This window comes from Heteronotia binoei, chromosome 10, assembly GCF_032191835.1.
Source record: "Heteronotia binoei isolate CCM8104 ecotype False Entrance Well chromosome 10, APGP_CSIRO_Hbin_v1, whole genome shotgun sequence".
In the NCBI taxonomy this organism is placed as follows: Eukaryota; Metazoa; Chordata; class Lepidosauria; order Squamata; family Gekkonidae; genus Heteronotia; species Heteronotia binoei.
Genome location: NC_083232.1, coordinates 91,032,689 through 91,104,777, shown reverse-complemented (window position 1 = coordinate 91,104,777; position 72,089 = coordinate 91,032,689).

The following is a 72,089-nucleotide window of genomic DNA, read 5'->3' as shown; positions in this document are numbered from 1 at the left end:
TCTGCTGAGCTGTTGTGCTAATAGAGCCCTGCTGAAGCTTCAAGGGGGAAGACAGCAGTGGTACCAGATTAGGCACACGTCATCCAGTTTTTAGGATCATTGGGCACGCTTTGATTGTTCAGACACCAGCAAACAGCTTGCCGAATGCTGAACTGTGCTGGTTGCAAATGGTGAACAGAGGACTGGAAGCCAGACTGGAGGGTGGTTATGCATCATTGGCAGGGCTTTTTTTGGAACAGGAACTCCATATTAGGCCACACACCCCTGATGTAGCCAATCCTCCAAGAGTTTACAGGGCTGTAAGTACAGGGCCTACTGCAAGCTCCAGGAGGATTGGCTACATCAGGGGTGTGTAGCCTAATATGCAAAGGAATTCCTGCTACAACAAACCCCCTGATCATTGGTGTTTTGCTGGCCAATTCAGAGTTGGTAGTCAGGGCTTTTTTTGAGCAGGAACTCACAGGAACGCAGTTCCAGCTGGCTTGGTGTCAGGGGGTGTGGCCTAATATGCAAATGAGCTCATGTGGGGCTTTTTCTACCCAAAAACCCTGCGTGAAACAATGGTGACATCAGGGGGTGTGGCCTAATATGCAAATAAGTTCCAGCCGGGCCTTTTCTGCATAAAAAGCCCTGGGTAGAGTTGACCTGAATGGCATTCTTTTGATGCATCTTCAGGAATTCTTGAGAGGCTGAGGACCTGACCTCTCTGATTTACCTCTCTGTATTATTCCGGGCCAGCAGCAGATCTCTTATCATAGCAGAACATATCATATAAGCTGGGTATAATTAATCAAAAGAGCCCCGTGGCACAGAGTGGTAAAGCTGCAGTACTGCAGTCTGAGCTCTCTGGTCATGACCTGAGTTCAATCCTGGCAGAAGCTGGGTTCAGGTAGCCAATTCAAGATTGACTCAGCCTTCCATCCTTCCAAGGTTGGTCAAATGAGTACCCAGCTTGCTGAGGGAGAAGTGTAGATGACTGGGGAAGGCAATGGCAAAGCACCCCATAAAATGTCTGCCTTGAAAATGTTGTGAAAGCAGCGTCACCCCAGAGGTGGAAATGACTGGTGCTTGCTCAGGGCACTACTTTTACCTTTTTATAATTAATCAAGGAAATGTTGTGTCACAAGTCTGTCATGTGATTGCTTCTGCTTTACTTACCTTTTGGTATCTGTGTCCTATTATGCACGGGTGTAACATCTGACCTTATGTGCCCATCACTATCTCCGCTGGAGGACTGAGGTGAAATTCTATCACAGAATAAATAATGTAGAAGTCTTCTATTGGGACTTTGGTCAGGGAATCTGGCAATGCCTCCTTGAACACACTGTACAAGCTTGTTCCGACAGGCAATTGGATGCCAGATCTGAAGAGTGAAGAAGTAACATGTTTGTTTGTTTGTTTCAGTTTGTATTCTGCCCTCCCCACGAGCAGGCTAAGGGCAGATCCCATCAGATAAGAAAAATACATTGTCATTCAGGAGATTAAAACGTATTACGCAGCCATCGGTTAGGATATGGTGAGCCCAGCCAGAGACACTGGGGCAATTAAGTAGGGTTGGCAATCCCCAGGTGGGCAAAAAACAATGATGGGATCACAGTTCAGATACATCCCAAAAATACAAAAATAGAACTGTGATATAAAGGCTACCATACGTTTGACAGAGTAGTAGTAGAAGCGCCCACTGGGTAACTCTGGTCAGACCAGTCTCAGTTGCAGTTCTAAGGAAGACACTCACACAGACAGCCGGTTCAACAAACTGTATTGGGTTCAGGCAGATATCAGAGTCAAGAAGCACTCCAATAGTCATATACTTACATCCTATAAAGCCAGGCAGAAGTACAGATAGAAAGCCCAAACGAATAGTCAATATACAGTCCACAGTCATCAATTCCAATATCCATCCAACAGTATGCCACGCTATATCCGTCCTTTCCTATCCCACACTGAACAGGGAGCTGTCTACTGCATTTCCGGTCGCCTTAGCCAATCCCATTCCAAATTGGTTAATGTGTCACACCTGATGACACTATAGCACCTTTACTCAAGGAGGACACAATCTTTTGGCAGTTCCCATTCACCTTAAAGTAATAGGACACTGACCACGTTTACTTATCATTTTCAATAATGGACAATAAAAACAATTTCCCGCAGAGCTCATTGTTAATTAAACATACAGCATGGAAATAATAATAATACCACAGCAGTTATTTATAAAGAACTAAGCAATTTAAACATGCCCTTAGATAGTTCCATCATGAAGGCCTGGAACAAAGATTGTGGAATCACTATTACCCCAGAATGTTGGTCTAAACTATGGTCTTCTTATTTATTCCATATTCCCATTTTGAACTTGAGGATACAAAACTTTAAAATTTTTTCTAGATGGTACCTGACACCGTTACAAATATATTATGCTAAAAGATCAAAAGACTTGATATCTTTTAAATTACCGGACAAGTACTTGACTTTTGCTTTATATTAGAACTACGCTCTGCTTGGCATGTTCTGTAATGTGATGGCTCATGGATAGATTCTATGTTTGTTAGTGTTATAGTTGATGTTTGTTAAATGGTTTATTTGTTATTATTCTAATAAAAATTTAAAATTGGGAAAAAAAATAATAATAGATGCATTTCGTGTTTTCACTTCTTCAGTATTATTGATTAATTTCTTCTTCTTGTTAAACTGTATGAAGTGAAGGAGTAAGCCAGTATCTCTTTTTTAAAACTTGAGTAAAGCCTACAAACTAGGGGATCCCCCGCCCCCAGCTGGGGATTTCCCACAGAGCTCATTGTTAAACATACAGCATGAAAATAATAATAATAATAATAATGATAATAGATGCGTTTGGTGTTTCCACTTCTTCAGTATTATTGATTCATTTCTTCTTGTTGTTAAGCTGTGTGAAGTGGAGGAGTACGCCGGTATCTCTTTTTAAAAACTTGAGTAAAGCCTTCCGTTTTACTGCCGGCCAAACCACTCTCCATGAAGGAACCACCCATTGTTGCAAGTTGCTTTTTACTTCTCTATATGGAGCTGCCAGTCATTTTTCTTTTATCTGGAATAAAGCCATCTCTTCTAAAGTTGGCATAATGCTCTCAGGATGTAAGCAGTGCAGCAAACGAGACCTCACGAAGAAGAAGAATTCCAAATTTCTTATAAGCCATTCATCATTTTGAGCAGGAGCAAAACCTCTTCCTCTTGTTGAGGCCTCATTGTTTAGTGTTTTGTTTTATATTTTAGTGGTTGAAATATTATTCATGGAGCACCCTGTGCTGGAAGAGAAACCGAGGCAGGGGTAATCAAGTCGACTTCCTGTACGTCGGGACTCCAATGACGGAATTGTGGAACTTTGGGAATTGAATTTTCAGTCTTCATGTGATTTGATATTGTATATGTTATAATATATTAGTAATTTGGTCACTATAACTTTTGTTGTGTATTTGTACTAGGAAACTAGGCCATTGCCTGGGGCGCCAGCCTTCCGGGGGCATCAGATTTGCTGCCCCCATGTGACTTGGTGATGTTATGAGTGCGGTGGCGGGGCTGACGTTAACCTTGGCTAGGGTGCCAGACAGTCTAGGGCTGACCCTGTCTGTAGCCTAAGTTCATTTGGTTGGATCCAATGAGCTTTCTTTGCAGGTGAAAAAGGCAAATACAATTTTGGACTGTATCAACAGAAGTCTTAGTGTCCAGATCACGTGAAGTGATGGTATCGCTTTACTCTGCTCTGGTAAGACCTCATCTGGAGTATTGTGTTCAGTTTTGGGCACCACATTTTAAGAAGGATATAGACAAGCTGGAACGGGTTCAGAAGAGGGTGACGAAGATGGTGAGGGGTCTGGTGACCAAGTCCTATGAGGAAAGGTTGAAGGAGCTGGGGATGTTTAGCCTGGAGAGGAGGTGGCTGAGAGTTGATATCATCACCATCTTCAAGTACTTGAAGGGCTGTCATAGAGAGGATGGTGTGGAATTGTTTTCTGTGGCCCTGGAAGGTAGGACCAGAACCAATGGGTTGAAATTAAATCAAAAGAATTTCCGGCTCAACATTAGGAAGAACTTCCTGACCGTTAGAGCGATTCCTCAGTGGAACAGGCTTCCTTGGGAGGTGGTGGGCTCTCCTTCCTTGGAGGTTTTTAAACAGAGGCCAGATGGACATCTGACAGCAATGAAGATCCTGTGAATTTAGGGGGAGGTGTTTGTGAGTTTCCTGCATTGTGGAAAGGGTTAGACTAGATGACCTTGGAATTCCCTTCCAACTCTATGATTCTATGATTCCTTGGGAGGTGGTGGGCTCTCCTTCCTTGGAGGTTTTTAAATAGAGGCTAGATGGCCATCTGACAGCAATGAAGATCCTGTGCATTTAGGGGGAGGTATTTGTGAGTTTCCTGCATTGTGCAAGGGGTTGGACTAGATGACCGCAGAGGTTCCTTCCAACTCTATGATTCTATGAAATCATAGGACCAGCATGTACAAAAGTCACGTGCAATATGGGCCACGATATGGAGGGAAATGGGGTCAGATGGAACATACACCACCAGTTGCTTCTAGCTTCCATTTTGAAACCTCCAGAGCATTATATCCTGTCTGAGTCTACCTGGGTCTCTCTGTTATTCATTTATTGTCTATTGTCAACTATTTCCCAGAGACACCGACAATTCTAGTCTTTTAAAGAACTGAGGCCGTTTGCTCAGAACAATTCCTCTTTCTTTGGCTTACCCCGGGTTCGTCTCATTCTGTGACTTTGTCAGGGTGTCGCTGGGGGAAGTATCAGTGAAATCTGTCAGTAACACTTACTCATTTAACACTGTTTTAGGCATTGTTAATAATGGCAGTTGATTAGATCATCTACGTTACCAGTTTCTTTCCCAGCTGTCTCCATAATGGCATATTCATAAAGGTCGCAGCCCGCCGCTGTATCCTCGGTGATGTAATCTCAATTAAATAATAAACTGGGGTTTTCGTTCGGTCTGCGTTGTAAATCTGCACCCATCTAGTTATGACTTTCTTTTAACACTCCTAAAATAACCGCTAATCCTTCTCAGTCCGGTACGAACTCATGCTCCTTAGCGTGTGACAATGAACTGATGGTTTTCTCTGATTCCTTCCTCCGTTGCTTGGGCTAACATTATTCACTGGATTATAGGAGTGATACATAAGAGGTTCAAGCACACCAGGAACATTTTCTATTTTTTGTCCTGGTGTTTTTGTAAAGTTGGGGTGGCCAACGGTAGCTCTCCAGATGTTTTTTTGCCTACAACTCCCCTCAGCCCCAGCCAGCATTGCTGATGGCTGGGGCTGATGGGAGTTGTAGGCAAAAAACATCTGGAGAGCTATCGTCGGCCACCCCTGTTGTAAAGGGCTTGGGGAACCATATATGGTTTTGAACGCAAAGGGCTAAACTAGGAATGCCAACCTTGGGTTGGGAAATACTTCGAGTTTTAGTGGGTGGAGCTTGAGGAAGCTGGGGTTTGGTGAAGAATCTCAGAGGGGAAAGGGTCATTTTGTAGAAAAACAGGTGGTGGAGCTCATTAGCCTAACTCATTAGCATATGCCACCCCCCCCAGCCAAAAGCAACCCAATGCAAGAAAGGAGAGCCCTGGGTGAGTGAGGCCTGCTTGGGCTGGCTAGAGATCCAGCCAACCCAAGCAGGCCTTGCTTGCCTGGGGCTCTCCTGGGCTGCCCCCCCCCCCGCCCAGTCAAGCCACCTGCCATCCAAAATCACATAAGAAGTAGAGAAAGGTTGGTGCGGGCTTCTCCAGGGGTTAATGAGGGCTGCTGGGGGTGTGGCAAAGCCCCTGGTGGCTGGCTGGCTGCCCGCTCTCCTAATCTAGGGATTGTTATGCAGCTGCACTGACTATTCAATGGACAAGGAAGGTGGGGAGGAAGAGGGAGAACTCTCGGAAAGGTTCAGGAGCTGCGCTCCTGAGAGCTGCTGCTGAATCTGCGACTTGCGGAGAGGTATAATGTTGTAAAGTCCACCTTCCTAAGCACCCATTTTTTTCCCGCAGCAGAACCGATCGCTGTCACCTGGAGATCAATTGTAATCCCAGGAGATCTCCAGCCATCACCTGGAAGTTGTGCAGCCAAACAGAGAGTCGCGACAGAGAGTGACTGTAAAACCCCCTACAGTTCCATGATGACCAGCCTCCAACGAAACAAAAATAAATAATCAACAAAGACCTGTAATATACAAGCGCTCTCGTACAAACAGCAGCGGCACGAGGTGGAACAGCACCCTAGGCGGGGCGCCCCATGCCCTCCGAAAGCAGCAGGGAGCAGCCGCGCGCCTTCGCCGTGGAGCACGCTGTGAGGCTGCCTTGCTCCACCCCTGCGTCTGACGCAGCTGGCAGAGTGGGCTGGCTCTGCAGCACAGGCGTGCGGTTCCCCTGCAGCCACTTGCGCAGCAATTTCTCTCACCACAGAAGCAAGGGTGGGTGGGAGGCAGGGTGGCCAAGTCCAATTCAAGAGACATCTGGGGACTTTGGGGGTGGAGCCAGGAGACTTTGGGGGCGGAGCCAGGGACAAGGGTGTAACAAGCATAATTGAACAAGGGAGTTCTGGCCATCACATTGAAAGGGACAGCACGCCTTTTTAAATGTCTTCCTTCCATAGGAAATAATGAAGGATAGGGGCATCTTCTTTTGGGGCTCATAGAACTGGACCTCCTGGTCCAATCTTTTTGAAACTTGGGGGGTATTTGGGGAGAGGCACTAGATGCTATATGGAAAATTTGGTGCCTCTACCCCCAAAAAACAGCCCCCCAGAGCCCCAGATACCCACAGATCAATTCTCCATGATTTTCTATGGGAATAAATCTCCATAGGGAATAACAGAGTTCCCAGCAGACATTTCCCTCCCCTCCCCCGCTTTCTGATGACCCTGAAGTGGGGGGAGGTTCTCCAAACCTGGGGATCCCCTGCCCCCACCTGGGGATTGGCAACCCTAGTGGGAGGGCCATTCCAGCACCCTCCCAGGGGTCACACCGGCGCCCTTACCAGGCAGCTGCCTGGTTTGCCTTGTCCAAGGGTCGGCCCTGCATACAAACATACTATGCAAACACCCTGATATATATATATATATATATATATATATATATATATATATATATATATATATATATATATATATATATATATATATATATATATATATATATATATGTTCCTTTCCTTTCTGTCCCATTTTTTTCCCCTTCCAGAAGCCCAATTTGCAGTTAACCCCCCCTCCCGATTTGGCAGCATAGCTGAAGAAGACACTTCCAGTAGTTTATCAGATGTTCAGAGAAAGGGGTGAACTGCTGAAGCATGTATTCTTCTTGCCCAGGTACTCCTTACCGGGACTTTTTTTTGGGGTAGAAAAAGTCCAGCAGGAACTCATTTGCATATTAGGCCACACCCCTGACATCACCATTGTTTCGCGGAGGGCTTTTTTAAAAGAAAGAGCCCAGCCAGTATCATTTGCATATTAGGCTACACCCCCTGACATCACCATTGTTTCGCTGAGGGCTTTTTTTTAAAAAAGAGCCCAGCCGGTATCATTTGCATATTAGGCCACACCCCCTGACATCACCATTGTTTCGTGGAGGGCTTTTTTTAAAAGAAAGAGCCCAGCTGGTATTATTTGCATATTAGGTCACACCCCCTGACATCACCATTGTTTCGCGGAGGGCTTTTTTTAAAAGAAAGAGCCCAGCCGGTATCATTTGCATATTAGGCCACACCCCCTGACATCACCATTGTTTCACGGAGGGCTTTTTTTTAAAGAAAGAGCCCAGCCGGTATCATTTGCATATCAGGCCACACCCCCTGACATCACCATTGTTTCACGGAGGGCTTTTTTTTAAAGAAAGAGCCCAGCCGGTATCATTTGCATATTAGGTCACACCCCCTGACATCACCATTGTTTCGCGCAGCTGGAATCATTTGCATATTAGGCCACACCCCCAGACCAGCCAGAACTGCATTCCTGTGCGCTCCTGGTCAAAAAAGCCGTGCTTCTTGCCCTCTGTCCCTCCCACCCTGCCATACAAATTCCCGTTGCAACTTTGGGCTTCCCCCAATCAAAAGGAAGTCTGCCAAAAATAAAAGCATCTCATTTGCATTCCACATTGGGAGAGAAGGTTCATAGGAAGGCGTGGAAGTCGAACACATTGCAAAGAAGACCATGCATGCTGGTTTCTTTGCTTGCCTTTATGAAAACTTTCATAATGCATGAATAACAATGATAAATTTTGGACTCCAGCATAATCTAAGGTGCATCAAGATTACCGAAGCGTGGGAGGGAAATTTGTTATGCCTCTTGCAAATTTTTGCTTTGGCTGCCAAATGCATGGAGAGTAGTTAAGGAAAGAAATGCGTTTACAGAATTTGCATCCCACCTTTCTGCCTCTCCAAGGGCCACCGAGGCAGCTAATAATTGAAGACATACATGATAAAATCACATTCTAATAATCTATGAAAATAACCCTTCCTCTCAAACCCACATCATTAAAGCAATTTAAAAAGTGCTTAAAAAAAGGTAAAATACATCCAGAACAGAGTTAAAATATACTCAAGACAGGATCAAAACATAAAAAATATTGTTTAGGAAGGAGGAAAAATATTGGTTAGGAAGTTGGAGTCCTTTTCCCAGGTTAATTTATTCATTTAATTTATAACCTGCCTGGGGTTGCCAGGTCCAATTGAAGAAATACCTGGGGACTTTGGGGGTGGAGCCAGGAGACTTTGGGGATGGGGCCAGGAGATATTGGAGTGGAGCCAGGAGAAAGGTTGTGAAAAGCATAATTGAACTCCAAAGGGAGTTCTGGCCATCACATTTAAAGGGGCCGCACATCTTTTCAATGCCTTCCTTCCATTTGGGATAATGAAGGATAGGAGCACCTTCTTTGGGGGCTCATGAATTGGGCCCCCTGTTCAAATCCTTTTGAAACTTGGAGAGTGTTTTGGGGAGAGGCACCAGATGCTATGCTGCAAATTTGGTACCTCTACTCCAAAAAACAGTCCCCCTCAGAGCCCCAGATACCCACAGATCAATTCTCTATTATACCATATGGAAATTGGTCTCCATAGGGAATAATGGAATGCCCAACAGACATTTCCCTCCCCTCCCCCCCGCTTTCTGATGACCCTGAAGCAGGGGGAGGGCCTCCAAACCAGGGGATCCCCTGCCCCCACCTGGAGATTGGCAACCAAATAAAACAAACCACTCTGTGAAAAATGCTATTACAAAATATAATTCATACAAGGAAAAGAGTGCATTTCAGCAACATCATAATTTTACATACCGCACGTGCATATACTACTGTGTATAGTTTGTGGTGGGTTGGAGCCTGCTATATAATGTTCCTTCATTTTACACATCACATTCATGCCTATGCTTAGCTTTAATTTTGTTTTTATTCTTAGATTTCTGGTTAATTCTACAACCCAGGTCCTACTGCAGTGTTCATGAAACTTCCCATCCTGCTCACTGTACCTGATTCCTCATCTGATGAAGTGTGCTTAGAGCACACAAAAGCTGACATTCTGAATAAAACATTGTTGGTCTTAAAGGTGCAACTTGAGAGCCAATGTGGTGCAGTGGTTAAGTGTGCAGACTCTTATCTGGGAGAACCGGGTTTGATTCCCCACTCCTCCACTTGCAGCTGCTGAAATGGCCTTAGGTCAGCCATAGCTCTTGTAAGAAAGGGCCCTTGAAAGGGCAGCTGCTGTGAGAGCCCTCTCAGCCCCACCCACCTCACAGGGTGTCTGTTGTGTGGGGAGAAGATATAAGAGATTGTAAACTGCTCTGAGACTCTGATTCAGACAGAAGGCCGTAGTATAAATCTGCAGTCTTCTTCTTATTATTATTATGTTATTTTATTTTGTACATTCTTCTTTGTTCCATCCTGGGTAATCTGCTTGGAGTCCCAATGAGAAAAGCAGACTACGGGTGTGTTCACGCTGCACTAAATTATGCAATTTGCAACTGGATCTTTACTGTGTAAAGAATAGCAAAAATCCAGTTGCAAAACATTATTTAATGTCATGTGAACACACCCTATAAATAACATCAAAGAATAAATAAATGTGTACCCTGCTTTGCGATATTTTTAAAAGGCATCCAAAACAGCAAATACACACAAAAAGCATCTTCAACTCAGCAACATTCACAAAATCCACAGTAAAGCCAAACAATCGCTAAACCCAAATGATCCAGCAGACGGAGCATTAGGGATGAAAACTGTTGGGAAAGCCATTGCTGCGCATTGATGTCATTGTAGGGCTTGAAAGTCATTTTTTTCTTTTTCTTCTTTCTTTTTAAATTTAACAGGAGCAAGGCAAGAATATCTATCAAGCAATTCATCCAGTAATTACAAAAAGCCTTGTTACATAAGTCAAACAATTTAGGTGTTGAACATCAACAATAAATGAAATCTAAATATTTTCCAGGCAAACAACAATCCATACTTTTTTTGAGAAGCAACATTTTTCAGTAAAGGAAGGGTCAGCTTTTCCCTTACTCTCCAACTTCCCTCCCCTCCCAGTTGTAAATTACTACAGAATTAGACGGATGTACGGTGACAGTCAGACGATCAACATTATAGTGAACCCATTTAATGCAGAGTGTAATTTCATAAACAGATGGATATCATTGCATGTCAAAAGCAGCCAGATTATAAAGCTTGCGATGGATGGTCTCTCTCTCTCTCTCTCTCTCTGCTCTATTGAAATGAACGAACCAGTCTCCCATATCACATTAACATGAAGAGGGGGGCACCGCTGAATGGCAGGCATTAATGGGAAACATTAATGGCCCATAGCATTTTAATATGAATGCTATAACATAAGACCATTGATTGCTTGTCTGATAACAGCAGCATTCAAGCCCGGAGAGACCGTTCTGCACCTGTTGCCCTTGAGACAATGGAAGCCCTTGAGCCATTCAGATTTGATGACATAACAGAAGCCTTAAAAGTTGGGCGTGTGCAAACTGGCCTGAATTGGTGTCTGTGTGTCTGTTCGGCGGCAGGATGAGTCCTTGACTTTGGAGGCGAAGGCTTGCTCAGAGGTGATGGAACAATGAGAATATTAAACAGTTTGCTTCGGGCAGGTTCTTCACAGGTGGAGGGTTCTTCAGCCAGAATTGGGGAGAAAGTCAAGACGGGAAAGCCATCGCACGAGGAATCTGAGCTGGCACGATTCAAACAAAATGCCTTCACAACCCTTGTTTAGCTCTACTGTGACCCAGTGTATCTGTCTAGCTAATCTTTAAACGTATGTGATTTTCACTGTGTGTGTGTGTTGAGAGCAAGGGTGGGATTCTAGCAGGAGCTCCTTTGCATATTAGGCCACGCTCCCCTGATGTAGCCAATTCTCCGAGAGCTTACAAAAAAGAACCTTGTAAGCTCTTGGGAGGATTGGCTCCATCAGGGGGTGTGTGGCCTAATATGCAAAGGAGCTCCTGCTAGAATTCCACCCCTGGTTAAGAGCCATCAAGTTGCTTCTGAATTATAGTGACCCTTTGAATGATTGACCTCCCAAGCACCCTATTGCTAACAGCCCTGCTCAGATATTGCAAACCAAGGGCCATGGCTACCTTGCTTGAGTCAATCCATCTCATATTGGGGCTCCCTCTTTTCCTGTTGCCTTCAGCTTTCCTTTGCATCATTGTCTTTTCTATTGACTCTGGTCTTCTCATCATGTGATCAACGACAAGCCAAGTGGAAGGACTATTGTTACAATCAAACAATCAATCTGTCTGTCTATCTATCTAGCTTAAATATTATAATCAGGAATGGAAACGGTTAAGAACACCAAGTTGAGGGCCTATCACGTGGATGGCCAGACTTCTCCTCTCTTGCTTCCTTCTGCATCACCGCTTGCTTTGCAAGGTTTGCTCAATCACACAGGAGCTACAGAGCAAAGCCTCTGTCTTCTCCATTGGCTGGGGCTCCTCCATTGGGGAGGAAGGGGGAAGGCAGAGCTTGCTTTGCAAGGCTTGCTCAATCACACAAGTGCTACAGAGCAACGCCTCTGTTTTCTCCATTGGCTGAGGCTCCTCCCTTGAGGAGGAAGGGCCACATAGAATAAAGTTCAACTATCTGAGAGCCACAAGAAATGAACAAATATTACAAACCTATCCTTTTAAAACATTAGTGTATTAATAAACAGGATTCTATATTCAGATATCATAAAATAACTGAGCAACGATCTTATTGCAGGTAATTAACCACTAACATAATATTTCAGATAAAACATTACAATATTTTAAAAGGTTCATGACTACAATTTTACTTTAAACCAGGGTGTCAAACTCATTTGTTATGAGGGTCGGATCTGACATAAATGAGACCATTTCAGGCTGGGCCATGTTGGGCTGGGCCATGGATGTACCGATTTAAGAATAGGTAGTGGAGATATATATGTTATAAAAGACACAGACAACACAATTAAAGACTTTTAAAAAATAAAACATGCTTAAAACATTAGCACTCAGTCTTAAAGGTGTTTTCTTTGTATTTCTCCAATGGGATCCAGGGAACTGGTCAATGGAAGCTCTGGCTCTTTCTCTCCCTCCCCAGGGAATGAGAGGGGGGAGGAGCCTCAGCCAATAGAAGAGAGACTTGGCTCAGTGACTCTGCTGTGCAATTGAGAGAGCCTGGCAAAGCAAGCTATTCCTCCCCCCTTCCTCCCCAAGGGAGGAGCCTCAGCCAAAGGAGAAACAGAGGTTTTGCTCTGTAGCTCCTGTGTGATTGAGCAAACCTTGCAAAGCAAGCTGTTATGCAGAAGGAAGCAAGCGAGAAGGAGAAGGAAGGAGACATGTCAGTTGCTCAGGGGCCTGATAGCCCTCTGGCCCCTAGGCTGCATGTTTTCACCCCTGCTTTAAACCATAATCTACTTTAAGATAATTTAGAAATAAATCAGATCGGAGTAATATGGATTGATTGGAAGCATATCTTGTTCAGTAAGGTAAGTAACAGCTGCACAAACGTATCACAACATTTCCCAGGGTCAGTTGAGAAATATTGCTTTACTATCTTATCTAATATAAAGTGGCTCCATAAGCTATTAAACCACATCTTAACTGTAGGTGGCTCCTTGCATTTCAATCTAGAAGCAATTCAATGTTTAGCAACTGTTAGAAGTCTGGTTGATAATGTCCTCTTTTGTCTATTGTAGGATACATCCGGCCAGCGGTGAAGGAGGATTGATGCAACATTGTAAGGTAGGTTTTCCCTGTCATTTGTTTGATACGATCTACTATGTCGTTCCAAAACTGTTCACTATCTTTCTTTGTTTCTATCTTTGTGCAGGCCCACCAACATTCTTTGTAGTCTGCCATCCCTTCCAGCATTTTTAAAATCATATTTCAGGTTTATTCTATGAAGTCTTGCCAGCTGAGCTTTTTTTTGTAGCAGGAACTCCTTTGCATATTAGGCTAGGATTGCCAAGTCCAATCCAAGAAATATCTGGAGACTTTGGGGGTGGAGCCAGGAGACTTTGGGGCAGATCCAGGAACAAGGCTGTGACAAGCATAATTGAACTCCAAGGGAGTTCTGGCCATCACATTTAAAGGGACAGCACACCTTTTTAAATGTCTTCCTTCAATAGGAATTAATGAAGGATAGGGGCACCTTCTTTTGGGGCTCATAGAATTGGACCCCCTGGTCCAATCGCTTTGAAACTTGGGGGGGGTACTTTGGGGAGAGGCACTAGATACTATACTGAAAATTTGGTGCCTCCACCTCAAAAAACAGCTCCCCCAGAGCCCCCAAAACCTCCAGATCAATTCCCCATTATACCCTATGAGAATCGATCTCCACATAGGGAATAATGAAGTGCTCAGCAGACGTTTCCCTCCCCCCCCCCCCCGTTTCTGGCAGCCTGAAACAGGGGATTGGCCTCTCTACTCACGAGTAGCTGCCAACTTCTTCAAAGTAACACAAATACACCATCCCAAGAGGAAGCCTTTCCAAGTGGAGTCTGAAGCCTCCGGAGGGGGAAAGTCACGTGATCCTCTGGGGGCAGGGCTTCCCCTCGCCGGCCAGCTGACTGGGGGTGGGAAGGAGCCTGGAAAAGCGGAAGAACTCCCGCTGGGACCTGGGGATTGGCAAGCCTAATGTTCCCCAAGGAAGTTAATCTCAAACACTGTGTTGAGCAGAATTGTACCCGTGCAGTACCTATTTGGTTGTGGAAACTTGCAGCTGGTTTTGCATCATCCAAGAACTAAATCATCTCATTTGCCTGAGAAGAGCCAGTATTTCCCCTCAGGTCATTCGAGGGGAGGGTAATTAAATTGACTCACTTGTGTAAAGTGTGGAATCATTTGTGGTTCATCTCTCTGCACCCACACAGCAGATAACTCCATCAAATTATCAAGATTAGCTAGAGTACATTGCCTGTATTTTCACGTGCACAGTCAAGTGCATGTATCTGAGAAATTATCACAAGAACTGATCACGACACCTCCCAGTAGGCAGCTGTGTTGGTCTGAAGCAATAGAACAAAGCAATAGACAAGTCCACCTTTAAGACCAACTAAGTTTATAGCATTATAAACATCCCCATGATTCTACGCTGCCCACTTATATTAAGAATTGCTGCTTCCATTCCCATTTCGTCTGATGACGTCTGCTTAAGAGCATACGAAAGCTTACATCCTGAATAAAACTTAGTTGGTCTTAAAGGTGCACTTGTCTATCACAAGACATCTGTCCTAGATAGCCCAGGCAAGCCTGATCTCATCAGATCTCAGAAGCTAAGCAGGGCGGACTCTGGCAAGTACTTGGATGGGAGACCTCACTTGGAATACCAGCAGTCGGGAGGCCGGGGCAGGCTTTATTCAGCCACCTCTCTGAATGTCCTCCAGGTCCCCAGTAGGGGTCAGTCATCAGGTGTACACACACACACACACACACAAAACAATATACAACAGGGGTGGCCAACGGTAGCTCTCCAGATGTTTTTTGCCTACAACTCCCATCAGTCCCAGCCATTGGCCATAATTTAATGCAGGGCTTTTTTTGTAGCAGGAACTCCCTTGCATATTAGGCCACACTACCCTGATGTAGCCAATCCTCCAGGAGCTTACAGGGCTCTTTGTACAGGGTCTACTGGAAGCTCCAGGAGGATTGGCTACATCAGGGGTGTGTGGCCTAATATGCAAAGGAGGTCCTGCTAGAATTCCTTTCAGGGCTCTTCGTACAGGGCCTCCTGTAAGCTCTTGGAGGATTGGCTACATCAGGAGGGCGTGGCCTAATATGCAAAGGAGTTCCTGCTACAAAAAAGCTCTGATTTTAATGACTGTAATTTGAATAAATGTACAGTCGTGGCTGCAGTTGCAGTACCTTCTCCCCTACCCACCTTCCACGTCACACAATTTATGTGCATCACATAAATGCTTTATGGTATGGGAAATAATAAAAGCTATTGGACAACTCATGCTTTAACGTACTATTTCTTCGAAAGACATTTCTTTTACTGACCTAGTCCTCCTGAAGATGGATTCAGGTGGGTCGCCGCGTTGGTCTGCAACGACAGCACAATGTTGAAGTCCAGCAGCACCTTTAAGACTGGCCTCAAACCTTCAGCTAGTCCCACATGGAGGCAGGACAATTCAGGTAGAAGGGGCTTGCACTATTAACAAAATCTTGGTAACTGTGGCTAAGTCTTTTCATTCTGCAGGACAAGAGATTCTACATTATGGACCAAGGGTGGCCAAACTGTAGCTCAGGAGCCACATGTGGCTCTTTCACGCGTGTTGTGTGGCTCTTGAAGCCCCTGCCACCCTTTGAAGTTTGCTTTGGAGAAGGCATTCGAAGGTAAAGCTGCTTTCTTTCCACCTCTCCCTCCCTCCCCCATCTATCTTCCTTCCTTCCTTCCTTCCTTCCTTCCTTCCTTCCTTCCTTCCTTCCTTCCTTCCTTCCTTCCTTCCTTCCTTCCTTCCTTCCTTCCTTCCTTCCTTCCCTCCCTCCCTCCCTCCCTCCCTCATTTTGCGGCTCTCAAACACCTGACATTCATGTCGTGCGGCTCTCAAACGTCTGACATTTGTTCTATATAGCTCTTACGTCAAGCAAATTTGGCCACCCCGGTATGGACTATCTAGTCCCTGTTGCAGGGCTTTTGGGGGGGGGGTAGAAAAAGCCCAGCAGGAACTTATTTGCATATTAAGTCACACACCCCTGATAGCACCATTGTTTCGTGCAGGGATTTTTGTAAGAAAAGCCCAGCAGGAACTCATTTGCATATTAAGCCACACCCCTTGACATCACTTGTTTCGCACAGAATGTTTTGTAGGAAAAGCCCAGCAGGAACTCATTTACATATTAGGCCACACCCCTGACATCACCATTGTTTCGTGCAGGGATTTTTGTAGGGAAAGCCCATCAGGAACTCATTTGAATATTAGGCCACCCCCCTGACATCCCTATCGTTTCACACAGGGTGTTTTTGAAGAAAAAGCCCAGCAGGAACTCATTTGCATATTAAGCCACACCCCCTGACATCATCATTGTCTCGCACGGGGCTTTTTGTAGGAAAAGCCCAGCAGGAACTCATTTTCATATTAGGTCACACCCTCTGACATCACTGTTGTTTCACACAGGATGTTTTTGTAGAAAAAGCCCAGCAGGAACTCATTTGCATATTAGGCCACATAGCCTGACAACAAACTAGCCAGAACTGTGTTCCTGCTCAAAAAAAGCCCTGCCTTGTTGTATCCTTTGCCTCCACTCTGACCTTAGGATAGCCTCAGGCCTGCCGCTGCCTTTCAGCAATAACCCCTGTGGCATACTAGCCACCCTTACAGGGTTGTTGTCAGGGCTGCTGAGATAAGGTCTATTTAGCACCATAAATACGCTGTCAAGCTATATACTAAGCGTTGATTAATTTATAACAACCACGGCTCTTTTTTTTTTTAGCAGGAACGCACTGGGATGCAGTTCTGATTGGCTTGCAGTCAGGAGGTGTGGCCTAATATGCAGATGAGTTCCTGCTGGTCTTTTTCTACATACAAGCCCTGTGTGAAACCATGGTGATGTCAGGGGGCGTGGCCTAATATGCAAATGTGTCCCTGCTGGGCTTTCTCTACAAAAAAAGCCCTAACAACAACAACAACATCGGCTATATCATCCCAACTAGGAGCTGGGCATGAGTGTTCTGGATCTTGGTGGCGTTCCAGTTGACTTCAATAAGACGTTCACACTTTGCAGCGGGAGGTGCCCTTGGATATCAGTAGCTGCAGTTCTTCTTTTTCACGTCCTCTCGAGGAACCAGCGTGCGCCTTTCAGGGTCTCCCATTCATTGCGCATTGTGTCCTCGCCACATCACCCCTTTTTCAGGCCATTCTCAACGTTGTGCTTTTATTTGGTTCGCTTTTTTTTCTTTTCTTTTTGCACGCCGTTTGTTGTATTTCCTCTTCTTGTCCCCTCTGGCCACGTGTCACCTTGCCACTTGCCGTCTTCTTTCATTCGCTTTTGTTCCTCCCTGTGCCCTTCCAGCGTAGTTTCATTCGCCTCTTTCATTCGGTGTGTTCGCTCAGCGTTCATTGACATTTTCGCTCCATTCATCTTCAGGCCCCGCACAACAGCTAAGCATTCATAAACGTCGCGCTTGCTCTTTTCTCCTTCCCAGAGGAAATGAGCTAGTCTACATTCCCTCCCAAATCGCCACCTACTGGAGTCCCACGGCATTCCCTTTTCATTTCATGCAGTATTATTTGCTAACCAGCTTTGGAAAGAGTTGTGCATTTTGAAGGCAGTCTAAATATAAAAAGGCATTGAACATTATGCATATATTGATCATTTAAATTAGGTATGATGGCAGCTCCCAGGCCTAGAATTCAGCAGGAGCTCACAGGAGCACAGCTCCTGAACCTTTCTGAGGGTTCCCCTTCCTCCTCCTCCCCACCTACCTTGTCGATTGAATAGTTGGTGCAGCTGCATAACAATCCCTGGATTAGGAGAGCGGGCAGCCAGCCAGCCACCAGGGGCTTTGCCACGCCCCCAGCAGCCCTCATTAACCTCTGGAGAAGCCCACGCCACCCTTTCTCCACTTTAAATGTGATTTTGGGCGGCACGTGGCTTGCTGGCCTTTTGACTGGGGGGAGGGGCGGCCCAGGAGAGCCCCAGGCGAGTGAGGTCTGCTTGGGCTGGCTGGATCTCCAGCCAGCCCAAGCAGGCCTCGCTCACCCGGGGCTCTCCTTTCTTGCGTCAGGTTGCTTTTGGCTGGTGGGGGGCGGCATATACTAATGAGTTATGCTAATGAGCGTCACCACCTATTTTTCTACAAAATGACCCCTGACAGTTCCACATTTGTATGGCACAATGGGATGGTTTACGTGTCATGGTGGTGAAACCTCTCTCTGTTTGTGGGTGTGTGTGAAGGGCCATGAAGCCACTTCCAACATATGACTACCCACTGAATTTAAAATGTTCTGCTATTAACAACCTTGCTCAGGTCTTGCAAACTGAAGACGATGACGTCCTTTTATAGAAGAAGAAGAAGGAGGAGGAGGAGGAGGAGGAGGAGGAGAAGGAGAAAGAGAAAGAGAAAGAGAAAGAGAAAGAGAAGGAGAAGGAGAAGGAGAAGGAGAAGGAGAAGGAGAAGGAGAAGGAGAAGGAGAAGGAGAAGGAGAAGGAGAAAGAGAAAGAGAAAGAGAAAGAGAAAGAGAAAGAGAAGGAGAAGGAGAAGGAGAAGGAGAAGGAGAAGGAGAAGGATATGATGATATTGGATTTGTATCCTTCCCTTAAGGAGCGCCATGGCGCAGAGTGGTAAAGCTGCAGTACTGCAGTCCGAACTCTCTGCTCACGAGTTGAGTTTGATCCCGGCGGAAGCTGGATTTAGGTAGCCGGTTCAAGGTTGACTCAGCCTTCCATCCTTCCAAGGTTGGTAAAAGCTTGCTGGGGAGAAAGTGTAGATGACTGGCAAAGACAATGGCAAACCACCCCATTAAAGAGTCTGCCGTGAAAACATTGTGAAAGCAACGTCACCCCAGAGTCGGAAATGACAGGTGCTTGTACAGGGGACTGACTACCTTTACCTTTATCCTGCCCTTAACTCTGAATCTCAGAGCAGCTCACCATCTCTTTTACCTTCCTCCCCCACGACAAACTCTTTGTGACGCAGGTGGGGCTGAGAGAGCTCTCACGGAAGCTGCCCTTTCAAGGACAACTCTGCAAGAACTATGTCTAGCCCAAGGCCATCCCAGCAGCTGCAAGTGGAGGAGTGGGGAATCAAACCCGGTTCTCCCAGATAAGAGTCCACACTCTTAACCACTACACCAAACTGGCTCTCAGTCAATCCATCTCACGTTGGGTCAGGCTCTTTTCCTGCTGCCTTCAACTTTTCCTAGCACTGTTGCCTTTCGTGTCTTCTCATAACGTGACCCAAGTATGATAGCCTCTACTTAATTCAGCTTCTAGGGAGAGTTCGGGCTTGATTTGATGTAGAACCCACTTATTTCTCTTTTGGGCAGTCCATAGTATCCATAAAACTCTCATCCAACACCGCATTTCAAATGAATCCACTTCCTTCCTGTCAGCATTCTTTATTGTCCAGCTTTCACACCCACACGCTCCTGATGCAGCCAATCCTCCTGGAGCTAACAGTAGGCCCTGTACTAAGAGACCTGTAAACTCCAGGAGGATTGGCTACATCAGGGGTGTGTGGCCTAATATGCAAAGAAGTTCCTGCTACAAAAAAAAAGCCTTGGTTACCAATAACACATCCTTACACCGAAGGATGTTATCAGGGCCTTTTTTGTAGGAAACGCCCAGCAGGAACTCATTTGCATATTAGGCCACCCCCCCTGACATCACCATTGTTTAGCATAGGGCTTTTTGTAGAAAAAGGACAGCGGAGCTCATTGCATATTAGGCCACACCCCTTGATGCCAAGCCAGCTGGAACTGCGTTCCTGTGCGTTCCTGCTCAAAAAAGAAAGAAAGAAAGAAAGAAAGAAAGAAAGAAAGAAAGAAAGAAAGAAAGAAAGAAAGAAAGAAAGAAAGAAAGAAAGAAAGAAAGAAAGCCCTGGATCTTATCTAGCTTTTTCCATGGCTGCTTTTCCCATTCTCAGTCTCCTTCTTGCTTTCCCTTCTGGTTGATGATTAAACCAGGCAGTGACCATCGTTTGTAAAGCAGCTTCAAAACAGATCAATTGATCTTGGGTTTGGGCCACTGTATGACACAGAATGTTGGACTGGATGGGCCATTGGCCTGATTCAACATGGCTTCTCTTCTGTTCTTATGTGACACAGAATGTTGGACTGGATGGGCCACTGGCCTGATTCAACATGGCTTCTCTTCTGTTCTTATGTGACACAGAATGTTGGACTGGATGGGCCACTGGCCTGATTCAACATGGCTTCTCTTCTGTTCTTATGTGACACAGAAAGTTGGACTGGATGGGCCACTGGCCTGATTCAACATGGCTTCTCTTCTGTTCTTATCGTGCTGAATGGGTTGGATCAAGCTGACATCCCCACTCAGTTTCACCCAGTTACCCTTTCTACAATAGATCTTGCCTCACGCGGCTTTTCTACATACAGGTCTAGGGGAAGTGATCTCTGAAATCCAAAAATGAGCTGTAATTTGGGGGAATCCCCAGGTCCCACCTTCATAGGGTTGCCAAGTCCAATTCAAGAAATATCTGGGGACTTTGGGGGTGGAGTCAGGAGTCAAGAGGGTGGAGCCAGGAGCAAGGGTGTGACAAGTATTATTGAACTCCAAAGGAAGTTCTGGCCATTTTGATTTAATTTTAATTTTAGATTTATATCCCACCTAATCCCACAGGTGGGCTCAGGATGGCTCACAACAATAAAATAACAGAGTTAAAACAATATCCTAAAAACAGAGATTATGAAACAGGAGCAGCACAGGAAACAATCTTACAAACGTAAGCGGTAAACAGCATGTGGCTGATGGCTAATCAGATTTATAGGGACCACACACCTTTTAAATGCCTTTCCTCCATTGGAAATAATGGATAGGGGCACCTTCTTTTGGAGCTCATAGAATTGGACCCCTTGTCCAATCCTTTTGAAATTTGGAGGGTATTTCTACCTCAATTTCAAACCAGAAATGTGGAGGGTGTTTCTACATCAAAAAACTGCCCCCCCCCCTAGAGCCTCAGATAACCGTGGATCAATTCTCCATTATCCCCTATGGGAATTGGTCTCCCTAGGGAATAATGGAATGCTCAGCAGACATCCCCCTTTCTAATGACCCTGAAGCAGGGGGGAGGGCTTCCAAAATGGGGGATCCTCTGCCCCCACCTGGGGATTGGCAACCCTACACCTGGAGGCTGGCATCCCTAAAATTCTAAACCTTTGACTTGTCCTAATCTTCCTTTCTTAAATGAGTCCATATGAATGGGGGATGGGGCGGGGCAGAATTTAATAGATTTTCCTTCTAAAACTATCGGAACTTAAAATCTAGTTTCTCTTTTCTTTCCGCAACACTGGCATTTGAAGACTGTTGTTCCATTTGGTGCAATAACATTTTGTGTGTGTATGGGGTGGGGGGAGAGCCAGTGACGACACTTCTCTGTTGACGCAAACGTCTTTGCTATGTTTTCTATTTCTTATGCGATTATGGCTGATCTAATCAGCCCCTCGAGAATGGAGTCTGTGTTTCCATGTTACCAGGAATGTAATAGCCTCGTTGTGTTATCGCTTTGTATGCATCCTCTCTAAAGGAGGCTTGCCATGTTACAACCTCGGAGTCAAGGAAGGGGAAGAGCACTAGCCCTTTTAATGTGTCAATTTAATTTGTTTGTTTGTTTAATGTTAATTTCTAGTCCACTTTATTCCTCAAGCAGGCTCAACAGACTTACACCGTAACAGTAAGCAGTAAACAGATGACAACAGACTTACACCGTAACAGTAAGCAATGAAATAAAAAGCAAATAAACAATTAAAACAATAAAATTACCCCATTTCAGGTGGAAGACAACTAATAAGGCCATACTGCAAACAGAACTGGAACCAATGATGTTCCAATAGGCCCGATAGCCAATGGAATGCTGTGACAGGGAGGCTACACTCGATGTACTGTGGGCATATGAGAGAGAGAGTGACTGGTTCAAGATCTCCCAGCAAGATTGAGGGCAAAACCAACCTAGGTCTCCTGATCTTAGTCCAGCCATCACACTACACTCGCTGTTCAAACAATTATGGCACTTGAGCAGTAGAACAAAGCAGGAGTCAAGTGGCACCTTTAAGACCAACAAAAGTTTTATTCAGAATGTCAGCTTTTGTGTGCTCTAAGCAGACTTCATCAGATAAGGAATCAGGTACTGTGAGTTAGGTACGGTGAGCAGAGCGACCTATAGCTGGTAGGCAGTGGTTCGGAAAGCAAAATGGTAGAAATTTAAGTGAAATTAACAAATTGAGCAAACCTTTGATCTGAATAACATGAGCGTGCGAAGCCAGTAAAAAAAGTAACATGTCAAAATGTGAGAATGTCTGTTAATCACTTTATTGTTATAAGTAGGGTTGCCAAGTCCAATTCAAGAAATATCTGGGGACTTTGGGGGTGGAGCCAGGAGACTTTGGGGGTGGAGCCAGGAGACATTAGGGGTAGAGCCAAGATCAAGACTGTGACAAGCATAATTGAACTCCAAAGGGAGTTCTGGCCATCACATTTAAAGGGACGGCACACCTTTTCAATTTCTTCCTTCCATAGGAAATAATAAAGGATAGGGGCACCTTCTTTTGGGGCTCATAGAATTGGACCCCCTGGTCCAATCCTTTTGAAACTTGAGGGGTAATTTGAGGAGAGGCACTAGATGCTATACTGAAAATTTGGTGCCTCTACCCCAAAAACCAGCCCCTCCAGAGCCCCAGATACCCGCAGATCAATTCTCCATGATTTTCTATGGGAATAAATCTCCATAGGGAATAATAGAGTTCCCAGCAGACATTTCCCTCCCCCCCCCCGCTTTCTGACAACCCTGAAGCAGGGGGAGGGTCTCCAAGCCAGGGGATCCCCTGACCCCACCTGGGGATTGGCAACCCTAGTTATAAGCAAGCCCGGGACATATTGAGGGCATTTCTTTCGCAGAAGTTTTTCCCATCCAATTAATTTACCTTGTAACACGTAACATACATTAAGACCGTTTTCGCACACTGCTTACCTTGCAGTCACAATCCTGTTCCCTCCGCAGCGTCTGGTCGGATTTCCCACCATCTGCGCCGAAGTTACAGGAAGTGCTGCAGCTTTTGCGTAGCAAACGTAAACCGCTAAAACCCAGTTTATGTTTGCTATGCAAAAGCCGCGGCACTTCCTGTAACTCCGGCACAGATGGTGGGAAATCCGACAGACGCTGCGGAAGGAACAGGATTGTGACTGCGAGGTGAGCTGTGTGCGAAAACGGTCATAGTTTGCCATTACAAGAAAAATACATTAAAATATAGTGATAATGGGTTTAGTATATGTAATGAAATAAACAGCCAATATCCCTACTTGAGTATGTCAATACAGCCAAAAGAGAAATACATTGGATAGTGATGTTCTTGTCAGAGTAAGACTGGAAATGGAGTCCAAGAAATTCCAAAAAAGAGCTGTTTCTGTGGGTATGATTTAGGGTTGCCAAGTCCAATTCCAGAAATATCTGGGGACTTTGGGGGTGGAGCCAGGAGACTTTGGGGGTGGAGCCAGGAGATACTGGGGTGGAGCTAGGAGCAAGGGTGTGACAAGCACAATTGAACTCCTTCCCTCCACCCTCCCCTTCTCCAATTCCACCCCAGAGGCGGAGCAGAGCAAGCGACGACGCCGCGCTGCTGCCGCCTCTTCCCCGCCCCACCGCAGCTGCTCCTCCGAGATGGGCCCAGCCTGAGTCCATCTCGGAGGAGCAGCCACGGAGCAGCCGAGGCGAAACCAGAGAAGGGGAGGAGAGGGTGGAGGTGGGCCAAGAGCGTGGCGTCCTAGAAGGACCCAGACTCGCGGCCCGCCACGCTCCTGGCCCGCCCCCACACCCCCCTGACTCCACCTCAGAGGCGGAGTGGGCGATGCTGCCGCGCCGCTGCCGCCCCCTCCCCGCCCCCTCCCAGCTGCTTCTTCGAGATGGGCCCAGCCTGAGCCCATTTCGGAGGAGCAGCCACAGTGAAGTGGAGAAGAGGCGGCAGCTGCGCAGCGGCGTCGCCCGCTCCGAGATGGAGCGGCTCGCCACGCTCCTTGGTGCCGTTTCCCCCCTACCCCCGCTTCCATTTTTTTTGGGAGCGGGGGAAGAGGCTGGAAATCCTGGGGTCCCCCGCCAGGGTGGGAGGGTTGGGAAGCCTAGTATGATTGCCAAACTCCATGAGTGGCCGAGAACCCTTCTGGAATTTTACCTGTTCCTCAGATGACAGAGTAAGTTCTTCTGGAGAAAAAGGGGTAATGACAAGCAATTATAATGCAGTGGTTGTCACCATTAGGCTAGCTTGTGAGTTTTCTTCTGGGATTTGATTGGCCAGATTTGGAAACAGGATGCTGGACTAGGTGGGCCATTGGTCTGATCCAGCATGGCCGGGGTAGAATTCTAGCAGGAGCTCCTTGGCGTATCAGGCCATACACCCCTGATGTCGCCAATCCTCCAAGAGCTTACAAAAAAGAGCCTTGTAAGCTCTTGGAGGATTGGCTACATCAGGGGTGTGTGGCCTGATATGCAAAGGAGCTCCTGCTAAAATTCCACCCCTGAGCATGGCTATTACATTTTTATGAACAGAGATATTAGAAACTTGGGGACATGGTTCAGATAAGCTAAAGACAATTTTGGAAGAAAGTATTGGTGATCTGTGAGCTTGTAGCGAGATCAGATAGCATTGGGAACTCATGATTTTGAAAATAGATGTGTATGTTTATATATGCGCGGCCTATTTTCAAAATACGGCTTTCAGTTTTGTATACACTCCAGAGACATATGTTCATGTTTCAGAGCAACTCACCCATGAAACAAAGGTGAACAGGTCACCTCTCACAACCTAAGAGAGAGCAATGGCGAATAATTGATAACTGATTATTCATGCAATCTGAAGAAGAGGAGTTGGTTCTTTACCTCAGTTTTCATGGTCCAATCTTTTTGAAACTTGGAGCGTTTTCGCACTGACCTTAATCGGGAGCGACGTCCCCGATTTCGCACTAATTGCTCCGCAGAACCCGGAAGAGTCGCAAAGTCCCGCGGCTTTTGCGTCGCAAATGTAAACCGCCAAAAACCAGTTCACATTTGCGACGCAAAAGCCGCGGGACTTTGCGGCTCTTCCGGGTTCTGCGGAGCAATTAGTGCGAAATCCGCGCAGACGCTGCCCGGTGAAGAGGGACGTCGCTCCCGATTAAGGTCAGTGCGAAAACGCTCTTAGTGTTGTTGGGGTTGTTTTTTTTTTTTGAGAAGAGGAACGAGATGCTATACTGCAGATCTGGTGCCTCTACCTCAAAAATAGCCCCTCCAGAGTCCCAGATACCCACTGATCAATTTTCCATTATACCCTATGGGAATTGGTCGCCATAGGGTATAATAGAGTGCCCAGCAGACATTTCCCTCACCCCTCCACTTTCTGATGACCCTGAAGTGGGGAGAAGGCCTCCAAATTGGGGGATCCCCTGCCCCCCACCTGGGAATTGTAGGGACAACCGGGGAATCACAGCGAGGATATATGAAAACAACAAAAAGAATCTCTGTGATAGGAATAAACGACCAAACTTTTTAATACTTTTTAAATAGGTTTTGATACTTTTTAAATACTGAATGTGTTTAACACAAAAGTTGACACTTGACAACCATAAAAAAACAACAACTAAATCCTTATAAATGGAGCCCGTAGGGATGAACTGATGCAGCGTGCAAATAACTGGTTAATAATATAATCGACGCGTCTCGTGTTTCCCACTTCATCAGCGTTATGACACTGGCCAGCAATGGAGTTGAAGGCTTTGCTGTGCTTCTATTGAAAGGAACTGTCTGACTCCCTTGTAATATACAGCACAAGTGGAAGATATCATAATACTGATGGAGTGGGAAACACGAACCCGCCTGGGGATTGGCAACCCTACCTCAGTTAGAAGCCTCGCTGAGCCAAAGTTGCACGTTGGGAAGGACGGTGGCTCAGTGGTAGAGCATCTGCTTGGTAAGCAGAAGGTCCCAGGTTCAATCCCTGGCATCTCCAACTAAAAAGGGTCCAGGCAAAGAGGTATGAAAAACCTCAGCTTGAGACCCTGAAGAGCCATGAATGGGGCTGTGGCTCAGTGGCAGAGCATCTGCTTGGTAAGCAGAAGGTCCCAGGTTCAATCCCCGGCATCTCCAACTAAAAAGGGTCCAGGCAAAGAGGCATGAAAAACCTCAGCTTGAGACCCTGAAGAGCCATGAATGGGCAGTGGCTCAGTGGTAGAGCATCTACTTGGTAAGCAGAAGGACCAAGGTTCAATCCTCAACATCTCCAACGAAAAAGGGTCCAGGCAAATAGGCCTGAAAAACCATGAGACTCTTGGAGAGCTGCTGCCAGTCTGAGTAGACAATACTGACTTTGATGGACTGAGGGTCTGATTTAGGATAAGGCAGCTTCATATGTTCATATATGTTCATGGCCCCGCGTACTTTCTAAATCCACTTGGCAGGCACCAGAAAAGGTCTCAATAGGGTTGCGAATCTCCAGGTGGGGGCAGAGGATCCCCCAGTTTGGAGGCCCTCCCCCTGCTTCAGGGTCATCAGAAAGCGGTGGGGGGGGATGTCTGCTATGCGCTCCATTATTCCCTATGGAGACTGATTCCCATAGGGTATAACGGAGAATTGATCTGTGGGCCTCTGGGGGGCTGTTTTTTGAGGCAGAGGCACCAAATATTCAGCATAGCATCCAGTGCCTCTTGTCAAAAGACCCTCCAAGTTTCAAAAAGATTGGACCAGGGGTCCGATTCCATAAGCCCCGAAAAAAGTGCCCCTATCGTTCATCATTTCCAATGGAGGGGTGGCATTTAAAAGGTGTGTGGTCCCTTTAAATGTGATGGCCAGAACTCCCTTTGTCAGTCAGTCAGTCAGTCAGTTTAATACGGCTCTAGGCCAATCAACAACAACAACACAACACATCGATAACAATACAACAACAACACAACACCAAGCTAAAATATCACAAAACAATATAATAACTATGTACAACCATCAAAGTAGTAATAAAATTATCTGATATAGGCAATACTTAACTAAGGGCAACTTTCTTTCAAATACAAGCAGTGTTACATTTCTTCCTGTCAAGGTCGGAAACATATAGGAACTTAGCAAGATCCAGGGAAAGTTGATCACACCCGTCCCCTAGGAGGAAGTGCAAGACTTGGGCCTGATTTAAAGATTCAGCTAACATTAAGTGGTTCCGCAGAAGTTTGTACCTTACCTCTGTATGGAAAAGACAGTTCAGAATAAGATGGGGAACAGTATCAACCTCCTCCAGGCCGCACGGACAGATCCTGTCTTCTAGCGGAATCTTATGGAAACGGCCCCTCAGAACTGCTGTGTCCAGAATGTTCAAGCGTGCCAAGGACAGCATCCGCCTGATCTTAATTGGCTGTATCTTTCCTAGATACCTGGCACTTTTAAGATCACTTGTAAAGAGGGTTGGGATATACGTCCCCCCAACTTTGGCCAGAACTCCCTTTGGCATTCACAACCTTGCTCCTGGCTTCATCCCCAAGGTCTCCTGGCTCCACCCCCAAAGTCCGCAGATATTTCTTGAATTGGACCTGGCAACCTTAGGTGTCAATGGGTTAAGTGTCCCCCATGGGCACCCTGTGGGAGATCCCTGAGCTTGCCCATAAAGTTTTGCTGCATGTGTAGATCAGTGGTCACCAGTGTTCCCTCTAAGCTGAGTTAGCGTGAGCTAGCGCACAGATTTTTAGCCTCTGTCTCACACATTTTTGTCTTAGCTCAGGAAGGATGGCCCCAGAACACACTACTTTATGCAGTAGCTCACAACTTTAATGCCACTAGCTCACAAAGTAGAATTTTTGCTCACAAGACTCTGGAGCTTGGAGGGGACATTGGTGGTCACTGCTTTGTTCTCCTTTGCAGGCAACTTTGTCATCTTCTCCAGAAGTTTCTAGACCTGGCCGCTTCCAGTAACACAGCCCTTCTACGCGAGTGGGAAATGAACCTGGCAATCCTGTGTTCCATTCAATACTGAAATGAGACGTTTGTCTCCTGATAGGAATCGTTTCCTTGACTGTGATAGCTCAGGATGAACCTATTCCAGAGGTTTTGATTGCCGTTCCAGCAGCCCTTCAGCGCTGGAAAAGTTCATATCCAGACAATGTGGCTCAGTCCCATGTCTACTTGGAACTGTTCAAGCTCATTTGTTGACATTTCCTTTTGAATGCGGGGGCATGTGTCATGAGGTACATCTTCCTCTCACCCTCCCCAGAGCTTCCCCAAAAGGAAAATGCAGGAAGGCACAAAAGACATCTTTCAGAACTCTTAACGTATAGCAGAATCCGTTTGGTTAGCAACGGTGAGTCTGAGGTATTTGCGAAGGTAAGACATTGTGTATGGAGATGAATGATAGTTTCCATATTCCATATTCCTAACCCTCACCCCCAACCCATCCCCTCTGTTTTGAAAGAAGCGTTATGGAAGGGGAAGCTTATTTGTTGTTGTTTCTCAAGCAGCTGTTTCAAATAACAGCTAATTCAAGGGGCTGTGCTCGACTTTGTGACATCATATCCTGTCCATGGTCGCAGATAATAGTTCTATGACATCTACAAAGAGAAGAAACTCACATAGGGGATATTGAATGAAATGGATTTCTCTTAGAGAGCCAGTTTGGTGTAGTGGTTAGGAGCATGGTCTCAATCTGGAAGAACTGGGTTTGATTCCCCACTCTTTTGCATGCAGCCAGCTGGGTGACCCTGGGACGTCAAAGTTCTCTCCGAGCTGTTCTCTCAAGAGCAGTTCTCAAAAGAGCTCTCTCAACCCTGTCTACCTCACAGGGTGTCTGTTTGGGGAAAGGAAGGGAAAGGAGATGGAAACCTGCTCTGAGACTTGGAGTGAAGGGCGGGGTATAAATCCTCCTCCTCCTCCTCTTCTCCTCTTCTCTTCTTCCATAATGGAGAGCCGGTTTGGTGTAGTGGTTAAGTGTGCGGACTCTTATCTGGGAGAACCAGGTTTGATTCCCCACTCCTCCACTTGCACCTGCTGGAATGGCCTTGGGTCAGCCATAGCTCTGGCAGAGGTTGTCCTTGAAAGGGCAGCTGCTGTGAGAGCTCTCTCAGCCCCACCCACCTCACAGGGTGTCTGTTGTGGGGGAGGAAGGTAAAGGAGATTGTGAGCCGCTCTGAGACTCTTCGGAGTAGAGGGCGGGATATAAATCCAATATCATCATCATCATCATCATCATCATCATCATCATCATCATCATCATCATCATCATCATCATCATCTTCTTCTTCTTCTTCTTCTTCTTCTTCTTCTTCATCTTCTTCATCTTCTTCATCTTCTTCTTCTTCTTCTTCTTCTTCTTCTTCTTCTTCTTCTTCTTCTTCTTCTTCTTCTTCTTCTTCTTCTTCTTCTTCTTCTTCCTTCAAAATGAACCAAAATATTCAGAAATAAAAAACTTACCCTGTTTCTAGTCTTGGATTTTTACTGATTAGATTTATAAAAGTTTTTTTATAAAATATCTATATATGAACCTTCAACTTCAAAAAGTTTCTGCATGCAGTTCCACCATCTGTTACTGAGGAAAAGAAGTCGAAAACAAGTCCCCCCCGCCCCAATTCTTTTCTGTAAGGGCTGCCAAGTCTAATTTCGAAAATATCTGGGGACTTTGGGGGTGGAGCCAGGAGACTTTGGGAGTGGAGCCAGGAAAACTTTGGGCAGAGTCAGACTTTCTCATTCCCAAAATAAATACATAAAAATACAGCAGTGCAGTTCACCTGAAGAGTCGTCATTTCCTCATCCCCCAATAGTTGCAATTCAAGTAAATGAAAGTGAAAACACACAAAAAGCAGCCAAAATGCACAGAGTTTGCAAGCTCACATTTTTGTGATCTCTCTGGGACTTTACTCACAGGAACTGCTGTTCTTCAGGCTAACACTGGCAAATAAAAAGAGAGGGAGGTGGAGTTTTCCTCCATCCCGTAAACAGGTTCCTACACAGAGATTCTGAAAACAATGCGAAAACAAGCACAGAGAAACACACACTCTTACTGGCTCTACAAAAACTTCTGAAAAGTACAGGGCTGTGCATGCTCTCTCTCTTACACACATACACACACACTTACTGGCTGTGGTTCCTCCACAAGGACATCTGAAAAGTACAGGGGCTACGCTGCTCTCTTTCACACACACATTTACTTGCTCTGAAACGAAAACAAAACAAACAGGGGCTGGGCTCTCAGGACTCTTTGCTGCTGATCGTTCCCCATGAAGTACTTCTTACTTCCTGGTCAAATTTAAAGGCACACACACACATTTTAAAATGGGACCTGTTTGCAGGTTTCTAAACCTGCTGGAAATCTAAAAGTACATGGTGGCTGTGGGGGCGGGGTGGAGTCTGTAAAACCGGGGGATCCCCCGCTGGGACCTGGGGATTGGGAAGCCTACTATAAGTTCTTTTCCTTTCAAGTGGTGCTTGATAGTCTGCTGGCAGATCCACATAGAAAGGAAGACCTCAATTCAGAATTCCCATAGCAATTCCATGCCCTGCCCAAATCTGTCTATATTTCTCAGACAGTCACACATTACAAAGCCTTGGTGTTCCCCAACATATCCACTTGCGGTCCTGTTGCTTAGACATCCTCTGATATCCATGCTTGGTAAACTGTCAGGTACACACATGCCCAATTCAGATGATGACGAGGGCACATGGGGAGAATGAGCTTAAGCCTCCAGGGGTCCAGTCACACACACTAAGGCTGAAACAAGCCGGCCGGAAACAGAGCACCCCGGAGCTTCCGGATGGCTCTCGAAGAAAGGGGCAGGCCATGGATGGGTGGGGAGCATCTGGAACGCTCACATGTCCCGCTCGTGGCTTCCCGAGTGCATTTCCAGTGCTCTCCGGCTTTCCAGATGGCCGAGAGCCACTTTGGAGCCACCTCAGCGAAAAGGGACCACTTTTACAGTGGTCCCCTTTTGAACCGGGTGGATCGTCTTTGAGGATGGGGTAAGTTCGGGACAGGGTGACCGACAGATGTTGCCGCATGCACAGATTTTTTGGGTCAATCTCAGCGGCATCTCTGACTGAAAGTGCCAGTCTGTGATCAGCTAAATGATCCAGTTTCAATGCACTTTGCAGCCGAATTCTGCCAGTTCACACAGCAAAATCCAATTGGAAAGTGCACCGAAAGTGGATTGTTTAGGGTGTGTGACCGAGGCCTACCACTGTTTCTCCATCTTGAAATGGCCTTGGAGTGCTGCCATTTGTCCCATTGGAGAAACTTGCATGAAGTTAATCATTGCATGCAGAGTCTCCAACCTGTCTCTCTGGGGACATTTTAAGTTTGGAAAAATGATAAGGGCGGGAAGGCTTGAGCCCCTGTTCCTATGAACTGACATCCAGACTTGTAAATGATATATAGGTTGTGAATTAGTGGAATTAGAATTTTTGTAACAAGAAATGAAATGGAAATGAAAGAGATATTTGCACTCCCCCTCCAACCCTAACTTTCCTACATTCCTTCCAATTGTCCCTTCCCTCCTTTCCCTCTTCTTTTATATGAAACTTAATAAAACTTTTATTTTTTTTTAACAAACAGAATTGGGACTCTACTTGCCTGGAAATTAGGTCTTTTTTTGTAGCAGGAACTCCTTTGCATATTAGGTCACACCAGGGGTGGAATTTTGGCAGAAGCTCCTTTACATTTTAGGCCACACACCCCGAATGTAGCCAATCCTCCAAGTGCTTACAAGGCTCTTTTTGGTAAGCTCTTGGATTGGCTGCATCAGGGGTATGTGTGGCCTAATATGCAAAGGAGCTCCTGGGCCACACACTTCTGATGTAGCCAATCCTCCTGGAGCTTACAGTAGGCCCTGTACTAAGAGCCCTCTAAGCTGTTGGAGAATTGGCTACATAAGAGGAGTGTAGCCTAATGTGCAAAGGAGTTCCTGCTACAAAGAAAAGCCCCTGTTGTAAATTATATTCCAAATATGGAACTCCCAGGGTATGTTTTGATCAACTGAGGAGGGGGGGACACTTGGAGGAAATAGGGGTCTTTGTAACATATGAACAGGAGCAACAACACCAACAATATGGATCTAGTGAGCTAAATGGCAAAAAGGGTAACAATGAATCTGTATCAGTTATCTCTCTCTGCAGCATCCATCCATCTGTCCGTCCATCCATCCGTGCGTACATACAGATAGTGTACTATAATTGAAATCGCCCAGGAGATGCTTGTCATTCCTCCATAATGGAAGAGAAAGCTTTCATCCCAACTCATTACTGATCCATGTAATGAGACATCATCCCATTTGACGTGACATCATTGTGCACTGATTCCTGCATCGAAATGTTAATGTGAACTGGGAGCACCAGCCATTGTTTGGAACCAACCAGGCAGAAATGGGAGAGACCCTGGATCTTCATTTGCCCTAATTAGTGGTGTTCGGGGAGTGAACGAGGCAAGGAAGAACGGCGAGAGCCACGACTGTATACAACCAGCTCAAATGTTACCCAGGACTGTAGCTTTGCTAATGACATGCATGTATGAAAGCGACCTTGGTCAGCTCTACTCCACAGACAAAACTGCAGTTGATGACCGGCTAGGGTTCCCAAGTCCCCCGCGTCCTCCGGCAGGGGATTTTTTTTTTGTGCACGCTTCACGCGCACGACGCAATGAAATAACCTGCTAGTGACGTCATCGTGCTGGCAATGTCATGCACCGGCCGCTCTAGTCATTTCTGGGGAAACTCTATGGTTTTCCCGGACGTTTTAGCAATTTGGGAGGGGAAAACTCTATGGTGCCTGTATTGCGGGTGATGCCATCGCGCCAGCAACGTCGGGGAGAACCCCCAACTGGACCAGGGGCTTGGCAGCCTTATGACCAGCACCAACCAACCCTTCCTCTTTATAGTCCCCATAGTCAATATCTTGTTCATATATTAGCCCCTGCAGTGATCCATTGTGGTGAAAGACCAGGGACTGCGGCTCAGTGGAATAGCATCAGCGTGGCTTGCAAAAGGTCCCGGGTTCAGTCCCTCATCATTGCCATTTGACAGAGCCAGGAAGGAGGTGATGGGGAAGATCTCTACTGGAGACTGCAGACAGTAGACAGTATTGTCCTTGGTGGACCAATGGCCTGATTTCAGTTTAAGGCAGCCTCGGGGGACACCAGCAGGCAACTGCACGCTTGAAGGTTTTCGCTGGCTGAGACATAAATAAATAAGACAGTGTTGTGATGTTATTGTCAAGTCCCCAAGTGCTTCAAATAAAAGAGGCTCTTTGTATTTCAAATAAGCATTTTAATGGGAAGCAACACGGTATACTTCAGACACGGGTAGTGTGGAAACTGGCCCGAGTACACCATGGTAGAGATTATATAGACGGTTGCTGACAGCTGATAGAGCATCACAACGATGGAGTGAAGGTGATTCAAACTACAAGGGTTATAGGTTACATCAACAATGCTACACGGTGCCTAGGAGGAGATAGCAGCTTAAGGAGGCATAGCCCTTTAGCTTTCATTTCAAGCCTTTGTAGTCTAAACTCGCATTTCAACTGAGATACAAAACAGAGCTAGCCATAAACAAGAGCCCCTGCCGCAGGAAGGTCGTAAAATACAAGAACTTGACAGTTATATTTTGGCAGGGCTTTTTTTTGTAGCAGGAACTCCTTTGCATCTTAGGCTATACCCCCCTGATGTAGCCAATCCTCCAAGAGCTTACAGGGCTCTTCTTTTTCCACTGGTTGCTTTAATTCTGTTGTTTGTGAAATGACATAACACTGGTTTTGTTGCTGATACCTGCCTTGGGTCCCAGTTATCTGGGAGAAAGGCAGGCCAATAGAAAGGTGTTAATGTCATGAGGTGTTGCACAGCCTATAGGTTCAGTGTAGATGAATCATGTTATTGCTTGCTACCACTGATTTCATCTTTGGGTTACACATGCCAATTAGAACTAAACCTTGATGAAAACAAAGCTCAGTTTGCATTTGAATAATCATGTTTAACCCATGAAGAGGGATTTTGTAACAGGATAGTAGCCATCTAAGGTAGTCATATAAACCGATCTGGGGGGAGATGGGATAGGGTTGTCAGATCCACAGGTCAGCTGGCCTATGGGGGAGAGTTACCACTTGTCATGATCTTGGGTCTAGCGAGGCCTGCAGGCCCCAAGGAAGCCTGCTTAGGAGTTACTGGGAAAAGCCTACATCTCCCAGGGTCCCCTCTGTACCTCTGATCGCGTAGCAAGGGTTTTGGAGGGAAACAGGCCCATAGAGGGGTGGGACCTGGGAAGAGAATATATAAAGGCCAAACCCAGAAAGTGGGTGTTCTTTCCATGGAAGGCTTAGCTGGAGGCAGGCTGTTGCCTGGAGAGCCGGAAGCAAGTGAAAGGTCCTTACCCAAGAGGGGGAGTGTAGTATTAGAGTAGGAACTGTAGAGATAGATGCGTTAGGGCATTTGTTTATTTTCTCTTCACCCTTTTATTGTTTCGTGCACCTTGTTAATTTATATTGCACTTTTTGTTGTTGTTCACTCTGCCTGGTCCTCACTCTTATTATTTGGCCTAAGCTACAGGAGGCCTGAGGGGTTGGGAGGGAACCCTGGGCCTTCTCAAGGGGAACCTTTAACCCAGAGTGGTGGCAGCACTTGGTAAGACCCCCCTTGAGTTGTGACACCACTCAAAATGTGATATCCTTACCTCACCCAAAGTGATGTAGGCATGTTGATGACATTGCGGGGGGGGGGAGGGGCATGACACTCTGGTTTTGAGGCAACACTCTATGGTAGAATTAGCTCCAAACCATAAAGTTTTGCCCCAAAACCAGAATGTTGTCCCTGACATCACCGATGTGCCTATGTCACTTCCGGGTGATGTAGTCATAGCCAATCTGATGTCCCCCACATGCCTATGTCACCTGTAGGTGCTTCTTCCCCCCACATGCTTCTTCCCTCCTCTCTCCCAGGGCTTTCCAGGATGTGCCAGCTTGTTGTTTGGACCTGGCAATTTATTTATTTATTTAGTAGGCTTATATCCCGCCTTTTCCGTAAATGGGCTCAAGGCAGATCACAACATAAAAAATAACAATAAAAACCGACATAGCAAAGTTAAAATACCAAATTAAAATTAAACAGTAAAAACAATAAATAAAACGCACCACCAGGGAACAAGGCACAGCATATCAATAACCAGTTAATAATAATAATAAATTTTTAGTTATACCCCGCCCTCTCCACCGAGGCAGGCTTAGGGCGGCTTACAAGACATGTTATAGACCATGTTATAACAATAAAAACAAGATAATACAATTAAATAACATGGTATAGACCATGTTATAACAATAAAACAATAAAACAAGGTAATACAGTTAAATACAGTTCAGCCAGTTTGGTGTAGTGGTTAAGTGTGCGGACTCTTATCTGGGAGAACCGGGTTTGATTCCCCACTCCTCCACTTGCACCTGCTGGCATGGCATTGGGTCAGCCATAGCTCTGGCAGAGGTTGTCCTTGAAAGGGCAGCTGCTGTGAGAGCCCTCTCCAGCCCCACCCACCTCACAGGGTGTCTGTTGTGGGGGAGGAAAGTAAAGGAGATTGTGAGCCGCTCTGAGACTCTTCGGAGTGGAGGGCAGGATATAAATCCAATATCTTCATCTACTTCACAGGGTGTCTGTTATGGGGGAGGAAGGTAAAGGAGATTGTAAGCCGCTCTGAGACTCTTCGGGTGGAGGGCAGGATATAAATCCAATATCTTCATCTCCCTCACAGGGTGTCTGTTGTGGGGGAGGAAGGTAAAGGAGATTGTGAGCCGCTCTTCGGAGTGGAGGGCGGGATATAAATCCAATATCTTCATCTTCTTCTTCTTCATAAGTTAAGCATTAAATAAATAATCTAAGAAAAGTGTAACTTAATGGTGCTACAATCTCAGTTTGTACAAGATGGCTTGATGTTACTACTAGGTTCTATCTTAGAAGGCTAGTTGGAAGAGGGTAGTTAGAAGGCTAGTTGGAAGTTGTAGGCCCACCTTCAACAATGGTAATAACAATAGCATAGCAATGTAATAAAGCATGATGCCACCACAAGGGAGGCCAAATGATGGAATAATAGGATGCCTGCTGCCTCAACCATAGGCCCGGCGGAATAGCTCCGTCTTGTAGGCAGTAATTCAGGTAGGGCCTGAATCTCCACAGGGAGCTGATTCCACCAGGCAGGGGACAGTGCTGAAAAGGCCTGGTAACCCTACGAATAACATGCATTCCTCCTTAGCTTGCCATCAAATACCTCCTTAGCATGCCATCAAAGACAAAAACCATTAAAAACCAAGTATATGAATACTCCATAGCATAAGAACTGGATCAGACCAGTGGTCCATCTAGCCCATCATTCTGTCCCACACAGTGGCCAACCAGTTCCTCAGGAGAGCTAACAAGAGAGCTAACAAGAGGGCATAGATGCTGAGACCTTCCCCTGATGTTACCTCCTGGCACTGGGCTTCCAAAGTTGACTGCCTCTGAATATGGAGGATCCCTTTAGTCTTCTTGGCTCGAAACCACTGATCGACCCATCCTCCATAAGTCTATTTAATCTCCCTTCCAAACTCTCTATGCCTGTTTTAAAACTCTGTAGCAGGGGTGTCAAACATGCAGTTCAGGGGTCAAATCAGGCCCCCAGAAGGCTCCTATCAGGCCCTTGAGCAATTGGCTGTCATCTGCTTCCTCCTCCCTCTCTCTCGCTTCGTTCTGTATCGCAGCTTGCTTTGCAAGGCTTGCTCAATTGCACAGGAGCTACAGCGCTAACCCTCTGTTTTCTCCATTGGGGAGGAAGGGGGGGGGAAGAATACCTTGTTTTGCCAGGCTCTCTCAATTGCACGGCAGAGCTACTGAGCCAAACCTCTCTTCTATTGGCTGAGGCTCCCCCCCCCCAGTCCCCTGGGGAAGGAAGGAAAGAGCCCGAGCTTCCTTTGCCCAGTTCCCTGGATCCCTTGGGAGAAATACAAAGAAAGCATCTTTAAGACCGAGTGCTAATGTTTTAAGTTTTTCAAAAAAATACATTTGTGCTTGTCTGTGTTCTTTATAAAATTTATATCTCTGCTACCTAATCTTAAATAGTGACACACATGGCCTGGCCCAGCATGGCTCAGCACAATCAGACATGGCCCGACCCAACAAGGTCTCATTTATGTCTGATTTGGCCCTCATAACAAATGAGTTTGACACCCCTGTTCTATAGGGCACCACTATATCCTCTGGTAGCAAAGTCCACATTTTAATCACTCACTGTGTACGAAGTATTTCCTTTTATCTGTCCTGAATCTTACTGCCCATCAGCTTCATAATGAACATGAAGATACACTAAGCTGCCTTATATTGAATTAGATTGCTCCATTACGGTCAGTATTGCCCATACAGACTGGCAGCTATAGAGTAGAGGTCTATCTAGGGTTGCCAAGTCCAATTCAAGAAATATCTGGGTACTTTGGGGGTGGAGCCAGGAGACTTAGGGGGTGGAGCCAGGAGACATTAGGGGTGGAGCCAAGATCAAGGCATAATTGAACTCCAAAGGGAGTTCTGGCCATCACATTTAAAGGGACAGCACACCTTTTCAATTCCTTCCTTCCATAGGAAATAATGAAGGATAGGGGCACTTCTTTTGGGGCTCATAGAATTGGACCCCCTGGTCCAATCTTTTTGAAACTTGGGGGTTATTTTGGGGAGAGGCACTAAATGCTATACTGAAAATTTGCTGCCTCTATCCCAAAAAACAGCCCTCCCAGAGCCCCAGATACCTGCAGATCAATTCTCCATGATTTTCTATGGGAATAAATCTCCATAGGGAATAATAGAGTTCCCAGCAGACATTTCCCTCCCCCCCCCCCGCTTTCTGACAACCCTGAAGTGGGGGGAGGGCTTCCAAACCGGGGGATCCCCTGCCCCACCTGGGGATTGGCAACCCTAGGTCTATCACATCACCTACTGCCTGGTCCTTCTAACTGGAGATGCTGGGGACTGAACCTGGGACCTTCTGCATGCCAAGCAGACACTCTTCCACTGAGCTATAGCTCTACACGAGACAGGATACCCATAGCTACCTGGTCTGCTTTTCCGTCAGAATGGAAAATAATCCCTCTTTACGTTAGTGGACATAAACTGATTTCCCGCTCCAAAAGAAACGCATTTATGGGAAACTGTCCTTTTGTCATAATACGGCTGTTTCGAAAACTCCAGCTTGTGTTTTCCATGCTTCCCGAAACAACCCACGTCTCACCGGCAACTTGATTTTGGTTTCTCGGTGAATCACTCAGGCAGGAAATGCAGCGTTTCAAGTCATGACGCGAAGGCCTCCCACTTCATTTTTTGTTGTTTTCATTTCAGATTATTATTGTATATTATAGGGGGAAAAATTCTTGGAGTCGATCGTCTGCTTGCCTTTTTGTGACGAACAGAAATGTTGCTCATCAATAACTCCCTCTAAGCTGCGGAGTCTTGTGAGCCGAAATTCTACTTGGTGAGCTACTGGCATTAAAGTTTTGAGCGACTGCCGAAATTAGTTTGCTCAGGGGCCATTTTTCCTGAGCTTAGGCAAAAATGTGTGAGCCGGAAGCTAAAAACCTGTGAGCTAGCTCACACTAACTTAGCTTAGAGGGAACGCTGTTTATGTCTGCGTTACATCACATTCATCTAAGTGAAGGATTGTAAATGTTTCAGCATTATTCTCAAGTGGTCGGAATGTGGACAATGAGCCGGCATTTGTGTATGGACATCACTACAAAATATAGGATTGCCAAATCCAATTCAAGAAATATCTGAGGACTTTGGGGGGTGGAGCTGGGAGACTATGGGGGTGGAGCCAGGAAACATTGGGGCGGAGCCAGGAACAAGGGTGTGACAAGCATAATTGAACTCCAAGGGAGTTCTGGCCATCACATTTAAAAGGACGGCACAACTTTTTAAATGTCTTCCTTCCATAGGAAATAATGAAGGAAAGGGGCACCTTCTTTTGAGGCTCATAGAATTGGACCCCCTGGTCCAATCGTTTTGAAACTTGAGGGGTACTTTTGGGAATGGCACTAGATACTATACTGAAAATTTGGTGCCTCTACCTCAAAAAACAGCTCCCCCAGAGCCCCTGAAACCTCCAGATCAATTCCCCACTATACCCTATGAGAATCAATCTCCACATAGGGAAAAATGAAGTGCTCAGCAGACGTTTCCCTCCCCCCCTCACCTTGTTTCTGGCGACTCTGAAGCGAGGGATTGGCCTCTCTACTCACGAGTTGCTGCCAACTTCTTCAAAGTAACAGACACACCATCCCAAGAGAAGCCTTTCAATCGGAGGAAGAGTGAGTAGGCTAGGTCTGACTGAGACAGTTTAGGGACAGTAAGTCCTAGGATTGCCAAGTCCAATTCATGAAATATCTGGGGACTTTGGGGGTGGAGCCAGGAGCAAGGGTGTGACAAGCATAAACTTAACTACATACCTTTGAAATGCCTTCCTTCCATAGGAAATAATGAAGGATAGGGACACCTTCTTTGGGGGCTAATAGAATTGGACCCCCTGGTCCAATCTTTTTGAAACTTAGGGAGTATATTGGGGAGAGCCACTGGATGCTATACTGAAAATCTGGTGCCTCTACCTCAAAAAACAGGGCCCCCAGAGCCCCAGATACCCGCAGATCAATTATTTTCTATGGAAGCCTCCTTAGGGAATCATGAGTTCCCAGCAGACATTTCCTTCCCCTCCCCCCGCTTTCTGATTACCCTGAAGTGGGGGGAGGGCCTCCAAACCGGGGATCCCCTGCCCCCACCTGGGGATTGGCAACCCTAGTAAGTCCAGATGTGTTAGGGCATTTGTTTCTTTTCCCGTCACCCCTCTTACTGTTTAATGCGCCTTGTTTGCACTGACTGATCTTTTAAATAAACCCTTTTTATTCTGTCGTTCACTCTGCCTGGTCCTCACGCCTATTATTTGGCCTAAGCTACAGGAGGCCTGAAGGGCTTGGGAGGGGACTCTGGGCCTCCTCAAGGGGAACCCTTAACCCAGAGTGGTGGCAGCAATTGGTAAGACCCCCCTGAGTCGTGACATGATCCTATTTGGCCTGGGACTTGTCTACCTCTGGGACCGCCTCTCCCTGTATGAGCCTCAGAGAGCACTTCGGTCAAGTACACAAAATCTTATGATCCCCAGGTCAAAAGAAGCACTGCTGGCGACCGCCAGAGCAAGAGCTTTTTCAGTGGCAGCCCCTGCTCTGTGGAACGCCCTCCCCGAAAACATCAGGGCCTTGTGGGACTTGTCACAAATTCCGCAGGACCCGTAAAACAGAATTGTTTAAACTAGGATTTAATAAATGACAGGAAGGCGACGATTATTCCGCCCTCCTGCAGCACTGACACCTGAAGCATCCCAGTACAAATCCAGAGTGCCAAATAACACTCCTCCACCTGCAGCTGCTGGAATGGCCTTGGGTCAGCCATCGCTCTGGCAGAGGTTGTCCTTGAAAGGGCAGCCGCTGTGAGAGTCCTTTCAGCCCCACCCACCTCACAGGGTGTTTGTTCTGAGGCAGGAAGATAAAGGAGATTGTGAGCCGTTCTGAGACTCTGAAATTTGGAGTGGAGGGTGGGATATAAATCCAATATCATCATCATCATCTAATACTATTCTACGTGGAGCTCAATAAGAATGATAGCCCGCCATCTGAATCCTGGCGAGTGAACTTGAAAATGTACGACATATTTTAAATTGTATGAACTGTCGAAATGTTTTAAAGGTTTTTTTTTGTTGTTGTTCAGTCACATAGTCGAGTCCGACTCTTTGCGACCCCATGGACGAAGTCACGCCAGGCCCTCCTGTCTTCCACCATCCTCCGAAGTCTGCTCAAATTTGTGTTTGTTACTTCAGTAATGCTGTCCAGCCATCTCATCTTTTGCCGTCCCCTTCTTCTTTTGCCTTCTGTCTTCCCCAGCATCAGAGTCTTCTCCAGGGAGTGCTCCCTTCTCACTTGGTGGCCAAACTATTTGAGCTTCAGCTTCAGCATCTGACCTTCCAGGGAACAGTCTGGGTTGATTTCCCTTAGGACTGACTGATTGGATCTTCTTGCAATCCAAGGGACTCTCGTCTTCTCCCGCACCACAGCTCAAAAGCATCTATTCTTCTGCGCTCGGCCTTCCTTATGGTCCAGCTCTCACAGCCATACATTACTACTGGGAATACCTTATAATACCATTCTATGCGGCACTCATTAAGAATGAAACCCCCCCATCCGGATCCTGGCGGGTGAACCTGAAACTGTATGACGTATTTTAAATGGTATGAACTGTTGAAACGTTTTAATGATTTTATTGTACCTTGATTTTAACATTATGTTGTTTTAACTGTTGTTAGCTGCCCTGAGCCTGTTAGGGGAGGGTGGGATATAAATGCAATAAAATAAGTGCAAATGGTCTCTGTCACCTGGAGACTGGTTGTAATGCCAGGAGATCTCCAGCTATGATCCGGAGGATATCATCACAAAAGGCTACTAACTATAAAGTTTGGCTATGCCTACACTTTAGGGCAGACCCTGCTAGTCATACCCATATGATGCTAGCGGATTCCTTCGTTTCCACTTGGTACAGTCAGATCCAGAAGAAAATACATTCCATAGGTGTACCCTTGGACAACCTCTGTATGCTAAGTGAAACGCAGGCATTCAGAATTCTGAAACAGAGGATCTTAGATATTGAGAAACAGTCCCTTTGTTTTTCTGGACAGAAAACTTGTTCCCCTTTAGCATTTGGTATCTTCCCAGATTATGGGCTGCCTGCTGCCTACCTTTCCCAGATTACTTCACCCCAGTTAACGCCACTCCTTTACGTTAGCAAGACTCAATCTTCTACCCTCAGTGGTCTGTGAGGGTTGCCAACATCCCATATCAGGATAGAGTCTGCCCATGTAATGGAAGGCACCTTGAAACAGTCGCCCATGTCTTATTTTATTGTGATTTCAATGGGGAAGTTCAGGACTATACAATCAAATCTATTCTGTCTAATTTTTATGGATTACCCGAAGCAAAGTTAGTTTTTTTCCTACTATCTGACCGATGTTCCCATATCAAGCCTAGTTGCAAAGTACCTTTTGGCTGCCATAATAATCAGGGAGCAAAAGACTAGCTCCCCTTCTTGATGTTTGACTGGTTTTTATAGCTGAAACTCCATGTAAATTTGCTATGCTGTACTTTTTTTTATTTCTATGCCAATTAAGGTATTTGGGATTTGGAACAAAAGGATAACAAAACTATAAAAGTAACAACTGTTGATACGAGTCTTGGCTTGCGACTCTATATTTTGAAACAAACCATTTATTCTCAATATTATTGACAGAAAAACACTGCCCGCTAGATGCCAGATTTTAACAACATTGGCAAAATTACAATAGAAGGTCGATGTTACAGCAACAGCAGCAGCAGTGGATCGCCTAGGGAACGATCCATTAGCACAGAGACATTTTGAATCTGACCAAGGGTAACCCCTAATGGACAGTACAGTAAAAATGTATTGCACAAAACCATTGGCTATTGCAATTTCAATTACAGCAATGTGTGTGTGTGTATGTGTTTATATGTGTATATATATGTATATATATATATATGTTTATATGTATATGTATATATGTGTATATATATGTATATACACACACACATATATACACTGGCCACTGTGTGACATAGAGTGTTGGACTGGATGGGCCATTGGCCTGATCCAACATGGCTTCTCTTATGTTCTTATGGTGCTATTGCTGTAACAACAAAAAAACAGGGACGGGGAGAAAGACAATCACCTAAAAAACCCAGAGGTATTCTTGTCAAGAATCCTGTTTATTGGTGCATCATAATATCAGCTCATATATTTAAAGGTAAAAGGTAAAAGTAGTCCTCTGTGCAAGCGCCAGTCGTTTTTGACTCTGGGGTGACGTCGCATCACAATGTTTTCACGGGAGACTTTTTACGGGGTGGTTTGCCCTTGCCTTCCCCAGTCACCTACGCTTTCCCCCCAGCAAGCTGGGTACTTATTTCACCGACCTCAAAAGGATGGAAGGCTGAGTCAACCTCGAGCCGGCTACCTGAAAACCCAGCTTCCGCCTGGGATCGAACTCAAGTCGTGAGCAGAGCTTAGAACTGCACTACGGCAGCTTTGCCACTCTGTGCCACGGGGCCGCTGCTCATACATTTACCAATATATAATTTGACTTCAAGCAAAATGTTGGCTATGATGGGGAGCTCTGGTTTCATCCATCTAATCCATTTGGCTCCAAGTATGAGTGGTAAGTATAAATACCTAGAAAACTGTTCAAATAGCTTGCCAAACATGGAGTTTAAGGTCTTGAGAATGTTTGTAGTCGTGTCTGTATTGCTCATGCTAATTCCTCTGTGGATGTTTTTAGCATCTCGGTTGACACAAAGGTATGTGTTACATTAGCCTTTTCCTTGCCGTTTTTTAAGATGTTTAGAGTTACCAATCGAGCGATCCATTTGCCGAAAGAGATGGGAATGAAATATGAATCTTTCTGAAACGGGAGTTCTGTCATTGAATCCGCTCTAAATGCTGGTTAGGATAAAAAAAAAAAGCTATTTCTGGCACACCGCTGATTCATACAATTGAAGGCCCATCGGCTGTGAGGGAAGCAAATTCCGCTTCAGATTCTCCTGGCGTGACAGAGTGCTTCTGGAATGGGGAACTTTTAAAACCCCCACTATACACTCCAGAGCCCATAGAAGCAAGCTCAGAAAGAAAGCCGTGAAAGTGGAATTTTATTTCATTCATTCAATTTTTATTAGGGTTGCCAAGTCCAATTCAAGAAATATCTGGGGACTTTGGGGGTGGAGCCAGGAGACATTGGGTGTGGAGCCAGGAGCAAGGCTGTGACAAGCACAATTGAACTCCAAAGGAAGTTCTGGCCATCACATTTAAAGGGACTGCACACCTTTTAAATGCCTTCCTTCCATAGGAAATAATGGATAGGGGCACTTTCTTCTGGGGCTCATAAAATTGGGTCCCCTGGTCCAATCGTTTTGAACCTTGGGCGGTATTTTGAGCAGAGGCACTGGATGCCATCCTGAAAATTTGGTGCATCTAACTAAAAAAAAAGCCCCCCCCCCAGAGTCCCAGATACCTGTGGATCAATTTTCCATTATTTCCTATGGGAATAAGTCTCCATAGGAAATAATGGAGTGCCCAGCAGACATTTCCTCCCCCTCCCCCAGCTTTCTGATGACCCTGAAGCAGGGGGAAGGCTTCCAAACCAGGGGATCCCCTGCCCTCACCTGGGGATTGGCAACCCTAGTTCTTATACCACCTTTCCCTGTAGAACAGGGCTCAGGGTGGTGTATATCAAAAGTACAATAAAAAGTTAAAATAACCAGTCGGATGGAGGTAAAGCTGCGAGGTGTGTCACTGCCTTGTGGGGTGGGGGAGAGGCAGGAGAAGTAGGGGAGGCCAGGAAAGCAGGACTGATTCCTCACTAGCGTTGTTCCGCCCCCCAGGCTTCTGTTTTCCTCAGCACAAGTGACCCATTTCCCACCAGTTGCTCCATGGGTGCATTTTGATGCAGTGTCAAGACCCCGGCAGTTCAGTAACCAGTCATGTGAAAGAGTTAAGTTTATTACTGACAGACCTGAAGGCAAAACGGGGTTTTGCTAAGACTAAAGTCTCTAGACAATATGTCTCCAATATATAGGTACCTCAGAACCATTACATATTCAATTAAAAGTGGGAAAGCTTGGTGGGGATCTTGGGCAGGAGATTGGCCCCCGCCTTCCCAATGCCCTGGGAATGCAGGCGGTTATCAATTTGCTTTTGCAACGACCTTGAGGTGGTGCCTCAAGCCGGCAGAGTGTCTTCTATAATATGTTACAAAGATAACAGCAAGCAAAGCGTGGGGAAAGCAAAGCAACAGGAACAGTACCAGGTTTCACATCATGCTCAGAATGCTCAGTCATATCTCAAAGCAATATATCATGGCAAGGCTCTTGACACACAGCTCCCTCCAGTTCCCCTCACGGCTTTGTGATGCTGTCTTATAAGGATCAAGAAACCATGAGGGGAACTGGAGGGAGCTGCACATCAAAATGCACCTGCAGAGCAACTGGTGGGAAATTAATCATTTGCACTGGGGGAAAACAGAATCCTGGGAGTGGAGCCGCGCTAGTGAGAAATCAGTAAAGGAGTGCCAGATAAAAAACCATTGCTGTCCTCAACCGTACGCCTGGTGGAACACCTCTGCCTTGCAAGCCCTGCAGAATTGCATTAAGTCCCTAAGATGTTACTCAAACTGCTCCTGAGCAGAACAGCTTTGAGAGAATTTGTGGCTGACCCAAGGTTCACATCAGCAGATGTATGTGGAGGAGTGGGGAATCGAACCTGGTTCTCCCAGAAAAGAGCCAGCGCACTTCACCACTACACCAAACTGGCTCTCTGGTGGAACATCTCTGCCTTTGGCATGGAAGCTGGCTGGGTGACCTGGGGCCAGACACCTTTTTTTTCAGCCTAATCTACATCACAGGGTTGTTGTAAGGATAAAATGAAAGAATGAAGGTGTTGAAAGCTGCTTTGGTTTCCTGTTGGGGAGACATAAAATGAAGAAATGAAAGATGTGAAATTCCAGTATTGGAAGGGTCCCTCCCACGGAGCTTTGAGATTTCAAAAGAAGTAATTTGATTTTTCTTTGGATTTAAGAGCGTGGTAGGTTGCCACTGGATTTCTCACAAAGTGAAATTTTGCTGAAACTTGGAAGATCTTGTTCAAACCATCAATTTCAGTTTAATTTATTACGGTCAATTGACCAGCAATAACAACATACAAAATCTCGTGGTCACAGACCATAATTTCTGACTACATAAAAGCATTCTCATATTCAAATTCCACCAATGTTAAACCTTAAAAATGGCATTATTAACCATCTCTACTTTGTTAAAAACTTCCACTTATTTATGGCTAAAAAACCAATATTTTGCTACTGCCTGAGTTACAAATTTCTTAGTGTCTTCCAGTAAGTATTTCAGTAGCACAACATCTGCAAATTTCAGATAATTATCTATAGGTTTAAATTTAGAGAGTAATGGAAATATTAACTGATGTCCCTCTTTGGAATAGAGCTCACAGTGTAGCAGAATGTGAGTGATGACGGTTTCAACTTCATTTTCTGAGTATATATAGCATCTTTGGTGGATAGGCCAATGAAGGAACCTTAGAAGGGAGGGCATCAAAACGCGCCCTAGAAAAGGCCCATCTGTACTTTTCATACGTGATGTTAGATAAATATGGGGCTGCAGTAAATTCAGACCAAGATTTTAGCTTGCTATACATGCTAGTTATAGCACTCCCACAGAGCTTTGAGATTTCAAAAGAAGTAATTTGTTTTTTTCTTTAGATTTAAGAGCATGGTAGGTTGCCCCTGGATTTCTCACAAAGTTAAATTTGACCGAAACTTGGAGGATCTTGTTCAAACAAAACATCTTCTGGGATTCTGACGGGAATTGCTATTGATTCGAAGATGTGACTTCATTATGCAATCAGTGAATTGTGAGAACATTAGCTAAATTTCCCATCATACGGATTTTGCTCATGTCTACAATTTTTTTTTAAAAAAAACCACATTTGAATAGATACACAAAATTATTTCACTGTCTGCACTTAATACATTGCAGATTTTCTCAAAGCTATCTCAAAGAAGGAAACATCATCTTTGACCACCCAAAAATGCAGTGCTAAAGATCATGGGATCTGCAAGTCCAAAACCCATGTGGGATGGGGGCTGGAGTCTGGAGGGGAATTGGACGAGGCTGAGTAGCTGTATCCAACCCACTCATTCACTGATGTTTACAGAAAAATACAGATCGGTCCTTCTGATCTTTTCCACGTGGGTTATATGCCTGGATTTTTTGATGTTGAGAAACAGGGTGTTTCGCCCACCCTGCTTCATCATGGTGCTTTCGTGAGCTTCCTGGGACTTTCCTTCCAAACCTGCTTTGCTGCAAAGTTTTGGGAAAGATCACAGTAATGATTGGGTGGCTGCCGTGTAGGTGGGAAAGTTTGGATTTCCCCCATCCAGTGCTCCCAGCCCCCATTTCCCCTGCCCCATGGTAGTCATCCTCTCTCAGGCTTTTTGTATTTTCTAATCGCCAAAGGAGTATTATTATTCCCAGGACTTTTTTTTGCAGAAAAAGCCCAGCAGGAACTCATTTGCATATTAGGCCACAGCCCCTGACATTACCTTTGTTTTACAGAGAGCTTCTTTGTAGAAAAAGCCCAGCAGGAACTCATTTGCATATCAGGCCACATCCCCTGACATCACAACAGGGACGGTGGCTCAGTGGTCGAGTATCTGCTTGGTAAGTAGAAGGCCCCAGGAATTCATTTGCATATTAAGCCACATCCCCTGACATCACCACAGGGATGGTGGCTCAGTGGTAGAGTATCTGCTTGGTAAGTAGAAGGCCCCAGGAATTCATTTGCATATTAAGCCACATCCCCTGACATCACCACAGGGATGGTGGCTCAGTGGTAGAGTATCTGCTTGGTAAGTAGAAGGCCCCAGGAATTCATTTGCATATTAAGCCACATCCCCTGACATCACCACAGGGACGGTGGCTCAGTGGTAGAGTATCTGCTTGGTAAGTAGAAGGTCCCAGGTTCAATTTCCGCATCTCCAACTAAAAAGGGTTTGGGCAAATAGGCATGAAAAACCTCAGCTTGAGACCCTGGAGAGCCGCTGCCAGTCTGACTAGACAATACTGATTTTGATGGCTCCAGGGTCTGATTCAGTAGAAGGCAGCTTCATATAGTCATTGTTTTACATAGAACGTTTTTTGTAGGAAAAAGCCCAGCAGGAACTCATTTGCATATTAGGCCACATACCCCTGATACCAAGCCAGCGAAAACTGCCCTGATTATACTCAGGGGTCACTTTGTGGAAAAAGAGATGCCGAAGTGCGTTAGCACAACTCATTTGCACGATTCATTTGCATAGGCCACACACCCTTGACATCACCGGAAGGTGTACTAAATAACATCAGCTCAGCAACTACCTTAAATTGCTTCTTGAATGAGAATTGTCACAATAAAACCTTACTCCCAACCAATGTTCCCTCTAAGCTGCAGAGTCTTGTGAGCAAAAATTCTACTTTGTGAGCTACTGGTATTAAAGTTGTGAGCTACTGGCGTTAAGGTTGTGAGGTCCTGCATAAATTATTGTGCTCTGGGGTCATCCTTCCTGAGCTAAGACAAAAAGGTGTGAGCTGGAGGCTAAAAATCTGTGCGCTCGCTCACACTAACTCAGCTTAGAGGGAACGCTGCTCCCAATATGCTTTCTCCTCTGTGGCCCCAGTGGCATGAGGAAGATTTCCATCGGTCTGCTTGATATGTTTTGGTTATTTTCCCTTTTTTTTGTGTCTGTGTGTGGGGGGGAAATCTTTGAAGGTTTGTGAAATCTTAGAGTTCAGCAAAATTCTCACAGAGGGTTTGAACAGGTTTTTCTCTGTGCAGGAAATTGTATACTGAAAGGGCATTCAAACACATTCCCCAGACGCACCTGCAGCTGAAAGTGGTACGGCTGAGGACAAGTTTTCCCGCTGGCTTCTGCTAAATTAATGAACAGATGAGGCCATAAATCAGGGGTAGCCAAACTTGCTTAATGTAAGACCCGCATTGAATAAAGGTGAGATGTTCAAGAGCCGCAAGACAGGAATGTCAGATGTTTGGAAGGGGAAGGAAAGAAAGCAAATAGAGGGGGCAGGGGGAGGGAGAGGTGGAAGGAAAGCAACTTTAAATGTATTCTCTGGCTGGCTTGGCTTGGGAAAGTGATTTAAAAAGACAAATGCCTTCTCCAAGCCAGCTGACGAGCCACACGATACGTGTGAAAGTGCCATATGTGGCTCCTGAGCCACCGTTTGGCCACCCTTGCCATAAACCCTGGCACTTTGTGCAAATCCAGGGATCGCCTTTTAAACCCTAGAGACAGGTGTCCTGGAGTTTTCAAGGCAATAGCTGAGTAGAGGTGGGTTGCCATTGCTTTCCTCTGCATAGCAACCCTGGTTTTCTTTGGTGGTTTCCCATCGAAAAACCGGGGAAGAGAGCCAGTGTGGTGTAGTGGTTAAGATCGGGAAACATCTGGAGATTTGGGGATGGAACCGGGGGAGAACAGCAGCTTCAGTGGGGTACAATGCATCTGCTATCTCCATGGGAACTGATCTCTGCACTCTGTAGAGAAAGTGTAATGTTCCCTCTAAGCTGCAGAGCCTTGTGAGCAAAGATTCTACTTTGTGAGCTACTGTCATTAAAGCTGTGAGTTACTGCATCAATTAGTGTGCTCCGGGGTCCTTCCTCCTGAGCGAAGACAAAAAATGTGTGAGCTGGAGGCTAAAAAGCTGTGAGCTGGCTCACGCTCACTCAGCTTAGAGGGAACACTGATCCCAAGGTCCCACCTGGAGTTTGGCATCCCTAGCAAATGGAATTACTTGATGGAATACCAGGGCAGAATGTCGAAACATCTAACTTCTATACTTTCAGGGCTTTTTTTGAGCAGGAATGCACGGGAACACAGTTCCGGCTGGCTTGGTGTCAGGGGTGTGACCTAATATGCAAATGAATTCCTGCTGGGCTTTTTCTACAAAAAGTCCTATGTGAAACAGTGGTGACATCAGGGGGTGTGGCCTAATATGCAAATCAGTTCCTGCTGGGCTTTTCCTACAAAAGTCCTATGTGAAACAGTGGTGACATCAGGGGAGTGGCCTATTATGCAAATGAGTTTCTGCTGGGTTCTCTCTACAAAAAGTCCCATGTGAAACAGTGGTGACATCAGGGGGTGTGGCCTAATATGCAAATGAATTCCTGCTGGGCTTTTTCTACAAAAAGTCCTATGTGAAACAGTGGTGGCATCAGGGGGGGGTGGCCTAATATGCAAATGAGTTTGTGCTGGGCTTTTTCCTACACAAAGTCCGATATGAAACAGTGGTGACATCAGGTGGTGTGGCCTAATAGGCAAATGAGTTCCTGCTGAGCTTTTTCTACCAAAAAAGCCCTCTATACTTTAATGAGAATATATCAATTATTAGTGGGGATCTCCCTTTAAAATATTGTTGCTGGGGTATTTTTGTATCCCCGAGGAAGGACACCTGTTCTTGGATTGAGTTAAAAGGCCCCAGGGGATCCCACGCTGTTGGTAGTCCTTGCCAGATCTTAAAAGATGGAAATTTGGTAAATCATATCCACTTTGGAAGTCTACCTGGGGCTATACGGCAGATTGACTCATGTAGTTGACTGTGAGATAATTTTTTTTTTTTAGTCTGCTGTTTTTCCTATCCTACGTAAATTATGGAGAAGAAAAAACACCAGCTCTGCACATTTCCAGAATGGTTCAGTTTGGATTAAAGATGGACTGGCTATGGAGGCTGCCTGTTGTCTAATGTCTGTCCCTACACTGATATACTTCTCTGTAGGGTTCACTTTTGTAGAAAAAGAGGTGCCGGAGCTCCATGCCACAACTACGGTTGCCAATCCCCAGGTGGCTGCAAACCAAGAAAAATGTGTTCTTTGAAGATTAATCACAACACTTAAGACTTTCAAATTCACTAATCTTATTTATAAAATGAAAAATACTTAAGAGAACTAAACCACTCTTTCAATAGAGCACTTAGAGTCATTCACAAAACAAATATATTTATATAAACAAAACAACAATAAAGAATTCAGTATAAGGTAGAAAAGTCCATCACATAAGAGTCCACAAGGATGCACTACTCAAAAGTAGTTTTTTTGTTGACGCGCAGACTTCTCCTTGCAAAAATAGATAGGATATTCAAAGATGCTATTAATGTTTTGTAGAATGGATTCAGATATTGAAGAGAAGTACTATTGATAACACGATTCCCAGGTAACATTTCGTGTTTCGATTAATAACTTCTTCTGATCAATATACTTCGATAATCTGGAACCAATGCTCAGAGATAATTTACATGCAGTAAGTCAATTTCTTACAGTGGCGTTAGCAGTTCTTCAGTGTTGTGATTAATTTTCAAAGAACACATTTTTCTTGGTTTGCAACTTCCTGTGTTCTTCCCTTGTGGTTTACAAATCTGAAGTGGGGGCAGGGGATCCCCTGCTTTGGAGGCCCTCCCCCCACTTCAGGATCATCAGAAAGCGGGGGAGGGGAAGGAAATGTCTGCTGGGCACTCATTATGCCCTATCAAAACAGATTGATTCCCATGGGGTATAATGGAGAATTGATCCGCAGATATCTGGGGCTCGGGGAGGGGGCTGTTTTTTGAGGTAGAGGCACCAAATTTTCAGCATAGCATCCGCTCCCTCTTATCAAAACACTCTCCAAGTTTCAAAAGGATTGGACCAGGGGGCCCCATTCTGTGAGCCCCAAAAGGACTTTGGGGGCCCCTATCCTACATTATTTCTACTGGAGGGAAGGCATTCAAAAGGTGTGTGGTCCCTTTAAATGTGATGGCCAGAACTCCCTTTGGAGTTCAATTGTGCTTGCTCCTGGCTCCGCCCCCAAAGTCTCCTGGCTCCACCCCCAAAGTCCCCAGATATTTCTTGAATTGGACTTGGCAACCCTAACCACAACTAATTTGCTTCTGCCGTACACCCCTGACATCACCGGAAGGTGTCCTGAATTCTATCAGCTCAGCATCTACCTTCAAACGCTTCTTGAATTAGAACGGTCATAAGAAAACCTTACTGCCATCCTACTTCTAAGATTATTTTCTCCTACGTGGCCACAGTGGCATGAGAAAGATTTCCATCTGCCTGCTTAATACATTTTGGTTCTTTCCCCTTTTTTTGTGGGGGGGAAATATGAGAAAGCTTGTCAAGTCTTAGAGTTCAGCAAAATTCTCACAGGAGTTTTGAACAACGGAGCCCAAAAGCAAGTATGTGGGGAGGAGGGGTAAAAAAGATACCGTTTTCGCACACAGCTTACCACACAGTCACAATCCTGTTCCCTTCGCAGTGTCCGGTCAGATTTCCCACCATCTGCACCGGAGTTACAGGAAGTGCTGCGGCTTTTGCGTAGCAAACGTAAACTGGGGGCGTTTTCGCACTTACCTTACGCCGGAGCAACGTCCCTCTTCACCGCGCAGCGTCTGCGCGGATTTCGCACTAATTGCTCCACAGAACCTGGAAGAGCCGCAAAGTCCCGCGGCTTTTGCGTCGCAAATGTAAACCGCCAAAAACCAGTTTTCATTTGTGATGCAAAAGCCACGGGACTTTGTGGCTCTTCCGGGTTCTGCGGAGCAATTAGTGCGAAATCTGCGCAGACGCTGTGTGGAGAAGAGGGACGTCGCTCTGGCGTAAGGTAAGTACGAAAACGCCCTGGGTTTCAGCAGTTTACATTTGCTACGCAAAGGCTGCGGCACTTCCTGTAACTCCGGCGCAGATGGTGGGAAATCCAACCGGACGCTGAGGAGGGAACAGGATTGTGACTGTGTGGTAAGCTGTGTGCGAAAACGGTCAGAGAGACCACAATAAAATGTAGAGGTTCCGGAGCGCCGTTCCTGTGAGCTCCTGCTCAAAATGACACCTGCTTCTCCAACATCTCTACATAGCCCAGACATGGATGGCTCAGCCTAGCTCAGCCGCAGTGGCTCTTGGAAGCTAAGTAGGTCGGGGCCTGGTTAGTTCTTGGCAGGGTTTTTTTTTTTTTAGCAGAAATGCACAGGAACGCAGTTCCAGCTGGCTCGGCATCAGGGGTGTGGCCTAATATGTAAAAGAGTTCCTGCTGGGCTTTTTTCTACTAAAAAGCCTGTGTGAAACAATGATGGCGTCAGGGTGTGTGGCCTTATATGCAAATGAATACCTGCTGGGCTTTTTCTACCCCCAAAGCCCTGATTCTTGGGTGGGAGACCGCCAAGGAATTCCAAAGTTACTCTGCAGAGGCAGGCAATGGCAAACCATCTCTGAATGTCTCTTCCCTTTATGGGGGGTGCCATAAGACAGGTGAAAGTTGACGGCACTTTCCACCGTCTGTCTTCAGGCTGTTTTGCAACTGTATTGAACATGCATTTGTGAACTGTAAGATGAAACAATAGATCTACAGACATATGTCCAAAGGTGTGCTACTTTAAAACAGGGGTGTCAAACATGCCAGCCACAGGAACTACAGAGCAAAACCTCTATTTTCTCCATTGGCTGAGGCTCCTTGGGGAGGAAGGGGGGAGGGAGAGCTTGCTTTGTCAGGCTTTCTCAATCGCACAGCAGAGCTACTGAGCCAAGCCTCTCTTCCTTCTACTGACTGACGCTCCTCCCCCTCCTGGTCCCCTGGAGAAGGAAGGAAAGATCCAGAGCTTCCTTTGCCCAGTTCCCTGGGCCCCATGGGAGAGATATAAAGAAAGCACCTTTAAGACCTTCAAGTGTGAATGTTTTAAGCATGTTTTAAGGGTTTTTTTAAATTGTGTTTCTTTCATTGTGTTTAAAATCTTTGTGTTTGTTTGTGTCCTTTAGAAAGTTTATATCTCTGTTACCTAACCTTAAATGGGTACGCACGGCCCATCCCGACATGGCCCGGCCCAACATGGTCTCATTTATTTCAGATTCAGCCTTCATGACAAATGTGTTTGACACCCCGGCTTTAAAATATCTTTAAGGGAGGACAGCCTTCGGAACGCATGAATGATGGGATAACACTGTTGGCTGGCCTGCCTTGAGGTTTCTTGGAATGCCTGCATATACGGCAATCTGGGCCGCCTCCTTCAAAATGAAAAAGACCACCCTCCTTCCGCAAGATTAGTATTAGAACCGTCTGTCGTCCCCCTCACAGGGCAATGTTTATGATGCCTCATTTTTGAGTGACTTTGTGAGGCTGGCTTTCTTAAAAAAAAAAAAAAAATTAACTGAAACCCTACAGGAAGATTAAAAAGTCGACAGGAAAGTTCCCAGGGAAGCGGGGGAGGGGAGCTCTGGGTTCCTATTGTCTGCCAATTTTGCAGATAGTGAGAAGACTGAGAAAGCCACTAATAAGCTCCCGCTGTGCGAGGCGGGTGTGTGTGACAGCAACGGCCCGGGAGCCCGATAAATGCTCTTTGCCGCGTGGTTCCAACCCTTCCTCGTTCTTCTGAGGGAGCCCCAGATTCGAACGCAGCCGTCTCTTATGACAACACGAGTAATCCGGGCCACAGATCTTCTTCTTCCCTGATTAAGTCTTCGTCAACACACGCCTCATGACTTTTAATTAGGGTGAAATTGAATGCCTTCATTCCTCCCCTCCCCCCCCCACAGCATCTTCCTCCCACCCCACATCTGCTGAAAGGTTGATGAAAAGAAGCCGAAGGCCTGAATTTGACTGCTCAGCGGTTTCTCCCTGGCCGTATTTTCTCAAGGCCTTTTGACGGCTAATCAGCCTCTAGGGGACAAGTGCACTCGCCTTATCCCTTCTTTTTTTCAGTCTCGGGTGATGTCATTTGGCTTATACCTAAGGTCCCGGGCTTTGTCGGGCCCTATTATTAACAGGCACACAGTTCGGGCCAACGAGGAGCTTGTAATGTTTGCTTTGCGCTGTCACGAAGAAGGCGTAATTGTTCAGGTTTCTTTCAGTAACCTTTCAGGAAAGGATGTTCTTATTAACATAACAGCTTTAAAAATAGCTGCATGTGTAAGCCAGCAGTGTGTGTGTGGGGTGGGGGGACCAACCAAGAGGGCAACCGAGAAGGGTTAACAGGAATGGGAGTTTCACGCAGCTGTAAATTTTAATGCATCATATTCTTGTTCAAATGGGGGAAGGGAAGGGGACCTCTGCTTCTGTCAGGCAGAGAAATTTCCATTGCCCTTCCCCTCGGGGCTAGCCCAACCAGTTCTGGGGCAGTGGAGGTTTGGATCATGCAGGCTGTCAGTTACCGAATGTCAAAAGGCAAAGCTACTAAAACTACGATAGGTTACATTTTCTTCCAGGCACTGAAATAGTGCTGCCGGTCTCTAGATTAGCTTCCATGTATAAATGAGTCTCAATTGCGCTTCTGAAAGTTAACACAAACATACTCTAACACACAAATATTAACTGGCCTTATCAAAATATATTTATAGCAAATGAAACATCGGCAGGAGAAGAGCCAAACGCCTAATGATGTGTGTGTGTGTGTGTGTGTGTGTATACGTATATATATATTTAAAAAGTCCCCAGAGGCAATTTCCTTTTTCTTAAGTCAATTTCATAGAAGGTGCAGGTTCAGTCTCCTGTGAAGCAAATAGAACGGAGGACCACCTTAAGAACGCCAAGGGAAACGGGCGAACGTCAGCTGGTCAATGCAGATTCTTAGATGTGCGGAAAACTTCCATTTTTACTGCATAAGAGCTAAACGAGGTATCTGGAAATTCAGAACCCGTTTTCACCTTCCTGGTTTTCTCTAAGCTCCAGTCATGACAAGGCACTTCTCAAGAAGATCCATAGCTTCAACTGCCTTGTCAAATGAGTTCCTGCTGGGCCTTTTCTACAAAAAAAGCCCTGTGTGAAACAATGGTGGTGTCAGGGGGCATGGTCTAATATACAAATGAGTTCCTGCTGGGCTTTTTCTACAAAATAAAAAAGCCCTGGCGCTGGCTATTTACCAATGGGAATCAGCATTCAAACTGGAAATTGAAGCATACACAAATCAAATTGGCTCTGGGAGTCAGTGAGGACGTCTCATATGTCATCAGGGTCTTAAGTGTCATCTGGGGATGCTTAGAAGTAGAGCAGATGGAATTCAGTGGCTAATTTTTTTTTACATCAGGAAATCTGACTTGTGATCCAAAAGATCATGTCTATATTGCAGTCTTATATAGTTTAATAGGCATTCCATCTGCCAGGGCATCTTGGGAACCTCAATCTTGGAAGGAAGGAAGGAAGGAAGGAAGGAAGGAAGGAAGGAAGGAAGGAAGGAAGGAAGGAAGGAAGGAAGGAAGGAAGGAAGGAAGGAAAGAAAGAAAGAAAGAAAGAAAGAAAGAAAGAAAGAAAGAAAGAAAGAAAGAAAGAAAGAAAGAAAGAAAGAAAGAAAGAAAGAAAGAAAGAAAGAAAGAAAGAAAGAAAGAAATTATGCTGAGAATCCTGGGATCTGTACATGGGATGGGAGTTTTTTTAGGGAGGAGACTTTGCTCCTCCCTTAAAAAACCTGGTGTGATCCTACTCATGAGCCCTTCTCTTATGCCACAGGATTCATTTTAATTTCCAGTTATGTTTCAAACAAGGGTTATCAACATTTTTAATCCTGTGAGCGCTTTTGGTATTCTGACACAACATGGTGGGTGCAGACGCAAAATGGCTGCCACAGGAGGCAGAGCCAGCCACAAAATGGCTTACCTTCAGTCCCGTGGAAGATTCTTGTGCTGGGATGGTGGCTGCTGCCAAAGCAACGTTTCTAAAAATCTGACCAGCCAATCATCTCCCACAGCTAATCAACATCTTTGCTGGGCAAAATCCCCACATGTGCCCACACTTGATTGACCTCAGGGAAGCTGTTGGTAGACACCATGATACCCATTGGCACATTTGAGATCCCTGCCTCAAGGGATGAACCATTAGAAGTTTTACAAATGAAGTAGTAGGATGCCAGAGTTGCAGAAACGCCAAGATAAATATTATGTTTTCTCAGCATTTAATGATGAGTAAAGGGGGGGGGGTGATTTTGATAAAACACTAATAAATAATCACAACCATTGTCTATTTGCCTAGGAGGCCTCATGAAATATTTCCTGGTATGCAATTCTAACCACTTTATAGCATTCTGTCTTTTTAAATGAGAATAGAAATTTATTATTTCATTAATTTTAATGGCTTATGTGTGACGAATCTATATATCACTTGAAGTTAACTGCCAGTTTAAATTCAAGAAAGGTTTGGCTAAGACGATTCTTTAAAGAACTATGGTTGTAGATATTGTTCTATAATTCAAGCAGACAATACACTTAATATTAGTACACTTCTACTAATAAAAAAGGCACAGAAAAGATTTACAACAATAGTTTTGGAGGGATTATTTGGAACAATAAAACTGAGGGGTAGTTCACCATGAAGATCAAATGCATCATGGGGCCTCTTATACTGTTGTGCATGCTGGGAATTTTGGTAGGTACAACTTTTCTAAACTGTGTGGCACTTTGATGTGACAGGTTGTTCCAACTGAAATTCTCAGGGACAGCAACTTTGCCCTCGATCCCATCTGGTTGTCCTCTCAACATTTATTTTATTTTATCTATTTATTTATTTATGATTTATATCCCGCCCTTCCCACAAAGATGGCTCAGGGCAGCTATGGCTGCAATGGTGTGATTCGGCTTTTCAATGGGCATGCATGGTAAATTTCCCCCCGATTTTTTTTTTTTGGTAACTAACATTTTATTGGAGTTCTCCAATACAAAAAAAACAAACAAACAAGAATGCAAAGGAACAAGGATGTAAATAACATTTCAGTGCAGTAAATAATATTGACTAAAGCTAAATAAGAAGCATGTGTAGACAAGCTGAAAACCGTGTTGGATAAGAACATAACAGACGCATTATGTATAAAAAAGAAAACAAAAAAGGAAACATAGCAAGTAGATTAACAGCAGGTTATGTAAAATGCCATAATCCATCAATTACAGAATTTAAAGAATATCAGTGTAAAGAATAATGTACGCTATTACTATTATAAATTGTATCTTCTGCACCATATGCAAGATGTAGACTATGCCTAGCACAAAGAGGAGGAAAGAATATATTTTAAGGGGAAAAAGAGATAGCATAAATTGAAATATTCTGAGTTGTATGGTTGGAGATCATGAGTTGCTACATAATCTACAAATGAAAGCCATTTTTTCCATGAAATGTGAGTTTTTAGGACAGACGTCAGAGTATTGTATGTGAGCAGTGATTTTTTCCATGATAAGGATGTCCCAGATTTTGGCAAACCAGCTTGAGAGAGAATTTCCCCCCGATTTTAATTGGATTGCTTGGTTAGCAAGTTCATATATAAACCTAGCCCATGCACTCCTTAGAGAGAGTTACATATTACATTAGCACTTCCAGATTAAAATTGAACGCAATCCAGTTTGAAAACGTGCATATTAAATTTGGTAGGTTCTCCTATTAAATTCTATGACAGAAAAATGTCCCCTGAGATGAAATATAGTAGCTCTTACCCACATCAACATCATCTTTATGTGTATACCATATCTGCAGAATCAAAGCTTGCGTACATGTTGAGTGCACTCACGATGCATTAAGCCATTCACTTGAAAGCTATCATAGCTAATTCAAAGACAAAAATGAAAGAATCCGTGCAATCAGTTTCAAAGCCTACTCAAAGCCTACTGCCTTTCTAGTAGACAGGGCGATGATCTAACAAACCAAACACTGACTTTCTTTTCAAGTGACATTTTGAGCTTGTAAAACAGAGCTACCGTTGTGAGGTAACGAAGAGTATGAGAGAGAAGCCTTGTCCAGATCTTAGCCTCACTGGAAGCTCATGAGGTGGATTTAGGGATGTTTTCGCCTTGTTTGCATCTGTGCTTATTTATTTATTTAATCTTGGAAGGTACCACTGAGGTCATCTAGTCCAACCCTCCTGCTAACAGAGGAATTGCATATATAGTACGCTGGACAAGTTGGTTATTTATTTATCATATGGCAGAGTTACACACAGAAAATATATCATTATATAAAATACGTAGCAAAGTTGCTACAACAGATATGCAGACCAGTGCCAGACCTTGCCAGCTGCTAATCAAAAGGAGTCTGTCTTATGCAAGCATAGCAGAAGTATTCTCTATGCGAGGCGTTTCCAGGAATAACACTATCAGTTCAAACACTCACTAAAATACTTGAAAGCAGGGGGGGGGGGTTGTAGAAAAAGCCCAGCAGGAACTCATTTGCATATTAGGCCACACCCCCTGATGTCACCATTGTTTTGCACAGGGCTTTTTTGAAGAAAAAACCAGCAGGAACTCATTTGCATATTAAGACCTCACCCCCTAACACCAAGCCAGCTGGAACTGTGTTCCTATGCATTCCTGCTCAGATAAAATCCTGCTTAAAAGACACAGGCATCTGGGTCCCCCACCACACACCCTTCCCAGTGAATGGCATAAGCATGCCAAATTATCCCAGAGACAGTTCCTCTGACTATCATCTCACCTTCTCCAGGTTGTTTCCTGTTGGAAGTTGCAACTAAGTGTGGAACTTACACATTCCACCAGAACTCCAGGCCTGTTACCCATGACAACAAGATAAGGTTTTATGGTTTCAAACTACAAAGCATTCCAGATAGATCCAATAGAACAAAGCAGGAGTCAAGTCACCTTTAAGACCAACAAAGTTTTATTCAGAATGTAAGCTTTTGTGTGCTCTAAGCACACTTCATCAGACCAGGTACCTGATGAAGTGTGCTTAGAGCACACAAAAGCTTACATTCTTTTGTTGGTCTTAAAGTTGAAACTTGACTCCTACTTTGTTCTACAAAGCATTGCGAAGCATCTGCCCTGATATACAATCACAGCATTACAAAAAACAACGCACAATAATAATACAAATCATGGCAGGATGCTGACAACCAATCCGCCAATTCCCCTAAATGCTAATATCTAGCTTTTTAATCCACTCAGTCGCAGCTAGGGAGAGTTCAAAGAGCTCTGTCACATCACCCTGGAAAGCATGATGCTCACATTCCTGAGACCAGGAGTGGAATTCTAGCAGGAGCTTCTTTGCATATTAGGCCACACACCCCTGATGTAGCCAATCCTCTGAGAGCTTACAAGACTCTTTTCTTGTAAACTCTCGGAGGATTGGCTAGATCAGGGGTGTGTGGCCTAATATGCAAAGGAACTCATGCTAGAATTCCACCTCTGCCTGTGACAGATGGAAAATAGTTTGGCGGGCTGCATCTCAATCACATTTGGGTCCTGATATTTTGCCCCATTTAATCAACTGCCAAAGCCTGTTCATATTCTATTAGCCGTTTTCCAACTTTTATGCGGCAAGTCAAATCCTGTGGGCCTGTCATTGGTGTTCATCAGGTTATGGGTATTGGGTGGACCTGATGGCACTCATGTACGCATTCATTTCCCAGATCAAAATTTTGTGATTGCAGGATTTAGCGCTATCGGCGTTAACTCGTTTCCATTATCAAAAAGCCAATCAATTTGTCCCAGCCGCTTTGCGAATCTTTCGCGCCGCACTACTCCCTCAGCTACTTTATGGGATCCCTGTGTGGTTCCAACGTTTCAGCAAAAACACTGAAAAAACCACAGCGTCTTTTTTACACCGCATCCTGGGCATTCCCAGTGTCGTTATTTCACCCTGTGTGCTGAATTGGGTCTCTACACAGTAGAGTCTAAAATCTGGATTACCACAATCAAATACTGGCTCCACCTTCATTTTCACCCCTTACCCAACGGTCTGATTTCTCTTTTACTTGCAGACCTTTTTACTCCTAAATGGTTCTGTTCAGTACTCGGGAAAATTAAATCAATTGATATCAATTTAGATTCATTGACAAACTGCAGTGAAACTTACAGATCTTATTGCTGGGTGTCGGGATCTTTGTCTGGATAGGCCTGCATCAGCCATGTCTTTGTGAATGGGCAGGTATAAATCAATACATTAAAAACCTCCATAGATGAAAAGTCCACCACTTCATGAGGAAGTTAGTTCTAGTGTCAAAAACACCTCGCCATCAGGAAGTAAAAAAGTAAAGGTAGTCCCTTGTGCAAGCATCAGTCATTTGCGACTCTGGGGTGACGTTGCTTTCACAACGTTTTCATGGCAGACATTTTACGGGGTGGTTTGCCATTGCTTTCCCCAGTCATCTACATTCCACCACCCCTCCCCACAAGCTGGGTACTCATCTTACTGACCTCTGAAGGATGGAAGGCTGAGTCAACCTGGAGCCGGCGACCTGAACCAGCTTCTGCTGGGATCGAACTCAGGTCGTGAGCAGAGGGCTCCGATTGCAGTACTGCAGCTTGACCACTCTGCACCACGGGGCTTTTACACCATCAGGAAGTATCCCCTCAAATTTAGTCAAAACCTTCTTTGTCATAGCTTATATCCATTAGTCCCAGTTCTGTCTCCCAACACAACTGGAAACATATCCACTCCATTCTTTGCATGGCATCACTTTAGAAATGTTAAAATCACCAACTGCTGACTAGCATGTGTGAATAAGCAATCGTTTATTCAAACCATAGGCGGAATGTTCCTGTCACCTCCCATCATCTCAAACAATGCTTTTTGATGGTTTTGCGTATGCCAAAGGGATTTGAGTGCTGAATTTTCAGAGAAGTCCATGCATATCCATATTTTCTCCCCTCCTAGTGTAGTGTGTAGCGGTGAAGTGTGCGGACTCTTATCTGGGAGAACCGGGTTTGATTCCCCACTCCTCCACTTGCACCTGCTAGCATGGCCTTGGGTCAGCCATAGCTCTGGCAGAGGTTGTCCTTGAAAGGGCAGCTGCTGGGAAAGTCCTCTCTGCCCCACCCACCTCACAGGGGGGTCTGTTGTGGGGGAGGAAGGGAAAGGAGATTGTAGGCCACTCTGAGCCTCTGTCCTTGAAAGGGCAGCTGCTGTGAGAGTCCTCTCAGCTCCACCCACCTCACAAGGGGGGCTGTTGTGGGGGAAAGGAGATTGTAGGCTGCTCTGAGCCTCTGTCCTTGAAAGGGCAGCTGCTGTGAGAGCCCTCTCAGCCCCACCCACCTCACAGTGGGTCTGTTGTGGGGGAAGGAAGGGAAAGGAGATTGTAGGCCGCTCTGAGACTCTTCAGAGTGGAGGGCGGGATATAAATCCAATATCTTCTCCTTCTTCTTCCTTCTGATAACTCTGGAGTGGGGAGAGGGCCTCCAGATCAGGGGATCCCCTGCCCCCAGCTGGGGATTACATCCCAACTGGAAACCACAATGTACAGATGATTGAAAACTACCACAAACGCTGTGCATAAAGCATTTCAAAAAAAATCATGCTAAATGAAGTCAATAGTTTTATCTTACATTTACTAGTATGCATGAAATTCATTATATTTCAATCCAAGTCATAATCCAAAGTTCACATATCAACTTAAAGTAAAAGTCAATCCTGAATGCTTGAAATCCAAAGTAGGTACAGTTCCCGCAGTTCTCATATATTTCCAGACACAGGTAGTGCTCACCGGTTGGACTGCTGCCTTGAGAAGTACATCAAATTTTTCACGATACTACCGAACCGATAGTGAGAACCGATAATGCCTGCTTCAAGAAACTGATCAGTAACACTGTGTTTGTAGCGTATAGAGCACTGAAACTCACTGAAAACGTCAAGACAGTGTGTGATTGCAATAAAAAAGGCCAACTCCATGCTGGGATTTCTTAGGAAGGGAATTGAAAATAAATCAGCCAGTATCATAATGTCCCTGTATAAATCGATGGTGCGGTCTCATTTGGAGTACTGTGTGCAGTTCTGGTCGCCGCACCTCAAAAAGGATATTATAGCATTGGAAAAAGTGCAGAAAAGGGCAACTAGAATGATTAAAGGGTTGGAACACTTTCCCTATGAAGAAAGGTTAAAACGCTTGGGGCTCTTTAGCTTGGGTCGTTTTCGCACTCACCTTCCGCCGGCGCGACCCCCCTCTTCACCGCGCAGGATCTGCGCGGATTTCGCACTAAACGCTGCAGAGCAGCCAGAAAAGCCGGAAGCTCCCGGCGCAAAAGCTGCTCAAACTGAAACCGCCAAAAAGCAGTTTGGCGTTTGCGCGGCTTTTGCGATGGGAGCTTCCGGCTTTTCTGGCTGCTCCGCAGCGTTTAGTGCAAAATCCGCGCAGATCCTGCGCGGTGAAGAGGGGGGTCGCGCCGGCGGAAGGTGAGTGCGAAAACGACCTTGGAGAAATGTCGACTGTGGGGTGACATGATAGAGGTTTACACGATTATGCATGGGATAGAGAAGGTAGAGAAAGAAGTACTTTTCTCCCTTTCTCACAATACGAGAACTTGTGGGCATTCAATGAAATTGCTGAGCAGTCGGGTTAGAACTGATAAAAGGAAGTACTTCTTTACTCAAAGGGTGATTAACATGTGGAATTCACTGCCACAGGAGGTGGTGGCGGATACAAGCATAGCCAGCTTCAAGAGGGGATTGGGTAAAAATATGGAGCAGAGGTCCATCAGTGGCTAATAGCCACAGCGTATTGTTGGAACTCTCTGTCTGGGGCAGTGATGCTCTGTATTCCTGTTGTTTGGTGTGGGGGGGGGCACAGTGGAAGAGCTTCTAGCCCCACTTGCAGACCTCTTGATGGCACCTGGTTTTTTGGCCACTGTGTGACACAAAGTGTTGGACTGGATGGGCCATTGGCCTGATCCAACAGGGCTTCTCTTATGTTCTTCTGTGACACAAAGTGTTGGACTGGATGGGCCATTGGCCTGATCCAACATGGCTTCTCTTATGTTCTTATGGTTCCAGACCAATTATTGTCAGCTTGCAGCAATGAGAACTGTGCCTTGTGAAATTGACCTATACACACTATGAATTGAGCCATGGTTCCAGAAAAATTAATCTTTTTTGTCGGACGAAGAATCGCATTCGAAACACCTAATTTTACCGGAAACGTGTCACAAACAATTTGTTTTCTGGATGAGAAACTCTGGAACCTTTGTATATAATTTTTCATGCATAAATTGTTTTCTCTGTATCAGTGGACTATACATGAAAATATTGTATATTGTACGTGTCTTTAAATGTGCAGTGTATGCTTCTAGTCATGTACGTTCATGACATAAATGCAAATTGATTGTTTTCAGGAATAATTAATTATAAGCGTTATTGTAAAATCAGTATTTCTTGTGAGAAACAGTTTTTAGCGTTGGCAGAGTTAATGCCCTTAACACGGTTTTCTCAAAGTCTTCAGCCTTGAGAAATACAACCAGTTTTTCACGGTACTACCTGTGTCTGGAAAGATATGAGAACTGCGGGAACTGTACCTACTTTGTATTTCAAGCATCCAGGATTGACTTTTACCTTAAGTTGATACATGAATTTTGGATTATGAATTGGATTGAAATGTAATCAATTTCATGCATATTAGCAAATGTAAGATGAAAGTATTGAATTCATTTAGCACGATTATTTGAAATGCTTTATGCACAATGTTTATGGTAGTTTCCCCCCAACTGGGGATTGGCAACTCTAAGCAGTCTTGAAACTGTGGGTGTTTTCGCACTGACCTTCTAGTGGCGCGACCACCCTCTTCACACCGGAGGATCTGCCCGGATTTCGCACAAGAAGTGCCGGCGCACCCAAAAGAGCCGGCGACTTCCGTCGCGAAACCCGCTCAAACGGAAACCGCCAAGAAGCAGGAAAACGTTTGAGCGGGTTTCGCGACGGAAGTCGCCGGCTCTTTTGGGTGCGCCGGCGCTTCTTGTGTGAAATCCGGGCAGATCCTCCGGTGTGAAGAGGGTGGTCGCGCCACTAGAAGGTCAGTGCGAAAACGCCCTGTGATTTTTTAAATTTTGTTCTTTATGTCTTAATGGCAGCCCCCTGTGCAAGCACCGGTTGTTTCCGACTCAGGGGTGATGTTGCTTTCACAATGTTTTCACAGAAGAATTTTTATGGGGTGGTTTGTCCTTGCCTTCCCCGGTCGTCTACACTTTCCCCCCCAGCAAGCCGGGTCCTCATTTTACCAACCTTGGAAGGATGAAAGGCTGAGTCAACCTGGAGCCGGCTACCTGAACCCAGCTTCCACTGGGATCAAACTCAGGTGGTGAGCAAAGCTTAGGACTACAGTACTGCAGCTTTACCACTCTGCACCACTGGGCTCTCTTTATGTATTACAGGCATTTTATTTATATTGTGAACCGCCTTGAGCTCTATAAAGAAGAAAGGCAGCTAAACGGTGTTTTAAGTTAAAGTTATTTAAAATTAAATACATACATCCAATGCCATTTCCTAGTTGAAAAGGTTCCCCATATCTAGTTGCTCAACTGTCAAGTGCTGGTCTTTGCCATCCTGGATAATTTGTTAAGGGAAGATTATGACAAATCTATTCACCTTCTGACCAGAGCCTTCCGTCCAACATTATGAAAATATGATTTTTCTTCTTTGGTGTTTATTGGCAAAGGTCATCATGAACAGCCTGTGGAACATTATACAGAGTGTTCTAGCCAGTTTGCCTAACCCGATGACTTTTCTCTGCCCTTGCATTCGCAGAGAGGGTAAGAGTTCCAAGTCTATGACAAACTGCTGGATGCCGATTGATAAGCTTGAATAATGTCTCTTCGTTAAAAGCGAACAAATGGAGGGGGGGGAATCATTTTGGCTCTGCCGCTTAACTCGCAGCTCAGTAACTAATCAGTCGTTTCTCCCCTCCAGATTCTCTGACTTTAAGATGTATACACCCTGCATTTTTATTTCCTGTGTTCCTTTCCAGTAGGGCTTTGGGCCGCCTGTTAGAAGTTCTGCAAGGGAGAAAAATATTGCTTTTCTAACTCATGAGTGTTGGAGAATGAAGGATTTATTGGGGAATTAAAACATCTATTATTCATTACTGGATTCATTTCGTTTGATGAATACTACTTGGCAAGAGATGGAATTCTAGCAGGAGCTCCTTTGCATTTTAGGTCACACACCCCTGATGTAGCCAATCTTCCAAAAGCTTACAAAAAAGAGTCTTGTGAGCTCCAAGAGGATTGGCTACATCAGGGGTGTGTGGCCTAATATGCAAAGGATAGAATTCCACCCCTGCTACTCGGGACTGGCTAGATTTGAGGCCGATAGCACCTTAGACACCGACAGGACTTGGGGGGATAGGCCTGGAACCTGTTTTCTAAAAGCTACAACTATATGGCAGTTCTGAAATATGAGATTTGCGTTTGGCCCCAGCAAATGTGAATAATGTTTGTGGTGAATATAAGGAGGTATCTGTCAGTCATTTGGAAGACATTGGCTTTCCACCAATATGTCAGAAACAGTGTGACTGGCTACTTTTTTCTTTAAATATGCCCACAGTGCGATCCTTTGCAGAGTTACTCCAGTCTAAGCCTGTGTATTTCAGTGGACTTACAACAGAGTAACTTTGGATAGAATGCCAGAAGTTAATTGAGATCTCTACATGTCCCAGCCTATCTCCTCCTTCCAAAAAAGCATGAGACAGTTTCAGAATATGTTGTTTTAGTACTGCAGCATTTCAAAAAACCTGGAGGTTTCTATGACTACAAATAGAGGTATATATGTGTTTGTCAGGACAGACAATTACCCAGAGATTGCTGCAGAGTACAATTTGGAACTCCGAGCTGAAAGAAGAGCCCATTAGCTAGGATTGGAGTATTTCATGTCAGTGGGTGATTCAGGGCATGTGAGTCATAAGAATCCTTGCGTAGGTTTCATGGATTTGTCTGCCTTTCAATATTGTGGTTTTTCATAATGGTCAATAAAAATGACACAGCCGCAGACCCATTGTATGGAAGCTGACGAGCCCTGACTTCACTTTGCTCCTCTTTGACAAATGTGTGCTCCTTTCCCCTTTGTGTGGTCATGGGAGTAATAGTTTAATAATAACCTAGGAGACGTTGGCAGGGGAACCTGTAAAGAAGGCACTGTGCTTTGGCCGCAGAGGCGGAGGAAAAGTCATGTTTTTCATTCATAGATTGGTATGGCATAGTACAGGGGTGGCCAACGGTAGCTCTCCAGATGTTTTTGCCTACAACTCCCATCAGCCCCAGCCATTGGCCACCCTTGGCATAGTAGGCAGAACAGGGTAGTAGCCAAGTTACACGATCAGCACTAGAACGTAAGAGAACATAAGAGAAGCCATGTTGCATCAGGCCAATGGCCCATCCAGTCCCACACTCTGTGTCACACAGTGGCTAAAAAGCCCAAGTGCCATCAGGAGGTCCAACAGTGGGGCCAGGACACTAGAAGCCCTCCCACTGTTGCCCCCCCCAAGCAGCCAAAATACAGAGCATCCCTGCCCCAGACAGAGAGTTCCAACAATTTATTGTTATTCAATCACACAGTCAAGTCTAACTCTTTGCAACCCTATGGACCAAGTCACACCAGGCCCTCCTGTCTTCCACCGTCCTCCGAAGTCTGCTCAAATTCATGTGAGTTACATCAGTAACACTGTCCAGCCATTTCATCTTTTGCCATCCCCTTCTTCTTTTGCCTTCTGTCTTTCCCAGCATCAGAATCTTCTCCAGTGAGTGTTCCCTTCTCATTTGGTGGCCAAAGCATTTGAGTTTCAGCTTCGGCATCTGACCTTCCAGGGAACAGTCAAGGTTGATTTCCCTTAGGATGGACTGATTTGAACTTCTTGCAGTCCAAGGGACTCTTAAGATTCTTCTCCAGCACCACAACTCGAAAGCATCTATTCTTCTGTGTTCAGCCTCCTTTATGGTCCAACTCTCACAGTCATTCATTACTACTGGGAATACCATCGCTTTGACTATACAGACTTTTGTTGGCAGGGTGATGTCTCTACTTTTTATTATACTGCCCAGGTTCGCCATAGCTGGACCTCTGCTCCATATGTTGACCCAATCCCCTCTTGAAGCTGGCTATGCAGTGAATTCCATGTGTTAATCCCCCTTTGGGTGAAGAAGAAACCAAAGCACTGTGTTATAGTAGTTAGAGCAATGGTCTAACACAGGGGAGACATGGACTGGAATGCCTGCTCAACACATAAAACCTCACTGGGTAACTCTGTGCCATCTTCTCTCCTGTCCCGGATGAACTACTTCAAAGGAAGATAACATGGGGTGGGGGGTGGGAAATAGGGTTGCCAACTCCTAGTTGGAAACAAGAGATTCACAGCTCACGTGTTACAAGCACAGGCAAAAAGCCATGAATATGAATAACTCATCGACTATATTGTCTGTTTAAGGAGCCATATATATGATAATTTACAACCATACGCTTAACAAAAACACAGGAGAAATGCAATGGATAGCTTCTATTCAATAAAGTGCATATTATATACCGTATATCTTTTTTCTTCTTGATGCGATGAATAACAGTTTCCAACTCCTCAGAGCAGGGGTGTCGAACTCATTTGTTAGGAGGGCCAGACCTGACATAAATGCGACCTTGTCGGGCCGGCCATGTGTGTCATAAAATGTAATGCCAGGTAGCAGAGATATAAACTTAATAAAGAACACAAACACAATTAAAGATTTCTTAAAACTTAAAAAAATGCTTAAAACATTAGCGTTTATTGGTCTGAAAGGTGCCTTCTTTGTATCTCTCCCATGGGATCCAGGGAACTGGGCAAAGGAAGCTCTGGCTCTTTCCTTCTTTCTCCAGGGGACCAGGAGGGGGAGGAGCCTCAACCAACAGAAGGAAGAAAAGCTTGGCTCAGTAGATCTGCTGTGGGATTGAGAGAGCCTGGCAAAGCAAGTTCTCCCTCCCCCCTCCCTCCCCAAGGGAGGAGCCTCAGCCAATGGAGAAAATAGTGGGTTTGCTCTGTAGCTCCCATGCAATTGAGCAAGCCTAGCAAAGCAAGCTGTTATGCAGAAGGAAGCAAGAGAGAGGGAGAAGGAAGCAGATGACAGCCAGTTGCTTGGGGGCCTGATTTGGCCCCCAGACTACATGCTTGACATCCCTGCCTTAGAACAAAAGTGCTTGTGCTGATCCAGTAAAGTTTGAATAAAGTTCTTCAAGCTTCAAAATACTGCAATGCTCATTTGATGATTTCCCCAGGAATGGAATGGACTTGAGAAAGCCTCTGAGGCTTGTGTTTTGCAAGCCAGTTTGGTGTAGTGGTTAAGTGTGCAGATTCTTATCTGGGAGAACCAGGTTTGATTCCCCACTCCTCCACTTGCAGCTGCTCGAATGACCTTGGGTCAGCCATAGCTCTCGTAGGAGTTGTCCTTGAAAGGGCAGCTGCTGGGAGAGCCCTCTCAGCCCCACCCGTCTCACCGGGTGACTGTTGTGGGGGGAGAAGATATAGAAGATTGTAAGCCACTTTGAGACTCTGATTCAGAGAGAAGGGTGGGGTATACATCTGCAGTCTTCTTCTAATTCTGCTTGTTTCCAATTGATAAATGCCAGTGGTGTATCTTAAAACTGGGACTGCCCAAGTGTTAATTGCCCTTGCTGTGTTGCCTCCATTTAATTTTGTTCGCAATACCTTTTTAACTCTTTGGTGATCCTCCTTAATTATATATTTTTCTTAACAAGGGTATATTGGATGCTGTCAGCTTCCAAAATCCCAGGATAGTTGTAGTTTTCTTCAAAGCCCAGTGTTTTGATGTCGTTGAGGTTCGGCGTCTTGATTTCTTCTTGCCCAAGGATCTTTCCTCCCTTCAGTGCTAACGCTGCACACTTGCCAAGGCCAAATCCCACTGCCATATTCAAACTGTATTTAGTAAATCATCAGTCTCTGCTGAGGACTTTCCATACGTTTTCAAGTCATCCATAGACAATAAGGGTGAATTCTTTGGCCCTGTCATTGAAAGCTGGCATGCTAGACTTGTGCTGTTGGTAACGACTGTGGGTGCTTTCACACAAAAGATTTGGCCCGACCTAGCCACACTTCCCATTCAGATTAAATGTGCATGATCACACAAGCACATCTTCTCAGAGCCGCATCCGTAGTCACCCCATCTCCAGACGTCTTCTATCTGGATTAAAAAGCCACCTGGATCTTCCCGGTAGTTTCCCCCTGAATCGCATTTAGTTCACATATTCGCTGGCTGTCTTGGGTATGACTCATAAGCAGAAGAGCAGTGGGATCCCGCCAAGCCGTTTCCGGCATGTTCATTCCCCCCCCTCCCCCGCCAAACCTCACTCCGAGGAGCACTTGTGCGGTTCTCTGCTTGAGGGCACACACCAAAAACAACAACAACCCTTTCCCCAGTGGGTCCGTGGTTGAGGCACACTAGCAGTGTGAGTGGCCAACACAGACCACTGTCATGATCCTGCCACTTCAATGGCAGCTGTCTGATAGCCTGGAAACGGACCAAACTCAAGCGGGTTTTTCGGAGCCGAGGTAATATTGCGCCAATTTCCCAGTGTGATAGCACCCTGTGAGTGGTATTAGGGCAATGACCAAGAACAGCGGTGATAGTGAGTTTCCTTGGGAAATTCCTCATGAGATATTTATTACCCGTTCCAGTTTCTTCTCCATTCACTATCAGCTTGGTGTTCACTTACTCATGGCGGTTTTGATAAATGTTATTACATTTTGCTGATGCCAATCATTTCTAGTGTTTTCAGGATACATGTATGAGGGAGTGAATCAAATGTCTTCTCGTTATTTCTTTATTCAAGGAGTCCAAGGTGGCATACATGTGTCTCCTTACCTCCATTTTCCTCTCCCAACAACCTTGTGAGGTAGGCCAGCCTGAAAGAGAATGAGTGGACTGAAATCAGCCAGTAAGAATTGAAGAGAGCCAGTCTGGTGTAGTGGTTAAGTGTTTGGACTCTTATCTGGGAGAATCAGGTGTGATTCCCCACTCCTCCACTTGTAGTTGCTGGAACGGCCTTGGGTCAGCCATAGCTCTTGTAGGAGTTGTCCTTGAAAGGGCAACTGCTGTAAGAGCTCTCTCAGTCCTGCCTACCTCACAGGGTGTCTGTTTTGGGGGGTGGGGAAGGTAAAGGAGATTGTGACCGCTCTGAGATTCAGAGTGTAGCGCGGGATATAAATCCAATATCTTCTTCTTCAAGACCAGCACCAAACTGGGTGGGGGGGAGAAAGCCTCATTTTGGGCAGGAGCTCACAGGAGTGGAGCTCAGGAATCTCTAAATTTTATTGTGCTCTTTCTTTCTTAAACTCCGCCCCCCCAAAAAACCCCTTGCTTTTGGGTTCCATTGTTTCAAAACCCCTGTAAGAATATTGTTGAACTCTACGATTTGACAAATTTTCTAATATTTCCCCCCACCAAAAATGGGGAAATAACCAAAACATATAAAGCAGACCGATGGAAATCTTCATCATGACACTGTGGCCACAGAGGAGAAAATGATTTGAAAGTCTGATGGGAGTCAGGTTTGATTCGGACAACTATAATTCAAGAAGCATTTTAAGGTCGATGCTGAGCGGTTATAATTTAGTACACCTTCCGGTGATGTCAGGGGTGGGTGGGACATGCAAAGAAGTTGTGCTAATAAGCTCTGGCACCTCTCTTCCTACTAAATGACCTGTGGGGGGAGGGAGTGTTTCTACAAATCACCAGGGTTGGGATTCTAGCAGGAGCTCCTTTGCATATTAGGCCATGCACCCCTGATGTAGCCAATCCTCTAAGAGCTCACAAGTCTTTTTTTTGTAAACTCTTGGAGGATTGGCTACATCGGGGGTGTGTGGCCTAATATGCAAAGGAGCTCCTGCTACAAGTCCATCCCTGCAAATCACCATTTTAGATTACTTTCTTAGCATTGTCCTTAAGTCACCTCCTCTCTAGTGGAGGATTGACTGGGATTCGCCTGCGAGCTGATGCTTCATCCCAGGCATGACTTGGCACTTTGGCTCCAAGAGAGAAGCGATAAGACAGATCACCAGCAGGACTTTGGAGCAATTTTTGCAGTGAGCTTTTAAACCCCCCTCGCAGCTGTGGCCGCAAATGGCCTCCTCCTCACCGCTCTTTGTTCGGAGCAGGGTTTTTTCAAGGGATGTGGTCAGTGACAAAAGATCTGGATCAAGATGCCAGGGGTGGAAAAACAAACTCAGCTTCCTCACTTGCATTATGTCATTTCTTTTTTTTCTTTTCTTTTTAGCCTGCGATTAGGACATGACATTTGAAGTGATCTCCATAAAAGCCGTTGCTAAACAGGCTTATAGTGTGGGGTTAGGGTTAGGGTTAGGAGGGAATTAAATGCCAGGGGTCACTTTCATTCCAGATGACCTTTTGAAAACCATTCCTTTCAGGGATTTCACTTGAAAGGGGAGAGAGAGGGAGAGAGAGGGAAACTTTTAAAGATGCTGGGCTCATGACTCTTTGCCACACCTAAATGTGGAAGCCGCTTTGCTGTGCTCACCCAGCAGTGCGAGAAAGGCATGCTAATTGGAGACTTTCCAGGGTTGAACTCTGGAGTCAAATCAAAATAGGTTCAGGGACTTAGACCTGGCAAAC